Source organism: Haliotis rufescens, unplaced genomic scaffold (assembly GCF_023055435.1).
Source record: "Haliotis rufescens isolate VD_foot unplaced genomic scaffold, xgHalRufe1.0.p SCAF_4, whole genome shotgun sequence".
Classification (NCBI taxonomy): domain Eukaryota; kingdom Metazoa; phylum Mollusca; class Gastropoda; order Lepetellida; family Haliotidae; genus Haliotis; species Haliotis rufescens.
Window position 1 is genome coordinate 27,898,240 of NW_025964112.1, and position 72,089 is coordinate 27,970,328.

At 36.9% G+C, this 72,089-nt stretch overlaps 1 long non-coding RNA gene across 1 annotated transcript; it reads right to left on the minus strand.

Moving 5' to 3' along the window:
- Positions 1–11,254: 11,254 nt before the first annotated feature.
- Positions 11,255–14,938, minus strand: LOC125372430. The gene is made up of 3 exons (XR_007218133.1): positions 14,593–14,938; positions 11,516–11,585; positions 11,255–11,364 (listed from the first exon to the last, which is right to left on the minus strand). It is a non-coding gene; the product is annotated as an uncharacterized LOC125372430 (long non-coding RNA).
- Positions 14,939–72,089: the final 57,151 nt, after the last annotated feature.

Sequence of the window (72,089 nt, forward strand, 5' to 3'; positions counted from 1 at the left end):
GAAAAAGTTCGAATCGCTGATGTATTTATAGTGCGGCCTCAAGTCATCATTTTTTATGCAATTGCGCCAACTGTTTTCATGAGGGTCGACCATGTAAGAATGCAACTATACACCAAATATTTTTATTCTGAAACTAATACTTTTGAGAATAGCTCTCATGGCGTAAAAGTGATGCATGTGAAAAAGTTCGAATCGCTGATGTATTTATAGTGCAACCTCAAGTCATCATTTTTTATGCAATTGCGCCAACTTTTTCCATGACGGTCGACCATGTAAGAATGCATCCACACACCAAATATTTTTATTCTGAAACTTATACTTTTGAGAATAGCTCTCATGGCGTAAAAGTGATGCATGTGAAAAAGTTCGAATCGCTGATGTATTTATAGTGCGGCCTCAAGTCATCATTTTTTATGCAATTGCGCCAACTGTTTTCATGAGGGTCGACCATGTAAGAATGCAACTATACACCAAATATTTTTATTCTGAAACTAATACTTTTGAGAATAGCTCTCATGGCGTAAAAGTGATGCATGTGAAAAAGTTCGAATCGCTGATGTATTTATAGTGCGGCCTCAAGTCATCATTTTTTATGCAATTGCGCCAACTGTTTTCATGAGGGTCGACCATGTAAGAATGCAACTATACACCAAATATTTTTATTCTGAAACTAATACTTTTGAGAATAGCTCTCATGGCGTAAAAGTGATGCATGTGAAAAAGTTCGAATCGCTGATGTATTTATAGTGCGGCCTCAAGTCATCATTTTTTATGCAATTGCGCCAACTTTTTCCATGAGGGTCGACCATGTAAGAATGCATCCACACACCAAATATTTTTATTCTGAAACTTATACTTTTGAGAATAGCTCTCATGGCGTAAAAGTGATGCATGTGAAAAAGTTCGAATCGCTGATGTATTTATAGTGCGGCCTCAAGTCATCATTTTTGAAGCAATTGCGCCAACTTTTTTCATTAGGGTCGACCATGTAAGAATGCATCCACACACCAAATATTTTTATTCTGAAACTAATACTTTTGAGAATAGCTCTCATGGCGTAAAAGTCATGCATGTGAAAAAGTTCGAATCGCTGATGTATTTATAGTGCGGCCTCAAGTCATCATTTTTTATGCAATTGCGCCAACTTTTTCCATGACGGTCGACCATGTAAGAATGCATCCACACACCAAATATTTTTATTCTGAAACTAATACTTTTGAGAATAGCTCTCATGGCGTAAAAGTGATGCATGTGAAAAAGTTCGAATCGCTGATGTATTTATAGTGCGGCCTCAAGTCATCATTTTTTATGCAATTGCGCCAACTGTTTTCATGAGGGTCGACCATGTAAGAATGCAACTATACACCAAATATTTTTATTCTGAAACTAATACTTTTGAGAATAGCTCTCATGGCGTAAAAGTGATGCATGTGAAAAAGTTCGAATCGCTGATGTATTTATAGTGCGGCCTCAAGTCATCATTTTTTATGCAATTGCGCCAACTTTTTCCATGAGGGTCGACCATGTAAGAATGCATCCACACACCAAATATTTTTATTCTGAAACTTATACTTTTGAGAATAGCTCTCATGGCGTAAAAGTGATGCATGTGAAAAAGTTCGAATCGCTGATGTATTTATAGTGCGGCCTCAAGTCATCATTTTTTATGCAATTGCGCCAACTTTTTTCATTAGGGTCGACCATGTAAGAATGCATCCACACACCAAATATTTTTATTCTGAAACTAATACTTTTGAGAATAGCTCTCATGGCGTAAAAGTCATGCATGTGAAAAAGTTCGAATCGCTGATGTATTTATAGTGCGGCCTCAAGTCATCATTTTTTATGCAATTGCGCCAACTTTTTCCATGACGGTCGACCATGTAAGAATGCATCCACACACCAAATATTTTTATTCTGAAACTTACACTTTTGAGAATAGCTCTCATCGCGTAAAAGTCATGCATGTGAAAAAGTTCGAATCGCTGATGTATTTATAGTGCGGCCTCAAGTCATGATCATTTTTTATGCAATTGCGCCAACTTTTCCATGAGGGTCGACCATGTAAGAATGCATCCACACACCAAATATTTTTATTCTGAGACTTATACTTTTGAGAATAGCTCTCATGGCGTAAAAGTGATGCATGTGAAAAAGTTCGAATCGCTGATGTATTTATAGTGCGGCCTCAAGTCATCATTTTTTATGCAATTGCGCCAACTGTTTTCATGAGGGTCGACCATGTAAGAATGCAACTATACACCAAATATTTTTATTCTGAAACTTACACTTTTGAGAATAGCTCTCATGGCGTAAAAGTCATGCATGTGAAAAAGTTCGAATCGCTGATGTATTTATAGTGCGGCCTCAAGTCATGATCATTTTTTATGCAATTGCGCCAACTTTTCCATGAGGGTCGACCATGTAAGAATGCATCCACACACCAAATATTTTTATTCTGAGACTTATACTTTTGAGAATAGCTCTCATGGCGTAAAAGTCATGCATGTGAAAAAGTTCGAATCGCTGATGTATTTATAGTGCGGCCTCAAGTCATCATTTTTTATGCAATTGCGCCAACTGTTTTCATGAGGGTCGACCATGTAAGAATGCAACTATACACCAAATATTTTTATTCTGAAACTAATACTTTTGAGAATAGCTCTCATGGCGTAAAAGTGATGCATGTGAAAAAGTTCGAATCGCTGATGTATTTATAGTGCGGCCTCAAGTCATCATTTTTTATGCAATTGCGCCAACTTTTTCCATGAGGGTCGACCATGTAAGAATGCATCCACACACCAAATATTTTTATTCTGAAACTTATACTTTTGAGAATAGCTCTCATGGCGTAAAAGTGTTGCATGTGAAAAGGTTCGAATCGCTGATGTATTTATAGTGCGGCCTCAAGTCATCATTTTTGAAGCAATTGCGCCAACTTTTTTCATTAGGGTCGACCATGTAAGAATGCATCCACACACCAAATATTTTTATTCTGAAACTAATACTTTTGAGAATAGCTCTCATGGCGTAAAGGTCATGCATGTGAAAAAGTTCGAATCGCTGATGTATTTATAGTGCGGCCTCAAGTCATCATTTTTTATGCAATTGCGCCAACTTTTTCCATGACGGTCGACCATGTAAGAATGCATCCACACACCAAATATTTTTATTCTGAAACTTACACTTTTGAGAATAGCTCTCATCGCGTAAAAGTCATGCATGTGAAAAAGTTCGAATCGCTGATGTATTTATAGTGCGGCCTCAAGTCATGATCATTTTTTATGCAATTGCGCCAACTTTTCCATGAGGGTCGACCATGTAAGAATGCATCCACACACCAAATATTTTTATTCTGAGACTTATACTTTTCAGAATAGCTCTCATGGCGTAAAAGTCATGCATGTGAAAAAGTTCGAATCGCTGATGTATTTATAGTGCGGCCTCAAGTCATCATTTTTTATGCAATTGCGCCAACTGTTTTCATGAGGGTCGACCATGTAAGAATGCAACTATACACCAAATATTTTTATTCTGAAACTTACACTTTTGAGAATAGCTCTCATCGCGTAAAAGTCATGCATGTGAAAAAGTTCGAATCGCTGATGTATTTATAGTGCGGCCTCAAGTCATGATCATTTTTTATGCAATTGCGCCAACTTTTCCATGAGGGTCGACCATGTAAGAATGCATCCACACACCAAATATTTTTATTCTGAGACTTATACTTTTGAGAATAGCTCTCATGGCGTAAAAGTGATGCATGTGAAAAAGTTCGAATCGCTGATGTATTTATAGTGCGGCCTCAAGTCATCATTTTTTATGCAATTGCGCCAACTGTTTTCATGAGGGTCGACCATGTAAGAATGCATCCACACACCAAATATTTTTATTCTGAAACTTATACTTTTGAGAATAGCTCTCATGGCGTAAAAGTGATGCATGTGAAAAAGTTCGAATCGCTGATGTATTTATAGTGCGGCCTCAAGTCATCATTTTTGAAGCAATTGCGCCAACTTTTTTCATGAGGGTCGACCATGTAAGAATGCATCCACACACCAAATATTTTTATTCTGAAACTAATACTTTTGAGAATAGCTCTCATGGCGTAAAAGTCATGCATGTGAAAAAGTTCGAATCGCTGATGTATTTATAGTGCGGCCTCAAGTCATCATTTTTTATGCAATTGCGCCAACTTTTTCCATGACGGTCGACCATGTAAGAATGCATCCACACACCAAATATTTTTATTCTGAAACTTACACTTTTGAGAATAGCTCTCATGGCGTAAAAGTGATGCATGTGAAAAAGTTCGAATCGCTGATGTATTTATAGTGCGGCCTCAAGTCATCATTTTTTATGCAATTGCGCCAACTTTTTCCATGACGGTCGACCATGTAAGAATGCATCCACACACCAAATATTTTTATTCTGAGACTTATACTTTTCAGAATAGCTCTCATGGCGTAAAAGTCATGCATGTGAAAAAGTTCGAATCGCTGATGTATTTATAGTGCGGCCTCAAGTCATCATTTTTTATGCAATTGCGCCAACTGTTTTCATGAGGGTCGACCATGTAAGAATGCAACTATACACCAAATATTTTTATTCTGAAACTAATACTTTTGAGAATAGCTCTCATGGCGTAAAAGTGATGCATGTGAAAAAGTTCGAATCGCTGATGTATTTATAGTGCGGCCTCAAGTCATCATTTTTTATGCAATTGCGCCAACTTTTTCCATGACGGTCGACCATGTAAGAATGCATCCACACACCAAATATTTTTATTCTGAAACTTACACTTTTGAGAATAGCTCTCATGGCGTAAAAGTCATGCATGTGAAAAAGTTCGAATCGCTGATGTATTTATAGTGCGGGCTCAAGTCATCATTTTTTATGCAATTGCGCCAACTTTTTTCATTAGGGTCGACCATGTAAGAATGCATCCACACACCAAATATTTTTATTCTGAAACTTATACTTTTGAGAATAGCTCTCATGGCGTAAAAGACATGCATGTGAAAAAGTTCGAATCGCTGATGCATTTATAGTGCGGCCTCAAGTCATCATTTTTGAAGCAATTGCACCAACTTTTTTCATGAGGGTCGACCATGTAAGTATGCATCCACACACCAAATATTTTTATTCTGAAACTTACACTTTTGAGAATAGCTCTCATGGCGTAAAAGTCATGCATGTGAAAAAGTTCGAATCGCTGATGTATTTATAGTGCGGCCTCAAGTCATGATCATTTTTTATGCAATTGCGCCAACTTTTCCATGAGGGTCGACCATGTAAGAATGCATCCACACACCAAATATTTTTATTCTGAGACTTATACTTTTCAGAATAGCTCTCATGGCGTAAAAGTCATGCATGTGAAAAAGTTCGAATCGCTGATGTATTTATAGTGCGGCCTCAAGTCATCATTTTTTATGCAATTGCGCCAACTGTTTTCATGAGGGTCGACCATGTAAGAATGCAACTATACACCAAATATTTTTATTCTGAAACTAATACTTTTGAGAATAGCTCTCATGGCGTAAAAGTGATGCATGTGAAAAAGTTCGAATCGCTGATGTATTTATAGTGCGGCCTCAAGTCATCATTTTTTATGCAATTGCGCCAACTTTTTCCATGACGGTCGACCATGTAAGAATGCATCCACACACCAAATATTTTTATTCTGAAACTTACACTTTTGAGAATAGCTCTCATGGCGTAAAAGTCATGCATGTGAAAAAGTTCGAATCGCTGATGTATTTATAGTGCGGCCTCAAGTCATCATTTTTGATGCAATTGCGCCAACTTTTTTCATTAGGGTCGACCATGTAAGAATGCATCCACACACCAAATATTTTTATTCTGAAACTTATACTTTTGAGAATAGCTCTCATGGCGTAAAAGACATGCATGTGAAAAAGTTCGAATCGCTGATGCATTTATAGTGCGGCCTCAAGTCATCATTTTTGAAGCAATTGCGCCAACGTTTTTCATGAGGGTCGACCATGTAAGAATGCATCCACACACCAAATATTTTTATTCTGAAACTAATACTTTTGAGAATAGCTCTCATGGCGTAAAAGTCATGCATGTGAAAAAGTTCGAATCGCTGATGTATTTATAGTGCGGCCTCAAGTCATCATTTTTGATGCAATTGCGCCAACTTTTTTCATGAGGGTCGACCATGTAAGAATGCATCCACACACCAAATATTTTTATTCTGAAACTTATACTTTTGAGAATAGCTCTCATGGCGTAAAAGACATGCATGTGAAAAAGTTCGAATCGCTGATGTATTTATAGTGCGGCCTCAAGTCATCATTTTTGAAGCAATTGCGCCAACTTTTTTTATGAGGGTCGACCATGTAAGAATGCAACTATACACCAAATATTTTTATTCTAAAACTAATACTTTTGAGAATAGCTCTCATGGCGTAAAATTCATGTATGTGAAAAAGTTCGAATCGCTGATGTATTTATAGTGCGGCCTCAAGTCATCATTTTTTATGCAATTGCGCCAATATTTTTCATGAGGGTCCACCATGTAAGAATGCATCCACACACCAAATATTTTTATTCTGAAACTAATACTTTTGAGAATAGCTCTCATTGCGTAAAAGTCATGCATGTGAAAAAGTTCGAATCGCTGATGTATTTATAGTGCGGCCTCAAGTCATCATTTTTTATGCAATTGCGCCAATATTTTTCATTAGGGTCGACCATGTAAGAATGCATCCACACACCAAATATTTTTATTCTGAAACTTATACTTTTGAGAATAGCTCTCATGGCGTAAAAGACATGCATGTGAAAAAGTTCGAATCGCTGATGTATTTATAGTGCGGCCTCAAGTCATCATTTTTGAAGCAATTGCGCCAACTTTTTTCATGAGGGTCGACCATGTAAGAATGCATCCACACACCAAATATTTTTATTCTGAAACTTATACTTTTGAGAATAGCTCTCATGGCGTAAAAGTCATGCATGTGAAAAAGTTCGAATCGCTGATGTATTTATAGTGCGGCCTCAAGTCATCATTTTTTATGCAATTGCGCCAACTTTTTCCATGACGGTCGACCATGTAAGAATGCATCCACACACCAAATATTTTTATTCTGAAACATACACTTTTGAGAATAGCTCTCATCGCGTAAAAGTGATGCATGTGAAAAAGTTCGAATCGCTGATGTATTTATAGTGCGGCCTCAAGTCATGAAATTTTTATGCAATTGCGCCAACTTTATTCATGAGGGTCGACCATGTAAGAATGCAACTATACACCAAATATTTTAATTCTAAAACTAATACTTTTGAGAATAGCTCTCATTGCGTAAAAGTCATGCATGTGAAAAAGTTCGAATCGCTGATGTATTTATAGTGCGGCCTCAAGTCATCATTTTTGATGCAATTGCGCCAAAAATTTTCATGAGGGTCGACCATGTAAGAATGCATCCACACACCAAATATTTTTATTCTGAAACTTATACTTTTGAGAATAGCTCTCATGGCGTAAAAGTCATGCATGTGAAAAAGTTCGAATCGCTGATGTATTTATAGTGCGGCCTCAAGTCATCATTTTTTATGCAATTGCGCCAACTTTTTCCATGACGGTCGACCATGTAAGAATGCATCCACACACCAAATATTTTTATTCTGAAACTTACACTTTTGAGAATAGCTCTCATGGCGTAAAAGTCATGCATGTGAAAAAGTTCGAATCGCTGATGTATTTATAGTGCAACCTCATGTGATCATTTTTTATGCAAATGCGCCAATATTTTTCACGAGGGTCGACCATGTAGGAATGCATCCACACACCAAATATTTTTATTCTGAAACTTATACTTTTGAGAATAGCTCTCATGGCGTAAAAGTCATGCATGTGAAAAAGTTCGAATCGCTGATGTATTTATAGTGCGGCCTCAAGTCATCATTTTTGAAGCAATTGCGCCATTTTTTTCATGAGGGTCGACCATGTAAGAATGCATCCACACACCAAATATTTTTATTCTGAAACTAACACTTTTGAGAATAGCACTCATCGAGTAAAAGTCATGCATGTGAAAAAGTTCGAATCGCTGATGTATTTATAGTGCGGCCTCAAGTCATCATTTTTTATGCAATTGCGCCAACTTTTTCCATGACGGTCGACCATGTAAGAATGCATCCACACACCAAATATTTTTATTCTGAAACCTTATACTTTTGAGAATAGCTCTCACGGCGTAAAAGTCATGCATGTGAAAAAGTTCGAATCGCTGATGTATTTATAGTGCGGCCTCAAGTCATCATTTTTTATGCAATTGCGCCAACTTTTTTCATGAGGGTCGACAATGTAAGAATGCATCCACACACCAAATATTTTTATTCTGAAACTAATACTTTTGAGAATAGCTCTCATGGCGTAAAAGTCATGCATGTGAAAAAGTTCGAATCGCTGATGTATTTATAGTGCGGCCTCAAGTCATCATTTTTTATGCAATTGCGCCAACTTTTTATATGAGGGTCGACCATGTAAGAATGCAACCATACACCAAATATTTTTATTCTAAAACTAATACTTTTGAGAATAGCTCTCATGGCGTAAAAGTCATGCATGTGAAAAAGTTCGAATCGCTGATGTATTTATAGTGCGGCCTCAAGTCATCATTTTTTATGCAATTGCGCCAACTTTTTCCATGACGGTCGACCATGTAAGAATGCATCCACACACCAAATATTTTTATTCTGAAACTTACACTTTTGAGAATAGCTCTCATGGCGTAAAAGTCATGCATGTGAAAAAGGTCGAATCGCTGATGTATTTATAGTGCAACCTCATGTGATCATTTTTTATGCAAATGCGCCAATATTTTTCACGAGGGTCGACCATGTAGGAATGCATCCACACACCAAATATTTTTATTCTGAAACTTATACTTTTGAGAATAGCTCTCATGGCGTAAAAGTCATGCATGTGAAAAAGTTCGAATCGCTGATGTATTTATAGTGCGGCTTCAAGTCATCATTTTTGAAGCAATTGCGCCATTTTTTTCATGAGGGTCGACCATGTAAGAATGCATCCACACACCAAATATTTTTATTCTGAAACTAACACTTTTGAGAATAGCACTCATCGAGTAAAAGTCATGCATGTGAAAAAGTTCGAATCGCTGATGTATTTATAGTGCGGCCTCAAGTCATCATTTTTTATGCAATTGCGCCAACTTTTTTCATGAGGGTAGACCATGTAAGAATGCATCCACACACCAATTATTTTTATTCTGAAACTTATACTTTTGAGAATAGCTCTCATGGCGTAAAAGTCATGCATGTGAAAAAGTTCGAATCGCTGATGTATTTATAGTGCGGCCTCAAGTCATCATTTTTGATGCAATTGCGCCAACTTTTTCCATGACGGTCGACCATGTAAGAATGCATCCACACACCAAATATTTTTATTCTGAAACCTTATACTTTTGAGAATAGCTCTCACGGCGTAAAAGTCATGCATGTGAAAAAGTTCGAATCGCTGATGTATTTATAGTGCGGCCTCAAGTCATCATTTTTTATGCAATTGCGCCAACTTTTTTCATGAGGGTCGACCATGTAAGAATGCATCCACACACCAAATATTTTTATTCTGAAACTAATACTTTTGTGAATAGCTCTCATGGCGTAAAAGTCATGCATGTGAAAAAGTTCGAATCGCTGATGTATTTATAGTGCGGCCTGAAGTCATCATTTTTGATGCAATTGCGCCAACTTTTTTCATGAGGGTAGACCATGTAAGAATGCATCCACACACCAAATATTTTTATTCTGAAACTAATACTTTTGTGAATAGCTCTCATGGCGTAAAAGTGATGCATGTGAAAAAGTTCGAATCGCTGATGTATTTATAGTGCGGCCTCAAGTCATCATTTTTGAAGCAATTGCGCCATTTTTTTCATGAGGGTCCACCATGTAAGAATGCATCCACACACCAAATATTTTTATTCTGAAACTAACACTTTTGAGAATAGCACTCATCGAGTAAAAGTCATGCATGTGAAAAAGTTCGAATCGCTGATGTATTTATAGTGCGGCCTCAAGTCATCATTTTTGATGCAATTGCGCCAACTTCTTCTATGAGGGTCGACCATGTAAGAATGCAACCATACACCAAATATTTTTATTCTAAAACTAATACTTTTCAGAATAGCTCTCATGGCGTAAAAGTCATGCATGTGAAAAAGTTCGAATCGCTGATGTATTTATAGTGCGGCCTCAAGTCATCATTTTTGATGCAAATGCGCCAATATTTTTCATGAGGGTCGACCATGTAAGAATGCATCCACACACCAAATATTTTTATTCTGAAACTTATACTTTTGAGAATAGCTCTCATGGCGTAAAAGTGATGCATGTGAAAAAGTTCGAATCGCTGATGTATTTATAGTGCGGCCTCAAGTCATCATTTTTTATGCAATTGCGCCAACTTTTTTCATGAGGGTCGACCATGTAAGAATGCATCCACACACCAAATATTTTTATTCTGAAACTAATACTTTTGTGAATAGCTCTCATGGCGTAAAAGTCATGCATGTGAAAAAGTTCGAATCGCTGATGCATTTATAGTGCGGCCTCAAGTCATCATTTTTGATGCAATTGCGCCAACTTTTTCCATGACGGTCGACCATGTAAGAATGCATCCACACACCAAATATTTTTATTCTGAAACTTATACTTTTAAGAATAGCACTCATCGAGTAAAAGTCATGCATGTGAAAAAGTTCGAATCGCTGATGTATTTATAGTGCGGCCTCAAGTCATCATTTTTTATGCAATTGCGCCAACTTTTTTTATGAGGGTCGACCATGTAAGAATGCAACTAAGGCAGGGCGGGACAACTTAGGAATGGCCAGGAGTCCGAACTTGACCACACAGAAGGAAGCGAGCAACAAAAACATGTTTTATATCACTGGAAAGCTCTCGAGGAGACGAATCCAAATAATGTGTCCCAGTGTGTTCACATGTTCATAAGCTCAAAAATTGGCTCAGAAAATGCATTACTGCAGAAATTTCTGGCAGAATTATTTTTTTTCTACAGAAATTTCTGGCAGAATTTTTTTCTGCAGTAATATTTAGCAGAATTATTTTAATTCAGGAGAAATAAGATTCAATCATTGGATAGTTTAACCTGGACTTGCTTCAAATGACCTTTTTCCTCAAAACAAACATTTTTAGTTCACATGATTTCAAGCAAAAAAATAAAACTAATTTCGTGAGATATTTCAAAAAATTATTTATTCACATGCTTTATTACAAGACAATTCCTTGGGAGACTTTGCACTTTTCATTCTCATTTCTTGGGTGAGGTGATTTTTTCAGAGATGGGTCCTGTCACAAAAGAAAATAGATGTATAGATGAGTGGATCCATAGTGTCTAATATAATGGATAATGGCAGCCTATACGCAGCTAGAGTTTAACTTTACAATAGAGCCTGCGGAATAAAATGTATTATGAATGTAAATAGTGTGCTTTACTTACGTTTTCTTCTCAACATACTTGAAATGAATTCTTTTTTCCGTCTGGTCATTGAAAGCTACGTGCACATATTCTGAAAAGATAGGAAAAAACCATTAAAATGCTTTTCATTTCAGTAATTAACACATTCCACAAGCTTTAGACACAAAGTAAGATAAGTGAGGTGAGTTGAAATTGGGTTGAATGTCGCGTCCAAGATAATTGTGTGTGTGTGTGTGTGTGTGTGTGTGTGTGTGTGTGTGTGTGTGTGTGTGCGTGCGTGCTTGTACTAGTCGTCTGCATCTTCCGTTTTGTACAGGTCACTCCATAAGTTGTCAGTGACTGCATACTTGTGTAGGGGGCACTCAATGTTCACACTGTCATGAAGCTGAAAATTATATAAGGATGAGTATACTGCGAAAATTACATTGGATTAATTCGTTAAAAGAGACTTATGTATCATGTTTGGGAGAGGCATTCAGATAAGCAAAATTTGCTTGTCTGCCAATCCCTCCACTTTATGGAAATAAATATGTTTATATCAAGAGACTTCTAAACCATAACCGAACTCAAAACTAACCCCATGTGTCGTAAATGGGTGCTCTAAGGTAAACAGGATGGTAAACACGTGTTTCATTGGCAAGGGATACTCAACCCTTATGATCGGAAAGGGGGTCCAAGGACAAAGGAGAGACCAGACCTACTACCCAGAGGGGCCAGCCTGGTACAAGACTTAGTGTAAAGCTAGCCTAGTCTATGTCTCCACTAAAAAAAAATAGATAAATTTTCGGACAGCATAATCTGGTGTCAGATCTTAAAAAAGTTCCAAACGACTGTGAAACCATGGTAAGAAGTATTATTATTAATGAAGCAACCTTCCCAAATGTGTGTGCTGCATAAGCTGGAGTGGTTCCCCTTGAATTTCCAAAATATGAATCGACAGACGAAACGAAAATTAGTTCGCTTGACATATCCAGTTGGGGGTTATTCTTTTTTAGTTTGGTGGGAAAATGATATGAAACACTGGGGTCTGACTGACTGATATAGAAGATTTAACGTGCGCTTTCCGACTGTAGCGTATTTCGCACACGGGTCTGGCCGGACCATTTATTGTATTCCGAAAAGGGTGAAAGTGATGTGTGCAACCCAAGAGGGGGCTTTTAGGGGTTGCTTATATTGAAGTTTTGGAATTTTTAAATTTGGAATAAATGCCGAGGTGGGTGGAGGAGGGAACTAAGGGAGCCGGGTGAGGTGGGTGTTTGTATGTTTATTGGATTTTGGATTGGTAGATTAATTAGTTTTTAGATGCGCTTAATTAGGTCTGTTTTGATTAGGAATACGCCTAGGGCCTTGAAGTTTTCTAGTTTATTTTGAGGGTTTAGTATTTCATCTAGAGTAGGAACCTTATTTAGATTGAGGGTGGTTTGTAGTGTGGTTCTGTGTGTTTGGTAGTGGGTGCAGTGGATGAGTGCGTGTTCTGTGGTTTCGGGTTGTTTGCAGTGGGGGCAGTTGCCTGTGGTGTTTTTTTAGGTGTTTATTTAGGTTCGTGTGTCCTGTTTGGAGTTCTGTAATAAATCTGTCAATTTTTTTAGAGGGGTGTAGGATTTTAGGTTTGGCTAGTGGTTTTCTGAGCACTTTTTTGATTTGGCTATTTTAGTTTTGATATTGATTATGCCATTTTTTGGTTATTTTTTGTTTGTATACACTTTTAATTTCTGCTTTTGAGATGGGTAGGTTTAGGCTTATTACTGGTATTTTGAGAGATAATTAAGCTGCTTTATCGGCGCTTTCGTTGCCGTAAATTCCTACGTGGGCGGGGATCCACAAGAAGGTTATTTGTTTGCCTGCTTTTGTTAGGTCGTCTGAGCTTTTAAGTATTTGGTTTATTAATTTAGGTCGTTTTTGGTAATTTTGTTTTGGAGGGCTTTTAGTCCACTAAGGGAGTCGGTGAGAATTAGGATTTTATTGTTGTTTTGAGATTGGGGCTGCCCAAGGACTAAATATATCATACAATTATTGAAATACCCGTATACATTCTGTTTGTCGAGTGACCTTGTGAACAACCAACATCCTCCTTAACCCCCCCCCCCCCCCCCCCCCCCCCTCGCCAAAGTAGCACGCTCACGGTTTTCAATATATTCGATAACATACTACTGAGATGCGAACTGTTTAATTGACAGCTGTTAATTGGTAACGGTCAAGCCTCAGTGACTTTGCATTGGGAGTGTGTGTGTGTGTGTGAGGGGGCGTCTGAAATAAAGGATGATTCAGTCGGAATAAAGATAAGATAATGACCTCATAAATTTTATTGAAGGCTTTGAAAGTTTAGGATCGGCGAGACCGTAACACAGTGTAATTAACAAAACGATCACGTGATCGTGGCGCTGATAGACAATACCCACCGACCACGTGCGCGAGACTATGTATCACCGTATGAAGTGACAATACCCGAGGATATTTAATTGCCAAGTTGGCAGCAAGTCTGGCGGCACGGCCCGTACAATATGCGTCGTTTGGGTATTCTAAATTATCTCAGCACCAGCTTTGATGGGGCAATAAGAGAAGATGATATATATGTTTATTTTAGGAAAACATTAATACAACAATTTGTTATATTAATAAACATTGGGTCTATAAAGTTATTTTTATCTAAATATTTCTAACGTTATAAATGATAGAAAACTCGCATGTAAATTATCAAAATACTGCATGGATTGGTATTTTGTAATTTTCCGTGTTTTCACTTTCACTGATCACCACAGGCAAATTCATGGTCACATAGCTACACTACAAGTGTCGCCATACAGCTACAATAAGTTGCCTAATGTACATGTAGACAGTATACAAGTCGCAATAACACCACAGGGGATGGAGATATCTCCTTTTCAGATTAGTTTGTTTGCGTATTTTTTTAGCAAAAGTGGTAGAAATAAATACACTAAAATTAGACTCTTACAAAACGCGTTTCGCATGGCAGCAAAGCCTAACATTCACTGTTTGGAGTACAGGTTGTTATTTGGTTGTTGTTATATGAAATAACCGTTCCACGTTCTAGGGTCGGCGTTTCCAGAAATAAAACAATAAATATTTTGACGTCTTACCTGTATCGTAACTGCAAGACGGTAACCAGACGCTGTAACTCTGCTGACTGCACGTGGTTCGGGATCTTTGCTGTGGCTGATATAAAGAGTGCTATTTTTTACAGAAAGAGACCACGTTGCTTGTGCCATTGTGCAAAGACATTGTGCGAAGGTACGATTCTGAATATACACGAATATATACAAGTCACATGACAAAGTAGGTATTTACATGAAAGATATTTCAAATCTCGATGTTAGAGACCTTGAGAAATGTAGATTTAACTGAATCCAATCCGATTAAGTGTTACTATCATTCATTACAAATGGATAATACGATATTGCATTATAGAGAGGGTAATTATAGCTACCTGAACGAGCAACCATATGTCCACTCTTTGAAGGTGCCGCCAAACCGGACGCGTAATTGTAACTCGCAAGAACACTGTGTACACAGCTTCTTTCTAAATTTGGAGAAGCGTAACTGTGGTGAAAGAACAATAATAATAATAAGAAGAATATAGTTTATTAATGTGTCATGTGTACATAATACACCTGGCCATTACTGGCCTAAAAGACACCTAAAATTATACAATCAATAAAATACATAAATAAAATATTATAACTAACAATATCTTCATATGTATACAGCAAACCCCTCCCCCCGCCCCACTCCACAGACACACGGACATATACTCTCATGCAAGATCAACCTAGTCACCAGTTCACACACCTTAGCACACACACACACACACACACACCTTAGCACACACACACACCTTAGCACACACACACACCTTAGCACACACACACACCTTAGCACACACACACACACACACACACACACACACACACACACACACACACACACACACACACACACACACACACACACACACACACACACACACACACACACACACACACACACACACACACACACACACACACACACACACACACACACACACACACACATTATACATGTCCCAGATCAGCGAGTCACAGAAATCCAACTCGGTCCCTCAATTACACGCATTATTGAATATGACCCCCACACATTCAATCATGCACAAGTTCAACCGTGTCAATCAACCATTCTGTATTCAATCTGCCCACCCTTCCTAGCACACACCCGTATACGCCCCAAGTCACACCATGTCACACAGTCATGCATATACTTTAATCCAGTCATTCTGATTATCCCAAATCCCCTTGGTCAGTCTGTCGTATTTCAAAATTTCTACTTAGTCACCTTCTCTCACAAATAATATACAACATATGAACACAGAATTATACATAAGGATATTGTTAACTAAAAACAGATATTATTATATTATGGTAGTTTGGATAAGCACAAACTACTAATCTGCTTAATCACATTCTCGCACCGGTAATGTACAACATATGAACATAGAATTATACCTAAGGATATTGTTCACTAAAAAAAGATATTATTATATTATGGTAGTTTGGATAAGCACAAACTACTAATCTGCTTAATCACATTCTTTCACCGATAATGTACAACATATGAACATAGAATTATACCTAAGGATATTGTTCACTAAAAACAGATATTTTTAAATTATGGTAGTTTGGATAAGCACAAACGCCTTTTGCTGTACTCAGTGTGCAAACATTTAGATAACTGGTACTGAATGTTGTCATTTTTAAGAAGCCACAGAAACTTTTCAAAATTTGAAAATTCAGTGAAATTTGTTTCTTGTATTTTAGCTGTGTTAAATATAGATAGTCTGATATCTTTATAGAAGTTGCATTCTACAACAAAATGAAATTCCTCCTCTATGGCTTGCTTGTCACAGAGAGTACATAGTCTTTCTGAAAGAGGAGTGATGGGCTTGGTATATCTTCCACATTCTATATTAATTGGCAGGTTACCACAACGCAAAGATGCTAATACACTTCTATATTGCCTTGGTAGAGACATTTTAACATAATGGCATGTTTCAATGTCTTGTTGAAATAATCTATAAGTTCTTAACTTGTTTCCATTTGAATTATTTTTATCATTAAATAGATCTGAAAACCACTTCTCTCTGTCTTTCTTATCCAGCTCCTGCAATGCTTGATCAAGGAACACTGGCCGGCTTGTGTTATTACAGAAATCATATACAGTCTGGCCTCTATTGGTGATAGCAAGCTTTTTAACCATGACCATAACCCTGTAGTCCCATGATGATTTCCGCCTTACTGACCACCTGTGAATAATACCTATTATTGAATCTGGTTCGGCTGTGACAGCTCTATGAAAACATCTAAAAACACGTTGAATGCTTTAGATTATATTTTAGAATTCAGAATATGCAGGCCCATCATCTCCCTCTTATCATTCATAATTGGTCCAAAATCCGATCACATTCCTGGGATAAAAAAATCGTAAACATTTTAGCTCACTATAATTTGTCAAATTTACCTTATTGTGGATACAGCATTAAACAGTGTGTTGACCGTGTAAAGTGTTTCTTAACTGCTGAAGATTGTGATATGTGGTATACTGCGCTTTGGAATGACAAGAATAATCCAAATGGCAATAAATTACGCACATACAGAATGTACAAATCATCACCTACTGCTGAGCCTTATTTATGTCATGTACGTTTTAGAGATCATCGAAGACTTTTAGCATCCTTTCGATGTGGTATTTTACCTTTACATGTTGAGACCGGCCGCTACGCCAAGCCACCTACCCCACTGTTGGATAGGACTTGTAAATATTGTCACGCCAATCCTACTAATGATCATGTAAATTATGTTGAAGATGAATGTCACTTTTTAATAGAATGTCCATTTTATGATGATTTAAGATACAACTTAGCTAAAGAAGCAACTTCTGTAGATAAAACATTTCATTATATGAGTAGTTTAGAAAAGTTTATTTTTATTATGAACGAAGAATCGCTCCAATGTATTTTAGCCAAATCAATTTACAACATGGTTAAAAGAAGGCAATTTCATTTTAAGCCAAGTATGTATGTATGTATGTATGTATGTATGTATGTATGTATGTATGTATGTATGTATGTATGTATGTATGTATGTATGTATGTATGTATGTATGTATGTATGTATGTATGTATGTATGTATGTATGTATGTATGTATGTATGACGTGGTGTGTGTGTGTGTGCACGCACGCACGCACGCACTCGGGGAGCGGGGGCGGCGCAACGCGGTGGGGGGAGTTAAGGGGGAGCGCACTGTTTAACTTAGGACTTTCGAAGTCAGTTGCCCTGTATCCTGGCATACTGGTGCGCTCCTCACTGAAACCGCCCACGGCCGTGCTCCGCGCCTGCATCACGAGGTATGTATTTTTTATTCTGTTTCAACTGAATAGTTTTATGATTGATATGTTTTATAGTGTCTCGTAGGTCATATTTGGCCGGATGTTATATTTTACTGTTTTGTATATATCTTATTACGAAGTGTATATAACATGTGACACTTTAATAAACAATATTCTCTCTCTCTAAAAACTTCAACTTGAATCTAAGTCTGTTAAATGTAAGTCAGGCATGAAGTTGCACGGAGGAACCAACGTGAGACTTTATAATCACATGGTTGTTCATATATGTTATTTAATGCGTGATAGGTATTACCGCTTAAAAGGGTGGTTTTGTATTTATAATAAAAACAGATCGTTTACATTTAATATAGAATATAAAAATAGTTTTGTCTGGGTAGCAACATAACTGTTGCATAGGGTATGTTGTTTAATGATAATACTATATGAACATTCCTCGAGCCAGCTGACTTACACTATGGATAGTGTACAAGACAACAGTTATAGAACATCACGTGATAAGGTTGATGGAAACGGCAAAATATTTATTTACAACATATGTGTTTCCAGGGGAAGAGCCTGTTACAAAGTCTGTGTCTAAAAAAAGTAAACTCGCTCCTTGTCGGACAAAACTGAATGTAATTAAGTTAACTACCTATGTACATTATCAGTGGAGTACTTGAATTAATATCAAATTGTAACCCGAGATGCTGGTGCCACACCTTATTACGCGACCACCCAGTGAGGCGTGAACACTCAAGGGGGCGTGATATACACCCTTGTGTTTGATTTGATATACCAGTCAGCCGTGGACGCCCGACCATAAATATATAGATTTAACCCTAATCAGGTATCGTTAAATATCGTTAAATCGTCGAGAACGTTCTGTCAGACGATCAAACGATAACTATTCAACAAGTCGGTAAATCACATCGAAAACCCAAGTTCTGGTCGCAGTGAGAAGCTCTGGATGCCTTGAGGAGGGTTCACCAGCTCTGCTTCAACAACGTTGACATGGGTAAGAAGCATTTTATTCTATTTTTGTACACCAAACACTGTATATATCTTGAAGAATCTTTGCCTTCTGTTTGGATCATGGTTTCTTTATGAACAAAGTCATATTCACTGAACATGTTACTACTCTATTACAGATCTTACCAACGTCATCAACAGTCAAGGCAGACATCTTTCTTCAAGAAATCTGCCCAAAAGGAAAAACACTGAAATTGGTAAGTAATGTTTATGTGCAATGTCGTTAACTATAGTTCATTTATTGCATCGGCACTCCTTCAAGATTGGGGACATCCGGACACCCACCACCAAGCTATCAGACTTCAAGCCCTTCATGCCTGCCCCAAGGGAAGCGACAACCCTCCCAACTAAAGTTCAAGAGGCAATAGAGAAGAACAATGAAAAACTGCAAAAACAATCAAAGGTAATTTCAATAAATATTGCATTTCTTTTGAAATATGTTTTGTGATGTTTAATATTAGGGTTAGTCAGCGTTACTTAGAATATGTGTAATGTGGGCAGAGAAACAACCCAACTTCATGAGGTTACTAATTTTGCTTTTATTGTATAGATGCACTGTGATTTTAATTATGTTCTCATATTCTTTACATTTATTTTCATTACTTTCAGATCAATCTGACAAAGCACCGAAGACAAGCGTCAGTATCAGAACAATAAAGAAGGAGCAGCAAGTTTTGCTGAAATGAACATATTTTTTGTCTAAGCTATGTGGCTGAGATATTGCCGAGGATTGCATTGCAGGAGTTTTGTACTTTGTATGTTTTTGTTTCTTAGTAAAGCTGTGTATTTAGAATTGTATATATATATATACATATATAAGATGAAATGTGCACAATGAAATTTATGAAACAATATATGCAGTTATATTGTAAAATCTTGGTTGTGTTCTATTTTCTTTCCATGTCTGAAGTTAACCTACTTTCAGAGCACCGTATATCACATGTAGGTTGTTTCTTTGAATTCCAACTGGGGATTATATATTTGGTTGGCCCCATGGAATAATTATGAAATTTATTTTTTGAGAATCACATTCACCTTTAATGTTGTACACTTCAAAGTCGTAAAAAGGCCATTGAAGATGGTCACTGAAATTCTCATAATAATTAAGATAATTATAGGGTAAGCTCAAGGTTCAATGATTTGCATCTGTCTAGTATACAAAGGTATGAGGCCAACATGTTGTTCAATTGTTTAATTCGAGTGACGTCAACTTTTCTTGATAAATTTGGTAAATATAATACCAAGATAAATATCTTCAATTGCTTAATTCAATTTAAACTCTCCAAAGATTGATGGTTGATATTACTGCAGAAAAAAATTCTGCCAGAAATTTCTGTAGAAAAAAAAAATACTGCCAGAAATTTCTGCAGAAAAAAAAAATTCGGCCAGAAATTTCTGCAGAAAAAAAAAATTCGGCCAGAAATTTCGGCAGTAATGCATTTTCTGAGCCAATTTTTGAGCTTATGAACATGTGAACACACTGGGACACACATTATTTGGATTCGACTCCTCGAGAGCTTTCCAATGATATAAAACATGTTTTTGTAGCTCGATTTCTTCTGTGTGGTCAAGTTCGGACTCCTGGCCATTCCTAAGTTGTCCCGCCCTGCCTTTAATACTTTTGAGAATAGCTCTCATGGCGTAAAAGTCATGCATGTGAAAAAGTTCGAATCGCTGATGTATTTATAGTGCGGCTTCAAGTCATCATTTTTGATGCAATTGCGCCAATTCTTTTCATGAGGGTCGACCATGTAAGAATGCAACTATACACCAAATATTTTTATTCTGAAACTAATACTTTTGAGAATAGCTCTCATGGCGTAAAAGTCATGCATGTGAAAAAGTTCGAATCGCTGATGTATTTATAGTACGGCCTCAAGTCATCATTTTTGAAGCAATTGCGCCAACTTTTTCCATGAGGGTCGACCATGTAGGAATGCATCCATACACCAAATATTTTTATTCTAAAACTAATACTTTTGAGAATAGCTCTCATGGCGTAAAAGTCATGCATGTGAAAAAGTTCGAATCGCTGATGTATTTATAGTGCGGCCTCAAGTCATCATTTTTTATGCAATTGCGCCAACTTTTTTTCATGAGGGTCGGCCATGTAAGAATGCATCCACACACCAAATATTTTTATTCTGAAACCAATACGTTTGAGAATAGCTCTCATGACGTAAAAGTGATGCATGTGAAAAAGTTCGAATCGCTGATGCATTTATAGAGCGGCCTCAAGTCATGATTTTTTATACAATTGCGCCATCTTTTTTCATGAGGGTCGACCATGTAAGAATGCATCCATACACCAAATATTTTTATTCTAAAACTAATACTTTTGAGAATAGCTCTCATGGCGTAAAAGTGATGCATGTGAAAAAGTTCGAATCGCTGATGTATTTATAGTGCGGCCTCAAGTCATCATTTTTGATGCAATTGCGCCAACTTTTTTTCATGAGGGTCGACCATGTAAGAATGCATCCACACACCAAATATTTTTATTCTGAAACTTATACTTTTGAGAATAGCTCTCATTGCGTGAAAGTGATGCATGTGAAAAAGTTCGAATCGCTGATGTATTTATAGTGCGGCCTCAAGTCATCATTTTTTATGCAAATGCGCCAATATTTTTCATGAGGGTCCACCATGTAAGAATGCATCCACACACCAAATATTTTTATTCTGAAACTTACACTTTTGAGAATAGCTCTCATCGCGTAAAAGTGATGCATGTGAAAAAGTTCGAATCGCTGATGTATTTATAGTGCGGCCTCAAGTCATCATTTTTTATGCAATTGCGCCAACTTTTTTCATGAGGGCCGACCATGTAAGAATGCAACTATACACCAAATATTTTTATTCTGAAACTAATACTTTTGAGAATAGCTCTCATGGCGTAAAAGTCATGCATGTGAAAAAGTTCGAATCGCTGATGTATTTATAGTGCGACCTCAAGTCATCATTTTTTATGCAAATGCGCCAATATTTTTCATGAGGGTCGACCATGTAAGAATGCATCCACACACCAAATATTTTTATTCTGAGACTTATACTTTTGAGAATAGCTCACATGGCGTAAAAGTCATGCATGTGAAAAAGTTCGAATCGCTGATGTATTTATAGTGCGGCCTCAAGTCATCATTTTTGAAGCAATTGCGCCAACTGTTTCCATGAGGGTCGACCATGTAAGAATGCATCCACACACCAAATATTTTTATTCTGAAACTTATACTTTTGAGAATAGCTCTCATTGCGTAAAAGTCATGCATGTGAAAAAGTTCGAATCGCTGATGTATTTATAGTGCGGCCTCAAGTCATCATTTTTTATGCAATTGCGCCATTTTTTTCATGAGGGTCGACCATCTAAGAATGCATCCACACACCAAATATTTTTATTCTGAAACTAAAACTTTTGAGAATAGCTCTCATCGAGTAAAAGTCATGCATGTGAAAAAGTTCGAATCGCTGATGTATTTATAGTGCGGCCTCAAGTCATCATTTTTGATGCAATTGCGCCAACTTTTTATATGAGGGTCGACCATGTAAGAATGCAACTATACACGAAATATTTTTATTCTAAAACTAATACTTTTGAGAATAGCTCTCATGGCGTAAAAGTCATGCATGTGAAAAAGTTCGAATCGCTGATGTATTTATAGCGCGGCCTCAAGTCATCATTTTTGATGCAAATGCGCCAATATTTTTCATGAGGGTCGACCATGTAAGAATGCATCCACACACCAAATATTTTTATTCTGAAACTAATACTTTTGAGAATAGCTCTCATTGCGTAAAAGTCATGCATGTGAAAAAGATCGAATCGCTGATGTATTTATAGTGCGGCCTCAAGTCATCATTTTTTATGCAAATGCGCCAATATTTTTCACGAGGGTCGACCATGTGAGTATGCATCCACACACCAAATATTTTTATTCTAAAACCAATACGTTTGAGAATAGCTCTCATGGCGTAAAAGTGATGCATGTGAAAAAGTTCGAATCGCTAATGCATTTATAGTGCGGCCTCAAGTCATGATTTTTTATACAATTGCGCCATCTTTTTTCATGAGGGTCGACCATGTAAGAATGCATCCATACACCAAATATTTTTATTCTGAAACGAATACTTTTGAGAATAGCTCTCATGGGGTAAAAGTCATGCATGTGAAAAAGTTCGAATCGCTGATGTATTTATAGTGCAGGCTCAAGTCATCATTTTTGAAGAAATTGCGCCAACTTTTTCATGAGGGTCGACCATGTAAGAATGCATCCACACACCAAATATTTTTATTCTAAAACTTATACTTTTGAGAATAGCTCTCATGGCGTAAAAGTGATGCATGTGAAAAAGTTCGAATCGCTGATGTATTTATAGTACGGCCTCAAGTCATCATTTTTTATGCAAATGCGCCAATATTTTCCATGAGGGTCGACCATGTAAGAATGCATCCACACACCAAATATTTTTATTCTGACACATACACTTTTGAGAATAGCTCTCATGGCGTAAAAGTCATGCATGTGAAAAAGTTCGAATCGCTGATCTATTTATAGTGCGGCCTCAAGTCATCATTTTTTATACAATTGCGCCAACTTTTTTCATGAGGGTCGACCATGTAAGAATGCAACTATACACCAAATATTTTTATTCTGAAACTAATACTTTTGAGAATAGCTCTCATGGCGTAAAAGTCATGCATGTGAAAAAGTTCGAATCGCTGATGTATTTATAGTGCGGCCTCAAGTCATCATTTTTGAAGCAATTGCGTCAACCTTTTCATGAGGGTCGACCATGTAAGAATGCATCCACACACCAAATATTTTTATTCTGAAACTTATGCTTTTGAGAATAGCTCTCATGGCGTAAAAGTCATGCATGTGAAAAAGTTCGAATCGCTGATGTATTTATAGTGCGGCCTCAAGTCATCATTTTTGATGCAATTGCGCCAACTTTCTTCATGAGGGTCGACCATGTAAGAATGCATCCACACACCAAATATTTTTATTCTGAAACTTATACTTTTGAGAATAGCTCTCATCGAGTAAAAGTCATGCATGTGAAAAAGTTCGAATCGCTGATGTATTTATAGTGCGGCCTCAAGTCATCATTTTTGATGCAATTGCGCCAACTTTTTTCATGAGGGTCGACCATGTAAGAATGCATCCACACACCAAATATTTTTATTCTGAAACTTATACTTTTGAGAATAGCTCTCATGGCGTAAAAGTCATGCCTCATGTGAAAAAGTTCGAATCGCTGATGTATTTATAGTGCGGCCTCAAGTCATCATTTTTGATGCAATTGCGCCAACTTTTTATATGAGGGTCCACCATGTAAGAATGCAACTATACACGAAATATTTTTATTCTAAAACTAATACTTTTGAGAATAGCTCTCATGGCGTAAAAGTGATGCATGTGAAAAAGTTCGAATCGCTGATGTATTTATAGCGCGGCCTCAAGTCATCATTTTTGATGCAAATGCGCCAATATTTTTCATGAGGGTCGACCATGTAAGAATGCATCCACACACCAAATATTTTTATTCTGAAACTAATACTTTTGAGAATAGCTCTCATTGCGTAAAAGTCATGCATGTGAAAAAGATCGAATCGCTGATGTATTTATAGTGCGGCCTCAAGTCATCATTTTTTATGCAAATGCGCCAATATTTTTCACGAGGGTCGACCATGTGAGTATGCATCCACACACCAAATATTTTTATTCTAAAACCAATACGTTTGAGAATAGCTCTCATGGCGTAAAAGTGATGCATGTGAAAAAGTTCGAATCGCTAATGCATTTATAGAGCGGCCTCAAGTCATGATTTTTTATACAATTGCGCCATCTTTTTTCATGAGGGTCGACCATGTAAGAATGCATCCATACACCAAATATTTTTATTCTGAAACTAATACTTTTGAGAATAGCTCTCATGGGGTAAAAGTCATGCATGTGAAAAAGTTCGAATCGCTGATGTATTTATAGTGCAGGCTCAAGTCATCATTTTTGAAGAAATTGCGTCAACCTTTTCATTAGGGTCGACCATGTAAGAATGCAACTATACACCAAATATTTTTATTCTAAAACTTATACTTTTGAGAATAGCTCTCATGGCGTAAAAGTGATGCATGTGAAAAAGTTCGAATCGCTGATGTATTTATAGTACGGCCTCAAGTCATCATTTTTTATGCAAATGCGCCAATATTTTCCATGAGGGTCGACCATGTAAGAATGCATCCACACACCAAATATTTTTATTCTGACACATACACTTTTGAGAATAGCTCTCATGGCGTAAAAGTGATGCATGTGAAAAAGTTCGAATCGCTGATCTATTTATAGTGCGGCCTCAAGTCATCATTTTTTATACAATTGCGCCAACTTTTTTCATGAGGGTCGACCATGTAAGAATGCAACTATACACCAAATATTTTTATTCTGAAACTAATACTTTTGAGAATAGCTCTCATGGCGTAAAAGTCATGCATGTGAAAAAGTTCGAATCGCTGATGTATTTATAGTGCGGCCTCAAGTCATGATTTTTGAAGCAATTGCGTCAACCTTTTCATGAGGGTCGACCATGTAAGAATGCATCCACACACCAAATATTTTTATTCTGAAACTTATGCTTTTGAGAATAGCTCTCATGGCGTAAAAGTGATGCATGTGAAAAAGTTCGAATCGCTGATGTATTTATAGTGCGGCCTCAAGTCATCATTTTTTATGCAATTGCGCCAACTTTCTTCATGAGGGTCGACCATGTAAGAATGCATCCACACACCAAATATTTTTATTCTGAAACTTATACTTTTGAGAATAGCTCTCATGGAGTAAAAGTCATGCATGTGAAAAAGTTCGAATCGCTGATGTATTTATAGTGCGGCCTCAAGTCATCATTTTTGAAGCAATTGCGCCAACTTTTTTCATGAGGGTCGACCATGTAAGAATGCATCCACACACCAAATATTTTTATTCTGAAACTTATACTTTTGAGAATAGCTCTCATGGCGTAAAAGTCATGCCTCATGTGGAAAAGTTCGAATCGCTGATGTATTTATAGTGCGGCCTCAAGTCATCATTTTTGAAGCAATTGCGCCAACTTTTTCATGAGGGTCGACCATGTAAGAATGCATCCACACACCAAATATTTTTATTCTGAAACTTATACTTTTGAGAATAGCTCTCATGGCGTAAAAGTCATGCATGTGAAAAAATTCGAATCGCTGATGTATTTATAGTGCGGCCTCAAGTCATCATTTTTGAAGCAATTGTGCCAACTTTTTTCATGAGGGTCCACCATGTAAGAATGCAACTATACACCAAATATTTTTATTCTGAAACTAATACTTTTGAGAATAGCTCTCATGGCGTAAAAGTGATGCATGTGAAAAAGTTCGAATCGCTGATGTATTTATAGTGCGGCCTCAAGTCATCATTTTTGATACAATTGCGCCAACTTTTTTCATGAGGGTCCACCATGTAAGAATGCATCCACACACCAAATATTTTTATTCTGAAACTTATACTTTTGAGAATAGCTCTCATGGCGTAAAAGTCATGCATGTGAAAAAGTTCGAGTTGCTGATGTATTTATAGCGCGGCCTCAAGTCATCATTTTTTATGCAATTGCGCCAACTTTTTTTCATGAGGGTCCACCATGTAAGAATGCATCCACACACCAAATATTTTTATTCTGATACTTATACTTTTGAGAATAGCTCTCATGGCGTAAAAGTCATGCCTTATGTGAAAAAGTTCGAATCGCTGATGTATTTATAGTGCGGCCTCAAGTCATCATTGTTGATGCAATTGCGCCAATTTTTTTCATGACGGTCGACCACGTAAGAATGCATCCACACACCAAATATTTTTATTCTGAAACTAATACTTTTGAGAATAGCTCTCATGGCGTAAAAGTCATGCATGTGAAAAAGTTCGAATCGCTGATGTATTTATAGTGCGGCCTCAAGTCATCATTTTTGAAGCAATTGCGCCAACTTTTTTCATGAGGGTCGACCATGTAAGAATGCATCCACACACCAAATATTTTTATTCTGAAACTTATACTTTTGAGAATAGCTCTCATGGCGTAAAAGTCATGCATGTGAAAAAGTTCGAATCGCTGATGTATTTATAGTGCGGCCTCAAGTCATCATTTTTGAAGCAATTGCGCCAATGTCTTTCATGAGGGTCGACCATGTAAGAATGCATCCACACACCAAATATTTTTATTCTAAAACTAATACTTTTGAGAATAGCTCTCATGGCGTAAAAGTGGTGCATGTGAAAAAGTTCGAATCGCTGATGTATTTATAGTGCGGCCTCAAGTCATCATTTTTTATGCAATTGAGCCAACTTTTTTCATGAGGGTCCACCATGTAAGAATGCATCCACACACCAAATATTTTTATTCTGAAACTTATACTTTTGAGAATAGCTCTCGTGGCGTAAAAGTCATGCCTTATGTGAAAAAGTTCGAATCGCTGATGTATTTATAGTGCGGCCTCAAGTCATGATCATTTTTGAAGAAATTGCGCCAACTTTTTTCATGAGGGTCCACCATGTAAGAATGCATCCACACACCAAATATTTTTATTCTAAAACTTATACTTTTGAGAATAGCTCTCATGGCGTAAAAGTCATGCATGTGAAAAAGTTCGAATCGCTGATGTATTTATAGTGCGGCCTCAAGTCATCATTGTTGATGCAATTGCGCCAATTCTTTTCATGACGGTCGACCATGTAAGAATGCATCCACACACCAAATATTTTTATTCTGAAACTAATACTTTTGAGAATAGCTCTCATGGCGTAAAAGTCATGCATGTGAAAAAGTTCGAATCGCTGATGTATTTATAGTGCGGCCTCAAGTCATCATTTTTGAAGCAATTGCGCCAACTTTTTTCATGAGGGTCGACCATGTAAGAATGCATCCACACACCAAATATTTTTATTCTGAAACTTATACTTTTGAGAATAGCTCTCATGGCGTAAAAGTCATGCATGTGAAAAAGTTCGAATCGCTGATGTATTTATAGTGCGGCCTCAAGTCATCATTTTTGAAGCAATTGCGCCAACTTTTTTCATGAGGGTCGACCATGTAAGAATGCATCCACACACCAAATATTTTTATTCTGAAACTTATACTTTTGAGAATAGCTCTCATGGCGTAAAAGTGATGCATGTGAAAAAGTTCGAATCGCTGATGTATTTATAGTGCGACGTCAAGTCATCATTTTTGATGCAAATGCGCCAATATTTTTCATGAGGGTCGACCATGTAAGTATGCATCCACACATCAAATATTTTTATTCTGAAACTAATACTTTTGAGAATAGCTCTCATGGCGTAAAAGTCATGCATGTGAAAAAGTTCGAATCGCTGATGCATTTATAGTGCGGCCTCAAGTCATCATTTTTTATGCAATTGCGCCAACTTTTTCATGAGGGTCCACCATGTAAGAATGCATCCATACACCAAATATTTTTATTCTGAAACTTATACTTTTGAGAATAGCTCTCATAGCGTAAAAGTCATGCATGTGAAAAAGTTCGAATCGCTGATGTATTTATAGTGCGGCCTCAAGTCATCATTTTTGATGCAATTGCGCCAACTTTTTTCATGAGGGTCCACCATGTAAGAATGCAACTATACACCAAATATTTTTATTCTGAAACTTATACTTTTGAGAATAGCTCTCATGGCGTAAAAGTCATGCATGTGAAAAAGTTCGAATCGCTGATGTATTTATAGTGCGGCCTCAAGTCATCATTTTTTATGCAATTGCGCCATTTTTTTCATGAGGGTCGACCATGTAAGAATGCATCCACACACCAAATATTTTTATTCTGAAACTAAAACTTTTGAGAATAGCTCTCATCGAGTAAAAGTCATGCATGTGAAAAAGTTCGAATCGCTGATGTATTTATAGTGCGGCCTCAAGTCATCATTTTTGATGCAATTGCGCCAACTTTTTATATGAGGGTCGACCATGTAAGAATGCAACTATACACCAAATATTTTTATTCTAAAACTAATACTTTTGAGAATAGCTCAAATGGCGTAAAAGTGATGCATGTGAAAAAGTTCGAATCGCTGATGTATTTATAGCGCGGCCTCAAGTCATCATTTTTGATGCAAATGCGCCAATATTTTTCATGAGGGTCGACCATGTAAGAATGCATCCACACACCAAATATTTTTATTCTGAAACTAATACTTTTGAGAATAGCTCTCATTGCGTAAAAGTCATGCATGTGAAAAAGATCGAATCGCTGATGTATTTATAGTGCGGCCTCAAGTCATCATTTTTTATGCAAATGCGCCAATATTTTTCACGAGGGTCGACCATGTGAGTATGCATCCACACACCAAATATTTTTATTCTAAAGCCAATACGTTTGAGAATAGCTCTCATGGCGTAAAAGTGATGCATGTGAAAAAGTTCGAATCGCTGATGCATTTATAGAGCGGCCTCAAGTCATGATTTTTTATACAATTGCGCCATCTTTTTTCATGAGGGTCGACCATGTAAGAATGCATCCATACACCAAATATTTTTATTCTGAAACGAATACTTTTGAGAATAGCTCTCATGGGGTAAAAGTCATGCATGTGAAAAAGTTCGAATCGCTGATGTATTTATAGTGCAGGCTCAAGTCATCATTTTTGAAGAAATTGCGCCAACTTTTTCATGAGGGTCGACCATGTAAGAATGCATCCACACACCAAATATTTTTATTCTGAAACTTATACTTTTAGAATAGCTCTCATGGCGTAAAAGTCATGCATGTGAAAAAGTTCGAATCGCTGATGTATTTATAGTGCGGCCTCAAGTCATCATTTTTTATGCAATTGCGCCAACTTTCTTCATGAGGGTCGACCATGTAAGAATGCATCCACACACCAAATATTTTTATTCTGAAACTTATACTTTTGAGAATAGCTCTCATCGAGTAAAAGTCATGCATGTGAAAAAGTTCGAATCGCTGATGTATTTATAGTGCGGCCTCAAGTCATCATTTTTGATGCAATTGCGCCATCTTTTTTCATGAGGGTCGACCATGTAAGAATGCATCCACACACCAAATATTTTTATTCTGAAACTCATACTTTTGAGAATAGCTCTCATGGCGTAAAAGTCATGCCTTATGTGAAAAAGTTCGAATCGCTGATGTATTTATAGTGCGGCCTCAAGTCATCATTTTTTATGCAATTGCGCCAACTTTTTCATGAGGGTCGACCATGTAAGAATGCATCCACACACCAAATATTTTTATTCTGAAACTTATACTTTTGAGAATAGCTCTCATGGCGTAAAAGTCATGCATGTGAAAAAATTCGAATCGCTGATGTATTTATAGTGCGGCCTCAAGTCATCATTTTTGATGCAATTGTGCCAACTTTTTTCATGAGGGTCGACCATGTAAGAATGCAACTATACACCAAATATTTTTATTCTGAAACTAATACTTTTGAGAATAGCTCTCATGGCGTAAAAGTCATGCATGTGAAAAAGTTCGAATCGCTGATGTATTTATAGTGCGGCCTCAAGTCATGATTTTTGATACAATTGCGCCAACTTTTTTCATGAGGGTCCACCATGTAAGAATGCATCCACACACCAAATATTTTTATTCTGAAACTAATACTTTTGAGAATAGCTCTCATGGCGTAAAAGTCATGCATGTGAAAAAGTTTGAATTGCTGATGTATTTATAGCGCGGCCTCAAGTCATCATTTTTGATGCAATTGCGCCAATTTTTTTTCATGACGGTCGACCATGTAAGAATGCATCCACACACCAAATATTTTTATTCTGAAACTAATACTTTTGAGAATAGCTCTCATGGCGTAAAAGTCATGCATGTGAAAAAGTTCGAATCGCTGATGTATTTATAGTGCGGCCTCAAGTCATCATTTTTGATACAATTGCGCCAACTTTTTTCATGAGGGTCCACCATGTAAGAATGCATCCACACACCAAATATTTTTATTCTGAAACTAATACTTTTGAGAATAGCTCTCATGGCGTAAAAGTCATGCATGTGAAAAAGTTCGAATTGCTGATGTATTTATAGCGCGGCCTCAAGTCATCATTGTTGATGCAATTGCGCCAATTTTTTTTCATGACGGTCGACCATGTAAGAATGCATCCACACACCAAATATTTTTATTCTGAAACTAATACTTTTGAGAATAGCTCTCATGGCGTAAAAGTCATGCATGTGAAAAAGTTCGAATCGCTGATGTATTTATAGTGCGGCCTCAAGTCATCATTTTTGAAGCAATTGCGCCAACTTTTTTCATGAGGGTCGACCATGTAAGAATGCATCCACACACCAAATATTTTTATTCTGAAACTTATACTTTTGAGAATAGCTCTCATGGCGTAAAAGTCATGCCTTATGTGAAAAAGTTCGAATCGCTGATGTATTTATAGTGCGACCTCAAGTCATCATTTTTTATGCAAATGCGCCAATATTTTTCACGAGGGTCGACCATGTAAGTATGCATCCACACACCAAATATTTTTATTCTGAAACTAATACTTTTGAGAATAGCTCTCATGGCGTAAAAGTCATGCATGTGAAAAAGTTCGAATCGCTGATGTATTTATAGTGCGGCCTCAAGTCATGATTTTTGATACAATTGCGCCAACTTTTTTTCATGAGGGTCGACCATGTAAGAATGCATCCACACACCAAATATTTTTATTCTGAAACTAATACTTTTGAGAATAGCTCTCATGGCGTAAAAGTCATGCATGTGAAAAAGTTCGAATCGCTGATGTATTTATAGTGCGGCCTCAAGTCATGATTTTTGATACAATTGCGCCAACTTTTTTCATGAGGGTCCACCATGTAAGAATGCATCCACACACCAAATATTTTTATTCTGAAACTTATACTTTTGAGAATAGCTCTCATGGCGTAAAAGTCATGCATGTGAAAAAGTTCGAATTGCTGATGTATTTATAGCGCGGCCTCAAGTCATCATTTTTTATGCAATTGCGCCAACTTTTTTTCATGAGGGTCGACCATGTAAGAATGCATCCACACACCAAATATTTTTATTCTGAAACTTATACTTTTGAGAATAGCTCTCGTGGCGTAAAAGTCATGCCTTATGTGAAAAAGTTCGAATCGCTGATGTATTTATAGTGCGGCCTCAAGTCATGATCATTTTTGAAGCAATTGCGCCAACTTTTTTCATGAGGGTCCACCATGTAAGAATGCATCCACACACCAAATATTTTTATTCTGAAACTTATACTTTTGAGAATAGCTCTCATGGCGTAAAAGTGATGCATGTGAAAAAGTTCGAATCGCTGATGTATTTATAGTGCGGCCTCAAGTCATCATTGTTGATGCAATTGCGCCAATTTTTTTCATGACGGTCGACCATGTAAGAATGCATCCACACACCAAATATTTTTATTCTGAAACTAATACTTTTGAGAATAGCTCTCATGGCGTAAAAGTCATGCATGTGAAAAAGTTCGAATCGCTGATGTATTTATAGTGCGGCCTCAAGTCATCATTTTTGAAGCAATTGCGCCAACTTTTTTCATGAGGGTCGACCATGTAAGAATGCATCCACACACCAAATATTTTTATTCTGAAACTTATACTTTTGAGAATAGCTCTCATGGCGTAAAAGTGATGCATGTGAAAAAGTTCGAATCGCTGATGTATTTATAGTGCGACCTCAAGTCATCATTTTTGATACAATTGTGCCAACTTTTTTCATGAGGGTCGACCATGTAAGAATGCATCCACACACCAAATATTTTTATTCTGAAACTTATACTTTTGAGAATAGCTCTCATGGCGTAAAAGTCATGCATGTGAAAAAGTTCGAATCGCTGATGTATTTATAGTGCGGCCTCAAGTCATCATTTTTTATGCAAATGCGGCAATATTTTTCATGAGGGTCGACCATGTAAGTATGCATCCACACATCAAATATTTTTATTCTGAAACTAATACTTTTGAGAATAGCTCTCATGGCGTAAAAGTCATGCATGTGAAAAAGTTCGAATCGCTGATGTATTTATAGTGCGGCCTCAAGTCATCATTTTTTATGCAATTGCGCCAACTTTTTCATGAGGGTCGACCATGTAAGAATGCATCCATACACCAAATATTTTTATTCTGAAACTTATACTTTTGAGAATAGCTCTCATGGCGTAAAAGTGATGCATGTGAAAAAGTTCGAATCGCTGATGTATTTATAGCGCGGCCTCAAGTCATCCTTTTTTATGCAAATGCGCCAACTTTTTTCATGAGGGTCGACCATGTAAGAATGCATCCACACATCAAATATTTTTATTCTGAAACTAATACTTTTGAGAATAGCTCTCATGGCGTAAAAGTCATGCATGTGAAAAAGTTCGAATCGCTGAAGTATTTATAGTGCGGCCTCAAGTCATCATTTTTTATGCAATTGCGCCAACTTTTTCATGAGGGTCGACCATGTAAGAATGCATCCACACACCAAATATTTTTATTCTGAAACTAATACTTTTGAGAATAGCTCTCATTGCGTAAAAGTCATGCATGTGAAAAAGATCGAATCGCTGATGTATTTATAGTGCGGCCTCAAGTCATCATTTTTTATGCAAATGCGCCAATATTTTTCACGAGGGTCGACCATGTGAGTATGCATCCACACACCAAATATTTTTATTCTAAAACCAATACGTTTGAGAATAGCTCTCATGGCGTAAAAGTGATGCATGTGAAAAAGTTCGAATCGCTGATCTATTTATAGTGCGGCCTCAAGTCATCATTTTTTATACAATTGCGCCAACTTTTTTCATGAGGGTCGACCATGTAAGAATGCAACTATACACCAAATATTTTTATTCTGAAACTAATACTTTTGAGAATAGCTCTCATGGCGTAAAAGTCATGCATGTGAAAAAGTTCGAATCGCTGATGTATTTATAGTGCGGCCTCAAGTCATCATTTTTGAAGAAATTGCGTCAACTTTTTCATGAGGGTCGACCATGTAAGAATGCATCCACACACCAAATATTTTTATTCTGAAACTTATACTTTTGAGAATAGCTCTCATGGCGTAAAAGTCATGCATGTGAAAAAGTTCGAATCGCTGATGTATTTATAGTGCGGCCTCAAGTCATCATTTTTTATGCAATTGCGCCAACTTTCTTCATGAGGGTCGACCATGTAAGAATGCATCCACACACCAAATATTTTTATTCTGAAACTTATACTTTTGAGAATAGCTCTCATCGAGTAAAAGTCATGCATGTGAAAAAGTTCGAATCGCTGATGTATTTATAGTGCGGCCTCAAGTCATCATTTTTGATGCAATTGCGCCAACTTTTTTCATGAGGGTCGACCATGTAAGAATGCATCCACACACCAAATATTTTTATTCTGAAACTTATACTTTTGAGAATAGCTCTCATGGCGTAAAAGTCATGCCTCATGTGAAAAAGTTCGAATCGCTGATGTATTTATAGTGCGGCCTCAAGTCATCATTTTTTATGCAATTGCGCCAACTTTTTCATGAGGGTCGACCATGTAAGAATGCATCCACACACCAAATATTTTTATTCTGAAACTTATACTTTTGAGAATAGCTCTCATGGCGTAAAAGTCATGCATGTGAAAAAATTCGAATCGCTGATGTATTTATAGTGCGGCCTCAAGTCATCATTTTTGATGCAATTGTGCCAACTTTTTTCATGAGGGTCGACCATGTAAGAATGCAACTATACACCAAATATTTTTATTCTGAAACTAATACTTTTGAGAATAGCTCTCATGGCGTAAAAGTCATGCATGTGAAAAAGTTCGAATCGCTGATGTATTTATAGTGCGGCCTCAAGTCATGATTTTTGATACAATTGCGCCAACTTTTTTCATGAGGGTCCACCATGTAAGAATGCATCCACACACCAAATATTTTTATTCTGAAACTAATACTTTTGAGAATAGCTCTCATGGCGTAAAAGTCATGCATGTGAAAAAGTTCGAATCGCTGATGTATTTATAGTGCGGCCTCAAGTCATCATTTTTTATGCAATTGCGCCAACTTTTTCATGAGGGTCGACCATGTAAGAATGCATCCACACACCAAATATTTTTATTCTGAAACTTATACTTTTGAGAATAGCTCTCATGGCGTAAAAGTCATGCATGTGAAAAAATTCGAATCGCTGATGTATTTATAGTGCGGCCTCAAGTCATCATTTTTGATGCAATTGTGCCAACTTTTTTCATGAGGGTCGACCATGTAAGAATGCAACTATACACCAAATATTTTTATTCTGAAACTAATACTTTTGAGAATAGCTCTCATGGCGTAAAAGTCATGCATGTGAAAAAGTTCGAATCGCTGATGTATTTATAGTGCGGCCTCAAGTCATGATTTTTGATACAATTGCGCCAACTTTTTTCATGAGGGTCCACCATGTAAGAATGCATCCACACACCAAATATTTTTATTCTGAAACTAATACTTTTGAGAATAGCTCTCATGGCGTAAAAGTCATGCATGTGAAAAAGTTCGAATTGCTGATGTATTTATAGCGCGGCCTCAAGTCATCATTTTTTATGCAATTGCGCCAACTGTTTTTCATGAGGGTCGACCATGTAAGAATGCATCCACACACCAAATATTTTTATTCTGAAACTTATACTTTTGAGAATAGCTCTCATGGCGTAAAAGTCATGCCTTATGTGAAAAAGTTCGAATCGCTGATGTATTTATAGTGCGACCTCAAGTCATCATTTTTTAAGCAAATGCGCCAATATTTTTCACGAGGGTCGACCATGTAAGTATGCATCCACACACCAAATATTTTTATTCTGAAACTAATACTTTTGAGAATAGCTCTCATGGCGTAAAAGTCATGCATGTGAAAAAGTTCGAATCGCTGATGTATTTATAGTGCGGCCTCAAGTCATCATTGTTGATGCAATTGCGCCAATTTTTTTCATGACGGTCGACCATGTAAGAATGCATCCACACACCAAATATTTTTATTCTGAAACTAATACTTTTGAGAATAGCTCTCATGGCGTAAAAGTCATGCATGTGAAAAAGTTCGAATCGCTGATGTATTTATAGTGCGGCCTCAAGTCATCATTTTTGAAGCAATTGCGCCAACTTTTTTCATGAGGGTCGACCATGTAAGAATGCATCCACACACCAAATATTTTTATTCTGAAACTTATACTTTTGAGAATAGCTCTCATGGCGTAAAAGTCATGCCTTATGTGAAAAAGTTCGAATCGCTGATGTATTTATAGTGCGGCCTCAAGTCATCATTTTTGAAGCAATTGCGCCAACTTTTTTCATGAGGGTCGACCATGTAAGAATGCATCCACACACCAAATATTTTTATTCTGAAACTTATACTTTTGAGAATAGCTCTCATGGCGTAAAAGTGATGCATGTGAAAAAGTTCGAATCGCTGATGTATTTATAGTGCGACCTCAAGTCATCATTTTTTATGCAAATGCGCCAATATTTTTCATGAGGGTCCACCATGTAAGTATGCATCCACACATCAAATATTTTTATTCTGAAACTAATACTTTTGAGAATAGCTCTCATGGCGTAAAAGTCATGCATGTGAAAAAGTTCGAATCGCTGATGTATTTATAGTGCGGCCTCAATTCATCATTTTTTATGCAATTGCGCCAACTTTTTCATGAGGGTCGACCATGTAAGAATGCATCCATACACCAAATATTTTTATTCTGAAACTTATACTTTTGAGAATAGCTCTCATGGCGTAAAAGTGATGCATGTGAAAAAGTTCGAATCGCTGATGTATTTATAGTGCGGCCTCAAGTCATCATTTTTGAAGCAATTGCGTCAACTTTTTCATGAGGGTCGACCATGTAAGAATGCATCCACACACCAAATATTTTTATTCTGAAACTTATACTTTTGAGAATAGCTCTCATCGAGTAAAAGTCATGCATGTGAAAAAGTTCGAATCGCTGATGTATTTATAGTGCGGCCTCAAGTCATCATTTTTGATGCAATTGCGCCAACTTTTTTCATGAGGGTCGACCATGTAAGAATGCATCCACACACCAAATATTTTTATTCTGAAACTTATACTTTTGAGAATAGCTCTCATGGCGTAAAAGTCATGCCTCATGTGAAAAAGTTCGAATCGCTGATGTATTTATAGTGCGGCCTCAAGTCATCATTTTTTATGCAATTGCGCCAACTTTTTCATGAGGGTCGACCATGTAAGAATGCATCCACACACCAAATATTTTTATTCTGAAACTAATACTTTTGAGAATAGCTCTCATGGCGTAAAAGTCATGCATGTGAAAAAGTTCGAATCGCTGATGTATTTATAGTGCGGCCTCAAGTCATCATTGTTGATGCAATTGCGCCAATTTTTTTCATGACGGTCGACCATGTAAGAATGCATCCACACACCAAATATTTTTATTCTGAAACTAATACTTTTGAGAATAGCTCTCATGGCGTAAAAGTCATGCCTCATGTGAAAAAGTTCGAATCGCTGATGTATTTATAGTGCGGCCTCAAGTCATCATTTTTTATGCAATTGCGCCAACTTTTTCATGAGGGTCGACCATGTAAGAATGCATCCACACACCAAATATTTTTATTCTGAAACTTATACTTTTGAGAATAGCTCTCATGGCGTAAAAGTCATGCATGTGAAAAAATTCGAATCGCTGATGTATTTATAGTGCGGCCTCAAGTCATCATTTTTGATGCAATTGTGCCAACTTTTTTCATGAGGGTCGACCATGTAAGAATGCAACTATACACCAAATATTTTTATTCTGAAACTAATACTTTTGAGAATAGCTCTCATGGCGTAAAAGTCATGCATGTGAAAAAGTTCGAATCGCTGATGTATTTATAGTGCGGCCTCAAGTCATGATTTTTGATACAATTGCGCCAACTTTTTTCATGAGGGTCCACCATGTAAGAATGCATCCACACACCAAATATTTTTATTCTGAAACTAATACTTTTGAGAATAGCTCTCATGGCGTAAAAGTCATGCATGTGAAAAAGTTCGAATTGCTGATGTATTTATAGCGCGGCCTCAAGTCATCATTTTTTATGCAATTGCGCCAACTGTTTTTCATGAGGGTCGACCATGTAAGAATGCATCCACACACCAAATATTTTTATTCTGAAACTTATACTTTTGAGAATAGCTCTCATGGCGTAAAAGTCATGCCTTATGTGAAAAAGTTCGAATCGCTGATGTATTTATAGTGCGACCTCAAGTCATCATTTTTTAAGCAAATGCGCCAATATTTTTCACGAGGGTCGACCATGTAAGTATGCATCCACACACCAAATATTTTTATTCTGAAACTAATACTTTTGAGAATAGCTCTCATGGCGTAAAAGTCATGCATGTGAAAAAGTTCGAATCGCTGATGTATTTATAGTGCGGCCTCAAGTCATCATTGTTGATGCAATTGCGCCAATTTTTTTCATGACGGTCGACCATGTAAGAATGCATCCACACACCAAATATTTTTATTCTGAAACTAATACTTTTGAGAATAGCTCTCATGGCGTAAAAGTCATGCATGTGAAAAAGTTCGAATCGCTGATGTATTTATAGTGCGGCCTCAAGTCATCATTTTTGAAGCAATTGCGCCAACTTTTTTCATGAGGGTCGACCATGTAAGAATGCATCCACACACCAAATATTTTTATTCTGAAACTTATACTTTTGAGAATAGCTCTCATGGCGTAAAAGTCATGCCTTATGTGAAAAAGTTCGAATCGCTGATGTATTTATAGTGCGGCCTCAAGTCATCATTTTTGAAGCAATTGCGCCAACTTTTTTCATGAGGGTCGACCATGTAAGAATGCATCCACACACCAAATATTTTTATTCTGAAACTTATACTTTTGAGAATAGCTCTCATGGCGTAAAAGTGATGCATGTGAAAAAGTTCGAATCGCTGATGTATTTATAGTGCGACCTCAAGTCATCATTTTTTATGCAAATGCGCCAATATTTTTCATGAGGGTCCACCATGTAAGTATGCATCCACACATCAAATATTTTTATTCTGAAACTAATACTTTTGAGAATAGCTCTCATGGCGTAAAAGTCATGCATGTGAAAAAGTTCGAATCGCTGATGTATTTATAGTGCGGCCTCAATTCATCATTTTTTATGCAATTGCGCCAACTTTTTCATGAGGGTCGACCATGTAAGAATGCATCCATACACCAAATATTTTTATTCTGAAACTTATACTTTTGAGAATAGCTCTCATGGCGTAAAAGTGATGCATGTGAAAAAGTTCGAATCGCTGATGTATTTATAGTGCGGCCTCAAGTCATCATTTTTGAAGCAATTGCGTCAACTTTTTCATGAGGGTCGACCATGTAAGAATGCATCCACACACCAAATATTTTTATTCTGAAACTTATACTTTTGAGAATAGCTCTCATCGAGTAAAAGTCATGCATGTGAAAAAGTTCGAATCGCTGATGTATTTATAGTGCGGCCTCAAGTCATCATTTTTGATGCAATTGCGCCAACTTTTTTCATGAGGGTCGACCATGTAAGAATGCATCCACACACCAAATATTTTTATTCTGAAACTTATACTTTTGAGAATAGCTCTCATGGCGTAAAAGTCATGCCTCATGTGAAAAAGTTCGAATCGCTGATGTATTTATAGTGCGGCCTCAAGTCATCATTTTTTATGCAATTGCGCCAACTTTTTCATGAGGGTCGACCATGTAAGAATGCATCCACACACCAAATATTTTTATTCTGAAACTTATACTTTTGAGAATAGCTCTCATGGCGTAAAAGTCATGCATGTGAAAAAATTCGAATCGCTGATGTATTTATAGTGCGGCCTCAAGTCATCATTTTTGATGCAATTGTGCCAACTGTTTTTCATGAGGGTCGACCATGTAAGAATGCATCCACACACCAAATATTTTTATTCTGAAACTTATACTTTTGAGAATAGCTCTCATGGCGTAAAAGTCATGCCTTATGTGAAAAAGTTCGAATCGCTGATGTATTTATAGTGCGACCTCAAGTCATCATTTTTTAAGCAAATGCGCCAATATTTTTCACGAGGGTCGACCATGTAAGTATGCATCCACACACCAAATATTTTTATTCTGAAACTAATACTTTTGAGAATAGCTCTCATGGCGTAAAAGTCATGCATGTGAAAAAGTTCGAATCGCTGATGTATTTATAGTGCGGCCTCAAGTCATCATTGTTGATGCAATTGCGCCAATTTTTTTCATGACGGTCGACCATGTAAGAATGCATCCACACACCAAATATTTTTATTCTGAAACTAATACTTTTGAGAATAGCTCTCATGGCGTAAAAGTCATGCATGTGAAAAAGTTCGAATCGCTGATGTATTTATAGTGCGGCCTCAAGTCATCATTTTTGAAGCAATTGCGCCAACTTTTTTCATGAGGGTCCACCATGTAAGAATGCATCCACACACCAAATATTTTTATTCTGAAACTTATACTTTTGAGAATAGCTCTCATGGCGTAAAAGTCATGCATGTGAAAAAGTTCGAATCGCTGATGTATTTATAGTGCGGCCTCAAGTCATCATTGTTGATGCAATTGCGCCAATTTTTTTTCATGAGGGTCGACCATGTAAGAATGCATCCACACACCAAATATTTTTATTCTGAAACTTATACTTTTGAGAATAGCTCTCATGGCGTAAAAGTGATGCATGTGAAAAAGTTCGAATCGCTGATGTATTTATAGTGCGACCTCAAGTCATCATTTTTTATGCAAATGCGCCAATATTTTTCATGAGGGTCCACCATGTAAGTATGCATCCACACATCAAATATTTTTATTCTGAAACTAATACTTTTGAGAATAGCTCTCATGGCGTAAAAGTCATGCATGTGAAAAAGTTCGAATCGCTGATGTATTTATAGTGCGGCCTCAATTCATCATTTTTGATGCAATTGCGCCAACTTTTTCATGAGGGTCGACCATGTAAGAATGCATCCATACACCAAATATTTTTATTCTGAAACTTATACTTTTGAGAATAGCTCTCATGGCGTAAAAGTCATGCATGTGAAAAAGTTCGAATCGCTGATGTATTTATAGTGCGGCCTCAAGTCATCATTTTTGAAGCAATTGCGTCAACTTTTTCATGAGGGTCGACCATGTAAGAATGCATCCACACACCAAATATTTTTATTCTGAAACTTATACTTTTGAGAATAGCTCTCATCGAGTAAAAGTCATGCATGTGAAAAAGTTCGAATCGCTGATGTATTTATAGTGCGGCCTCAAGTCATCATTTTTTATGCAATTGCGCCAACTTTTTCCATGAGGGTCGACCATGTAAGAATGCATCCACACACCAAATATTTTTATTCTGAAACTTATACTATTGAGAATAGCTCTCATGGCGTAAAAGTCATGCATGTGAAAAAATTCGAATCGCTGATGTATTTATAGTGCGGCCTCAAGTCATCATTTTGGGATGCAATTGTGCCAACTTTTTTCATGAGGGTCGACCATGTAAGAATGCAACTATACACCAAATATTTTTATTCTGAAACTAATACTTTTGAGAATAGCTCTCATGGCGTAAAAGTCATGCATGTGAAAAAGTTCGAATCGCTGATGTATTTATAGTGCGGCCTCAAGTCATGATTTTTGATACAATTGCGCCAACTTTTTTCATGAGGGTCCACCATGTAAGAATGCATCCACACACCAAATATTTTTATTCTGAAACTAATACTTTTGAGAATAGCTCTCATGGCGTAAAAGTCATGCATGTGAAAAAGTTCGAATTGCTGATGTATTTATAGCGCGGCCTCAAGTCATCATTTTTTATGCAATTGCGCCAACTGTTTTTCATGAGGGTCGACCATGTAAGAATGCATCCACACACCAAATATTTTTATTCTGAAACTTATACTTTTGAGAATAGCTCTCATGGCGTAAAAGTCATGCCTTATGTGAAAAAGTTCGAATCGCTGATGTATTTATAGTGCGACCTCAAGTCATCATTTTTTAAGCAAATGCGCCAATATTTTTCACGAGGGTCGACCATGTAAGTATGCATCCACACACCAAATATTTTTATTCTGAAACTAATACTTTTGAGAATAGCTCTCATGGCGTAAAAGTCATGCATGTGAAAAAGTTCGAATCGCTGATGTATTTATAGTGCGGCCTCAAGTCATCATTGTTGATGCAATTGCGCCAATTTTTTTCATGACGGTCGACCATGTAAGAATGCATCCACACACCAAATATTTTTATTCTGAAACTAATACTTTTGAGAATAGCTCTCATGGCGTAAAAGTCATGCATGTGAAAAAGTTCGAATCGCTGATGTATTTATAGTGCGACCTCAAGTCATCATTTTTGAAGCAATTGCGCCAACTTTTTTCATGAGGGTCGACCATGTAAGAATGCATCCACACACCAAATATTTTTATTCTGAAACTTATACTTTTGAGAATAGCTCTCATGGCGTAAAAGTCATGCATGTGAAAAAGTTCGAATCGCTGATGTATTTATAGTGCGGCCTCAAGTCATCATTTTTGAAGCAATTGCGCCAACTTTTTTCACGAGGGTCGACCATGTAAGAATGCATCCACACACCAAATATTTTTATTCTGAAACTTATACTTTTGAGAATAGCTCTCATGGCGTAAAAGTGATGCATGTGAAAAAGTTCGAATCGCTGATGTATTTATAGTGCGACCTCAAGTCATCATTTTTTATGCAAATGCGCCAACTTTTTCATGAGGGTCGACCATGTAAGTATGCATCCACACATCAAATATTTTTATTCTGAAACTAATACTTTTGAGAATAGCTCTCATGGCGTAAAAGTCATGCATGTGAAAAAGTTCGAATCGCTGATGTATTTATAGTGCGGCCTCAATTCATCATTTTTTTATGCAATTGCGCCAACTTTTTCATGAGGGTCGACCATGTAAGAATGCATCCATACACCAAATATTTTTATTCTGAAACTTATACTTTTGAGAATAGCTCTCATGGCGTAAAAGTCATGCATGTGAAAAAGTTCGAATCGCTGATGTATTTATAGTGCAGCCTCAAGTCATCATTTTTGATGCAATTGCGCCAACTTTTTTCATGAGGGTCCACCATGTAAGAATGCAACTATGCACCAAATATTTTTATTCTGAAACTAATACTTTTGAGAATAGCTCTCATGGCGTAAAAGTCATGCATGTGAAAAAGTTCGAATCGCTGATGTATTTATAGTGCGGCCTCAATTCATCATTTTTTATGCAATTGCGCCAACTTTTTCATGAGGGTCGACCATGTAAGAATGCATCCATACACCAAATATTTTTATTCTGAAACTTATACTATTGAGAATAGCTCTCATGGCGTAAAAGTGATGCATGTGAAAAAGTTCGAATCGCTGATGTATTTATAGTGCGGCCTCAAGTCATCATTTTTGAAGCAATTGCGCCAACTTTTTCATGAGGGTCGACCATGTAAGAATGCATCCACACACCAAATATTTTTATTCTGAAACTTATACTTTTGAGAATAGCTCTCATCGAGTAAAAGTCATGCATGTGAAAAAGTTCGAATCGCTGATGTATTTATAGTGCGGCCTCAAGTCATCATTTTTGATGCAATTGCGCCAACTTTTTTCATGAGGGTCGACCATGTAAGAATGCATTTACACACCAAATATTTTTATTCTGAAACTTATACTTTTGAGAATAGCTCTCATGGCGTAAAAGTCATGCCTCATGTGAAAAAGTTCGAATCGCTGATGTATTTATAGTGCGGCCTCAAGTCATCATTTTTTATGCAATTGCGCCAACTTTTTCATGAGGGTCGACCATGTAAGAATGCATCCACACACCAAATATTTTTATTCTGAAACTTATACTTTTGAGAATAGCTCTCATGGCGTAAAAGTCATGCATGTGAAAAAATTCGAATCGCTGATGTATTTATAGTGCGGCCTCAAGTCATCATTTTTGATGCAATTGTGCCAACTTTTTTCATGAGGGTCGACCATGTAAGAATGCAACTATACACCAAATATTTTTATTCTGAAACTAATACTTTTGAGAATAGCTCTCATTGCGTAAAAGTCATGCATGTGAAAAAGTTCGAATTGCTGATGTATTTATAGCGCGGCCTCAAGTCATCATTTTTTATGCAATTGCGCCAACTGTTTTTCATGAGGGTCGACCATGTAAGAATGCATCCACACACCAAATATTTTTATTCTGAAACTTATACTTTTGAGAATAGCTCTCATGGCGTAAAAGTCATGCCTTATGTGAAAAAGTTCGAATCGCTGATGTATTTATAGTGCGACCTCAAGTCATCATTTTTTAAGCAAATGCGCCAATATTTTTCACGTGGGTCGACCATGTAAGTATGCATCCACACACCAAATATTTTTATTCTGAAACTAATACTTTTGAGAATAGCTATCATGGCGTAAAAGTCATGCATGTGAAAAAGTTCGAATCGCTGATGTATTTATAGTGCGGCCTCAAGTCATCATTGTTGATGCAATTGCGCCAACTTTTTCATGAGGGTCGACCATGTAAGAATGCATCCATACACCAAATATTTTTATTCTGAAACTTATACTTTTGAGAATAGCTCTCATGGCGTAAAAGTCATGCATGTGAAAAAGTTCGAATCGCTGATGTATTTATAGTGCGGCCTCAAGTCATCATTTTTGAAGCAATTGCGTCAACTTTTTCATGAGGGTCGACCATGTAAGAATGCATCCACACACCAAATATTTTTATTCTGAAACTTATACTTTTGAGAATAGCTCTCATCGAGTAAAAGTCATGCATGTGAAAAAGTTCGAATCGCTGATGTATTTATAGTGCGGCCTCAAGTCATCATTTTTGATGCAATTGCGCCAACTTTTTCCATGAGGGTCGACCATGTAAGAATGCATCCACACACCAAATATTTTTATTCTGAAACTTATACTTTTGAGAATAGCTCTCATGGCGTAAAAGTCATGCATGTGAAAAAATTCGAATCGCTGATGTATTTATAGTGCGGCCTCAAGTCATCATTTTGGGATGCAATTGTGCCAACTTTTTTCATGAGGGTCGACCATGTAAGAATGCAACTATACACCAAATATTTTTATTCTGAAACTAATACTTTTGAGAATAGCTCTCATGGCGTAAAAGTCATGCATGTGAAAAAGTTCGAATCGCTGATGTATTTATAGTGCGGCCTCAAGTCATGATTTTTGATACAATTGCGCCAACTTTTTTCATGAGGGTCCACCATGTAAGAATGCATCCACACACCAAATATTTTTATTCTGAAACTAATACTTTTGAGAATAGCTCTCATGGCGTAAAAGTCATGCATGTGAAAAAGTTCGAATTGCTGATGTATTTATAGCGCGGCCTCAAGTCATCATTTTTTATGCAATTGCGCCAACTGTTTTTCATCAGGGTCGACCATGTAAGAATGCATCCACACACCAAATATTTTTATTCTGAAACTTATACTTTTGAGAATAGCTCTCATGGCGTAAAAGTCATGCCTTATGTGAAAAAGTTCGAATCGCTGATGTATTTATAGTGCGACCTCAAGTCATCATTTTTTAAGCAAATGCGCCAATATTTTTCACGAGGGTCGACCATGTAAGTATGCATCCACACACCAAATATTTTTATTCTGAAACTAATACTTTTGAGAATAGCTCTCATGGCGTAAAAGTCATGCATGTGAAAAAGTTCGAATCGCTGATGTATTTATAGTGCGGCCTCAAGTCATCATTGTTGATGCAATTGCGCCAATTTTTTTCATGACGGTCGACCATGTAAGAATGCATCCACACACCAAATATTTTTATTCTGAAGCTAATACTTTTGAGAATAGCTCTCATGGCGTAAAAGTCATGCATGTGAAAAAGTTCGAATCGCTGATGTATTTATAGTGCGGCCTCAAGTCATCATTTTTGAAGCAATTGCGCCAACTTTTTTCATGAGGGTCGACCATGTAAGAATGCATCCACACACCAAATATTTTTATTCTGAAACTTATACTTTTGAGAATAGCTCTCATGGCGTAAAAGTCATGCATGTGAAAAAGTTCGAATCGCTGATGTATTTATAGTGCGGCCTCAAGTCATCATTTTTGAAGCAATTGCGCCAACTTTTTTCACGAGGGTCGACCATGTAAGAATGCATCCACACACCAAATATTTTTATTCTGAAACTTATACTTTTGAGAATAGCTCTCATGGCGTAAAAGTGATGCATGTGAAAAAGTTCGAATCGCTGATGTATTTATAGTGCGACCTCAAGTCATCATTTTTTATGCAAATGCGCCAACTTTTTCATGAGGGTCGACCATGTAAGTATGCATCCACACATCAAATATTTTTATTCTGAAACTAATACTTTTGAGAATAGCTCTCATGGCGTAAAAGTCATGCATGTGAAAAAGTTCGAATCGCTGATGTATTTATAGTGCGGCCTCAATTCATCATTTTTTATGCAATTGCGCCAACTTTTTCATGAGGGTCGACCATGTAAGAATGCATCCATACACCAAATATTTTTATTCTGAAACTTATACTTTTGAGAATAGCTCTCATGGCGTAAAAGTCATGCATGTGAAAAAGTTCGAATCGCTGATGTATTTATAGTGCAGCCTCAAGTCATCATTTTTGATGCAATTGCGCCAACTTTTTTCATGAGGGTCCACCATGTAAGAATGCAACTATGCACCAAATATTTTTATTCTGAAACTAATACTTTTGAGAATAGCTCTCATGGCGTAAAAGTCATGCATGTGAAAAAGTTCGAATCGCTGATGTATTTATAGTGCGGCCTCAATTCATCATTTTTTATGCAATTGCGCCAACTTTTTCATGAGGGTCGACCATGTAAGAATGCATCCATACACCAAATATTTTTATTCTGAAACTTATACTATTGAGAATAGCTCTCATGGCGTAAAAGTGATGCATGTGAAAAAGTTCGAATCGCTGATGTATTTATAGTGCGGCCTCAAGTCATCATTTTTGAAGCAATTGCGTCAACTTTTTCATGAGGGTCGACCATGTAAGAATGCATCCACACACCAAATATTTTTATTCTGAAACTTATACTTTTGAGAATAGCTCTCATCGAGTAAAAGTCATGCATGTGAAAAAGTTCGAATCGCTGATGTATTTATAGTGCGGCCTCAAGTCATCATTTTTGATGCAATTGCGCCAACTTTTTTCATGAGGGTCGACCATGTAAGAATGCATTTACACACCAAATATTTTTATTCTGAAACTTATACTTTTGAGAATAGCTCTCATGGCGTAAAAGTCATGCCTCATGTGAAAAAGTTCGAATCGCTGATGTATTTATAGTGCGGCCTCAAGTCATCATTTTTTATGCAATTGCGCCAACTTTTTCATGAGGGTCGACCATGTAAGAATGCATCCACACACCAAATATTTTTATTCTGAAACTTATACTTTTGAGAATAGCTCTCATGGCGTAAAAGTCATGCATGTGAAAAAATTCGAATCGCTGATGTATTTATAGTGCGGCCTCAAGTCATCATTTTTGATGCAATTGTGCCAACTTTTTTCATGAGGGTCGACCATGTAAGAATGCAACTATACACCAAATATTTTTATTCTGAAACTAATACTTTTGAGAATAGCTCTCATGGCGTAAAAGTGATGCATGTGAAAAAGTTCGAATCGCTGATGTATTTATAGTGCGGCCTCAAGTCATGATTTTTGATACAATTGCGCCAACTTTTTTCATGAGGGTCCACCATGTAAGAATGCATCCACACACCAAATATTTTTATTCTGAAACTAATACTTTTGAGAATAGCTCTCATTGCGTAAAAGTCATGCATGTGAAAAAGTTCGAATTGCTGATGTATTTATAGCGCGGCCTCAAGTCATCATTTTTTATGCAATTGCGCCAACTGTTTTTCATGAGGGTCGACCATGTAAGAATGCATCCACACACCAAATATTTTTATTCTGAAACTTATACTTTTGAGAATAGCTCTCATGGCGTAAAAGTCATGCCTTATGTGAAAAAGTTCGAATCGCTGATGTATTTATAGTGCGACCTCAAGTCATCATTTTTTAAGCAAATGCGCCAATATTTTTCACGTGGGTCGACCATGTAAGTATGCATCCACACACCAAATATTTTTATTCTGAAACTAATACTTTTGAGAATAGCTATCATGGCGTAAAAGTCATGCATGTGAAAAAGTTCGAATCGCTGATGTATTTATAGTGCGGCCTCAAGTCATCATTGTTGATGCAATTGCGCCAATTTTTTTCATGACGGTCGACCATGTAAGAATGCATCCACACACCAAATATTTTTATTCTGAAACTAATACTTTTGAGAATAGCTCTCATGGCGTAAAAGTCATGCATGTGAAAAAGTTCGAATCGCTGATGTATTTATAGTGCGGCCTCAAGTCATCATTTTTGAAGCAATTGCGCCAACTTTTTTCATGAGGGTCGACCATGTAAGAATGCATCCACACACCAAATATTTTTATTCTGAAACTTATACTTTTGAGAATAGCTCTCATGGCGTAAAAGTCATGCATGTGAAAAAGTTCGAATCGCTGATGTATTTATAGTGCGGCCTCAAGTCATCATTTTTGAAGCAATTGCGCCAACTTTTTTCACGAGGGTCGACCATGTAAGAATGCATCCACACACCAAATATTTTTATTCTGAAACTTATACTTTTGAGAATAGCTCTCATGGCGTAAAAGTGATGCATGTGAAAAAGTTCGAATCGCTGATGTATTTATAGTGCGACCTCAAGTCATCATTTTTTATGCAAATGCGCCAACTTTTTCATGAGGGTCGACCATGTAAGTATGCATCCACACATCAAATATTTTTATTCTGAAACTAATACTTTTGAGAATAGCTCTCATGGCGTAAAAGTCATGCATGTGAAAAAGTTCGAATCGCTGATGTATTTATAGTGCGGCCTCAAGTCATCATTTTTGATGCAATTGCGCCAACTTTTTATATGAGGGTCCACCATGTAAGAATGCAACTATACACCAAATATTTTTATTCTAAAACTAATACTTTTGAGAATAGCTCTCATGGCGTAAAAGTGATGCATGTGAAAAAGTTCGAATCGCTGATGTATTTATAGCGCGGCCTCAAGTCATCATTTTTTATGCAAATGCGCCAATATTTTTCATGAGGGTCCACCATGTAAGAATGCATCCACACACCAAATATTTTTATTCTGAAACTTATACTTTTGAGAATAGCTCTCATTGCGTAAAAGTCATGCATGTGAAAAAGATCGAATCGCTGATGTATTTATAGTGCGGCCTCAAGTCATCATTTTTTATGCAAATGCGCCAATATTTTTCACGAGGGTCGACCATGTGAGTATGCATCCACACACCAAATATTTTTATTCTAAAACCAATACGTTTGAGAATAGCTCTCATGGCGTAAAAGTCATGCATGTGAAAAAGTTCGAATCGCTGATGCATTTATAGAGCGGCCTCAAGTCATGATTTTTTATACAATTGCGCCATCTTTTTTCATGAGGGTCGACCATGTAAGAATGCATCCATACACCAAATATTTTTATTCTGAAACTTATACTTCTGAGAATAGCTCTCATCGAGTAAAAGTCATGCATGTGAAAAAGTTCGAATCGCTGATGTATTTATAGTGCGGCCTCAAGTCATCATTTTTGATGCAATTGCGCCAACTTTTTTCATGAGGGTCGACCATGTAAGAATGCATCCACACACCAAATATTTTTATTCTGAAACTTATACTTTTGAGAACAGCTCTCATGGCGTAAAAGTCATGCATGTGAAAAAGTTCGAATCGCTGATGTATTTATAGTACGGCCTCAAGTCATCATTTTTTATGCAAATGCGCCAATATTTTCCATGAGGGTCGACCATGTAAGAATGCATCCACACACCAAATATTTTTATTCTGAAACTTATACTTTTGAGAATAGCTCTCATGGCGTAAAAGTCATGCATGTGAAAAAATTCGAATCGCTGATGTATTTATAGTGCGGCCTCAAGTCATCATTTTTGATGCAATTGTGCCAACTTTTTTCATGAGGGTCGACCATGTAAGAATGCAACTATACACCAAATATTTTTATTCTGAAACTTATACTTTTGAGAATAGCTCTCATGGCGTAAAAGTCATGCATGTGAAAAAGTTCGAATCGCTGATGTATTTATAGTGCGGCCTCAAGTCATGATTTTTGATACAATTGCGCCAACTTTTTTCATGAGGGTCCACCATGTAAGAATGCATCCACACACCAAATATTTTTATTCTGAAACTAATACTTTTGAGAATAGCTCTCATGGCGTAAAAGTCATGCATGTGAAAAAGTTCGAATTGCTGATGTATTTATAGCGCGGCCTCAAGTCATCATTTTTTATGCAATTGCGCCAACTTTTTTCATGAGGGTCGACCATGTAAGAATGCATCCACACACCAAATATTTTTATTCTGAAACTTATACTTTTGAGAATAGCTCTCATGGCGTAAAAGTCATGCCTTATGTGAAAAAGTTCGAATCGCTGATGTATTTATAGTGCGACCTCAAGTCATCATTTTTTAAGCAAATGCGCCAATATTTTTCACGAGAGTCGACCATGTAAGTATGCATCCACACACCAAATATTTTTATTCTGAAACTAATACTTTTGAGAATAGCTCTCATGGCGTAAAAGTCATGCATGTGAAAAAGTTCGAATCGCTGATGTATTTATAGTGCGGCCTCAAGTCATCATTGTTGATGCAATTGCGCCAATTTTTTTCATGACGGTCGACCATGTAAGAATGCATCCACACACCAAATATTTTTATTCTGAAACTTATACTTTTGAGAATAGCTCTCATGGCGTAAAAGTCATGCATGTGAAAAAGTTCGAATCGCTGATGTATTTATAGTGCGGCCTCAAGTCATCATTTTTTATGCAAATGCGCCAATATTTTCCATGAGGGTCGACCATGTAAGAATGCATCCACACACCAAATATTTTTATTCTGAAACTTATACTTTTGAGAATAGCTCTCATGGCGTAAAAGTCATGCATGTGAAAAAATTCGAATCGCTGATGTATTTATAGTGCGGCCTCAAGTCATCATTTTTTATGCAATTGTGCCAACTTTTTTCATGAGGGTCGACCATGTAAGAATGCAACTATACACCAAATATTTTTATTCTGAAACTAATACTTTTGAGAATAGCTCTCATGGCGTAAAAGTCATGCATGTGAAAAAGTTCGAATCGCTGATGTATTTATAGTGCCGCCTCAAGTCATGATTTTTGATACAATTGCGCCAACTTTTTTCATGAGGGTCCACCATGTAAGAATGCATCCACACACCAAATATTTTTATTCTGAAACTAATACTTTTGAGAATAGCTCTCATGGCGTAAAAGTCATGCATGTGAAAAAGTTCGAATTGCTGATGTATTTATAGCGCGGCCTCAAGTCATCATTTTTTATGCAATTGCGCCAACTTTTTTCATGAGGGTCGACCATGTAAGAATGCATCCACACACCAAATATTTTTATTCTGAAACTTATACTTTTGAGAATAGCTCTCATGGCGTAAAAGTCATGCCTTATGTGAAAAAGTTCGAATCGCTGATGTATTTATAGTGCGACCTCAAGTCATCATTTTTTAAGCAAATGCGCCAATATTTTTCACGAGGGTCGACCATGTAAGTATGCATCCACACACCAAATATTTTTATTCTGAAACTAATACTTTTGAGAATAGCTCTCATGGCGTAAAAGTCATGCATGTGAAAAAGTTCGAATCGCTGATGTATTTATAGTGCGGCCTCAAGTCATCATTGTTGATGCAATTGCGCCAATTTTTTTCATGACGGTCGACCATGTAAGAATGCATCCACACACCAAATATTTTTATTCTGAAACTAATACTTTTGAGAATAGCTCTCATGGCGTAAAAGTCATGCATGTGAAAAAGTTCGAATCGCTGATGTATTTATAGTGCGGCCTCAAGTCATCATTTTTGAAGCAATTGCGCCAACTTTTTTCATGAGGGTCGACCATGTAAGAATGCATCCACACACCAAATAGTTTTATTCTGAAACTTATACTTTTGAGAATAGCTCTCATGGCGTAAAAGTCATGCATGTGAAAAAGTTCGAATCGCTGATGTATTTATAGTGCGGCCTCAAGTCATCATTTTTGAAGCAATTGCGCCAACTTTTTTCACGAGGGTCGACCATGTAAGAATGCATCCACACACCAAATATTTTTATTCTGAAACTAATACTTTTGAGAATAGCTCTCATGGCGTAAAAGTCATGCATGTGAAAAAGTTCGAATCGCTGATGTATTTATAGTGCGGCCTCAATTCATCATTTTTGAAGCAATTGCGCCAACTTTTTCATGAGGGTCGACCATGTAAGAATGCATCCATACACCAAATATTTTTATTCTGAAACTTATACTTTTGAGAATAGCTCTCATGGCGTAAAAGTCATGCATGTGAAAAAGTTCGAATCGCTGATGTATTTATAGTGCGACCTCAAGTCATCATTTTTGATGCAATTGCGCCAACTTTTTTCATGAGGGTCCAACATGTAAGAATGCAACTATACACCAAATATTTTTATTCTGAAACTAATACTTTTGAGAATAGCTCTCATGGCGTAAAAGTCATGCATGTGAAAAAGTTCGAATCGCTGATGTATTTATAGTGCGGCCTCAAGTCATCATTTTTTATGCAATTGCGCCAACTTTTTTCATGACGGTCGACCATGTAAGAATGCATCCACACACCAAATATTTTTATTCTGAAACTTATACTTTTGAGAATAGCTCTCATGGCGTAAAAGTCATGCATGTGAAAAAGTTCGAATCGCTGATGTATTTATAGTGCGGCCTCAAGTCATCATTTTTTATGCAATTGCGCCATTTTTTTCATGAGGGTCGACCATGTAAGAATGCATCCACACACCAAATATTTTTATTCTGAAACTAAAACTTTTGAGAATAGCTCTCATGGCGTAAAAGTCATGCATGTGAAAAAGTTCGAATCGCTGATGTATTTATAGTGCGGCCTCAAGTCATCATTTTTGATGCAATTGCGCCAATTTTTTATATGAGGGTCCACCATGTAAGAATGCAACTATACACCAAATATTTTTATTCTAAAACTAATACTTTTGAGAATAGCTCTCATGGCGTAAAAGTGATGCATGTGAAAAAGTTCGAATCGCTGATGTATTTATAGCGCGGCCTCAAGTCATCATTTTTGATGCAAATGCGCCAATATTTTTCATGAGGGTCGACCATGTAAGAATGCATCCACACACCAAATATTTTTATTCTGAAACTTATACTTTTGAGAATAGCTCTCATTGCGTAAAAGTCATGCATGTGAAAAAGATCGAATCGCTGATGTATTTATAGTGCGACCTCAAGTCATCATTTTTTATGCAAATGCGCCAATATATTTCACGAGGGTCCACCATGTGAGTATGCATCCACACACCAAATATTTTTATTCTGAAACCAATACGTTTGAGAATAGCTCTCATGGCGTAAAAGTGATGCATGTGAAAAAGTTCGAATCGCTGATGTATTTATAGTGCGGCCTCAAGTCATCATTTTTGAAGAAATTGCGCCAACTTTTTCATGAGGGTCGACCATGTAAGAATGCATCCACACACCAAATATTTTTATTCTGAAACTTATACTTTTGAGAATAGCTCTCATCGAGTAAAAGTCATGCATGTGAAAAAGTTCGAATCGCTGATGTATTTATAGTGCGGCCTCAAGTCATCATTTTTGATGCAATTGCGCCAACTTTTTTCATGAGGGTCGACCATGTAAGAATGCATCCACACACCAAATATTTTTATTCTGAAACTTATACTTTTGAGAATAGCTCTCATGGCGTAAAAGTCATGCCTCATGTGAAAAAGTTCGAATCGCTGATGTATTTATAGTGCGGCCTCAAGTCATCATTTTTTATGCAATTGCGCCAACTTTTTCATGAGGGTCGACCATGTAAGAATGCATCCACACACCAAATATTTTTATTCTGAAACTTATACTTTTGAGAATAGCTCTCATGGCGTAAAAGTCATGCATGTGAAAAAGTTCGAATCGCTGATGTATTTATAGTGCGGCCTCAAGTCATCATTTTTTATGCAATTGCGCCATTTTTTTCATGAGGGTCGACCATGTAAGAATGCATCCACACACCAAATATTTTTATTCTGAAACTAAAACTTTTGAGAATAGCTCTCATGGCGTAAAAGTCATGCATGTGAAAAAGTTCGAATCGCTGATGTATTTATAGTGCGGCCTCAAGTCATCATTTTTGATGCAATTGCGCCAATTTTTTATATGAGGGTCCACCATGTAAGAATGCAACTATACACCAAATATTTTTATTCTAAAACTAATACTTTTGAGAATAGCTCTCATGGCGTAAAAGTGATGCATGTGAAAAAGTTCGAATCGCTGATGTATTTATAGCGCGGCCTCAAGTCATCATTTTTGATGCAAATGCGCCAATATTTTTCATGAGGGTCGACCATGTAAGAATGCATCCACACACCAAATATTTTTATTCTGAAACTTATACTTTTGAGAATAGCTCTCATTGCGTAAAAGTCATGCATGTGAAAAAGATCGAATCGCTGATGTATTTATAGTGCGACCTCAAGTCATCATTTTTTATGCAAATGCGCCAATATATTTCACGAGGGTCCACCATGTGAGTATGCATCCACACACCAAATATTTTTATTCTGAAACCAATACGTTTGAGAATAGCTCTCATGGCGTAAAAGTGATGCATGTGAAAAAGTTCGAATCGCTGATGTATTTATAGTGCGGCCTCAAGTCATCATTTTTGAAGAAATTGCGCCAACTTTTTCATGAGGGTCGACCATGTAAGAATGCATCCACACACCAAATATTTTTATTCTGAAACTTATACTTTTGAGAATAGCTCTCATCGAGTAAAAGTCATGCATGTGAAAAAGTTCGAATCGCTGATGTATTTATAGTGCGGCCTCAAGTCATCATTTTTGATGCAATTGCGCCAACTTTTTTCATGAGGGTCGACCATGTAAGAATGCATCCACACACCAAATATTTTTATTCTGAAACTTATACTTTTGAGAATAGCTCTCATGGCGTAAAAGTCATGCCTCATGTGAAAAAGTTCGAATCGCTGATGTATTTATAGTGCGGCCTCAAGTCATCATTTTTTATGCAATTGCGCCAACTTTTTCATGAGGGTCGACCATGTAAGAATGCATCCACACACCAAATATTTTTATTCTGAAACTTATACTTTTGAGAATAGCTCTCATGGCGTAAAAGTCATGCATGTGAAAAAATTCGAATCGCTGATGTATTTATAGTGCGGCCTCAAGTCATCATTTTTGATGCAATTGCGCCAACTTTTTTCATGAGGGTCGACCATGTAAGAATGCAACTATACACCAAATATTTTTATTCTGAAACTAATACTTTTGAGAATAGCTCTCATGGCGTAAAAGTCATGCATGTGAAAAAGTTCGAATCGCTGATGTATTTATAGTGCGGCCTCAAGTCATGATTTTTGATACAATTGCGCCAACTTTTTTCATGAGGGTCCACCATGTAAGAATGCATCCACACACCAAATATTTTTATTCTGAAACTAATACTTTTGAGAATAGCTCTCATGGCGTAAAAGTCATGCATGTGAAAAAGTTCGAATTGCTGATGTATTTATAGCGCGGCCTCAAGTCATCATTTTTTATGCAATTGCGCCAACTGTTTTTCATGAGGGTCGACCATGTAAGAATGCATCCACACACCAAATATTTTTATTCTGAAACTTATACTTTTGAGAATAGCTCTCATGGCGTAAAAGTCATGCCTCATGTGAAAAAGTTCGAATCGCTGATGTATTTATAGTGCGGCCTCAAGTCATTATTTTTTATGCAATTGCGCCAACTTTTTCATGAGGGTCGACCATGTAAGAATGCATCCACACACCAAATATTTTTATTCTGAAACTTATACTTTTGAGAATAGCTCTCATGGCGTAAAAGTCATGCATGTGAAAAAATTCGAATCGCTGATGTATTTATAGTGCGGCCTCAAGTCATCATTTTTGATGCAATTGCGCCAACTTTTTTCATGAGGGTCGACCATGTAAGAATGCAACTATACACCAAATATTTTTATTCTGAAACTAATACTTTTGAGAATAGCTCTCATGGCGTAAAAGTCATGCATGTGAAAAAGTTCGAATCGCTGATGTATTTATAGTGCGGCCTCAAGTCATGATTTTTGATACAATTGCGCCAACTTTTTTCATGAGGGTCCACCATGTAAGAATGCATCCACACACCAAATATTTTTATTCTGAAACTAATACTTTTGAGAATAGCTCTCATGGCGTAAAAGTCATGCATGTGAAAAAGTTCGAATTGCTGATGTATTTATAGCGCGGCCTCAAGTCATCATTTTTTATGCAATTGCGCCAACTGTTTTTCATGAGGGTCGACCATGTAAGAATGCATCCACACACCAAATATTTTTATTCTGAAACTTATACTTTTGAGAATAGCTCTCATGGCGTAAAAGTCATGCCTTATGTGAAAAAGTTCGAATCGCTGATGTATTTATAGTGCGACCTCAAGTCATCATTTTTTAAGCAAATGCGCCAATATTTTTCACGAGGGTCGACCATGTAAGTATGCATCCACACACCAAATATTTTTATTCTGAAACTAATACTTTTGAGAATAGCTCTCATGGCGTAAAAGTCATGCATGTGAAAAAGTTCGAATCGCTGATGTATTTATAGTGCGGCCTCAAGTCATCATTGTTGATGCAATTGCGCCAATTTTTTTTCATGACGGTCGACCATGTAAGAATGCATCCACACACCAAATATTTTTATTCTGAAACTAATACTTTTGAGAATAGCTCTCATGGCGTAAAAGTCATGCATGTGAAAAAGTTCGAATCGCTGATGTATTTATAGTGCGGCCTCAAGTCATCATTTTTGAAGCAATTGCGCCAACTTTTTTCATGAGGGTCGACCATGTAAGAATGCATCCACACACCAAATATTTTTATTCTGAAACTAATACTTTTGAGAATAGCTCTCATGGCGTAAAAGTCATGCATGTGAAAAAGTTCGAATCGCTGATGTATTTATAGTGCGGCCTCAAGTCATCATTTTTGAAGCAATTGCGCCAACTTTTTTCATGAGGGTCGACCATGTAAGAATGCATCCACACACCAAATATTTTTATTCTGAAACTTATACTTTTGAGAATAGCTCTCATGGCGTAAAAGTCATGCATGTGAAAAAGTTCGAATCGCTGATGTATTTATAGTGCAGCCTCAAGTCATCATTTTTGATGCAATTGCGCCAACTTTTTTCATGAGGGTCCACCATGTAAGAATGCAACTATACACCAAATATTTTTATTCTGAAACTAATACTTTTGAGAATAGCTCTCATGGCGTAAAAGTCATGCATGTGAAAAAGTTCGAATCGCTGATGTATTTATAGTGCGGCCTCAATTCATCATTTTTTATGCAATTGCGCCAACTTTTTCATGAGGGTCGACCATGTAAGAATGCATCCATACACCAAATATTTTTATTCTGAAACTTATACTTTTGAGAATAGCTCTCATGGCGTAAAAGTCATGCATGTGAAAAAGTTCGAATCGCTGATGTATTTATAGTGCGGCCTCAATTCATCATTTTTGAAGCAATTGCGTCAACTTTTTCATGAGGGTCGACCATGTAAGAATGCATCCACACACCAAATATTTTTATTCTGAAACTTATACTTTTGAGAATAGCTCTCATCGAGTAAAAGTCATGCATGTGAAAAAGTTCGAATCGCTGATGTATTTATAGTGCGGCCTCAAGTCATCATTTTTGATGCAATTGCGCCAACTTTTTTCATGAGGGTCGACCATGTAAGAATGCATCCACACACCAAATATTTTTATTCTGAAACTTATACTTTTGAGAATAGCTCTCATGGCGTAAAAGTCATGCCTCATGTGAAAAAGTTCGAATCGCTGATGTATTTATAGTGCGGCCTCAAGTCATCATTTTTTATGCAATTGCGCCAACTTTTTCATGAGGGTCGACCATGTAAGAATGCATCCACACACCAAATATTTTTATTCTGAAACTTATACTTTTGAGAATAGCTCTCATGGCGTAAAAGTCATGCATGTGAAAAAATTCGAATCGCTGATGTATTTATAGTGCGGCCTCAAGTCATCATTTTTGATGCAATTGTGCCAACTTTTTTCATGAGGGTCGACCATGTAAGAATGCAACTATACACCAAATATTTTTATTCTGAAACTAATACTTTTGAGAATAGCTCTCATGGCGTAAAAGTCATGCATGTGAAAAAGTTCGAATCGCTGATGTATTTATAGCGCGGCCTCAAGTCATCATTTTTGATACAATTGCGCCAACTTTTTTCATGAGGGTCCACCATGTAAGAATGCATCCACACACCAAATATTTTTATTCTGAAACTAATACTTTTGAGAATAGCTCTCATGGCGTAAAAGTCATGCATGTGAAAAAGTTCGAATTGCTGATGTATTTATAGCGCGGCCTCAAGTCATCATTTTTTATGCAATTGCGCCAACTGTTTTTCATGAGGGTCGACCATGTAAGAATGCATCCACACACCAAATATTTTTATTCTGAAACTTATACTTTTGAGAATAGCTCTCATGGCGTAAAAGTCATGCCTCATGTGAAAAAGTTCGAATCGCTGATGTATTTATAGTGCGACCTCAAGTCATCATTTTTTAAGCAATTGCGCCAATATTTTTCACGAGGGTCGACCATGTAAGTATGCATCCACACACCAAATATTTTTATTCTGAAACTAATACTTTTGAGAATAGCTCTCATGGCGTAAAAGTCATGCATGTGAAAAAGTTCGAATCGCTGATGTATTTATAGTGCGGCCTCAAGTCATCATTGTTGATGCAATTGCGCCAATTTTTTTCATGACGGTCGACCATGTAAGAATGCATCCACACACCAAATATTTTTATTCTGAAACTAATACTTTTGAGAATAGCTCTCATGGCGTAAAAGTCATGCATGTGAAAAAGTTCGAATCGCTGATGTATTTATAGTGCGGCCTCAAGTCATCATTTTTGAAGCAATTGCGCCAACTTTTTTCATGAGGGTCGACCATGTAAGAATGCATCCACACACCAAATATTTTTATTCTGAAACTTATACTTTTGAGAATAGCTCTCATGGCGTAAAAGTCATGCATGTGAAAAAGTTCGAATCGCTGATGTATTTATAGTGCGGCCTCAAGTCATCATTTTTGAAGCAATTGCGCCAACTTTTTTCACGAGGGTCGACCATGTAAGAATGCATCCACACACCAAATATTTTTATTCTGAAACTTATACTTTTGAGAATAGCTCTCATGGCGTAAAAGTGATGCATGTGAAAAAGTTCGAATCGCTGATGTATTTATAGTGCGACCTCAAGTCATCATTTTTTATGCAAATGCGCCAACTTTTTCATGAGGGTCGACCATGTAAGTATGCATCCACACATCAAATATTTTTATTCTGAAACTAATACTTTTGAGAATAGCTCTCATGGCGTAAAAGTCATGCATGTGAAAAAGTTCGAATCGCTGATGTATTTATAGTGCGGCCTCAATTCATCATTTTTTATGCAATTGCGCCAACTTTTTCATGAGGGTCGACCATGTAAGAATGCATCCATACACCAAATATTTTTATTCTGAAACTTATACTTTTGAGAATAGCTCTCATGGCGTAAAAGTCATGCATGTGAAAAAGTTCGAATCGCTGATGTATTTATAGTGCAGCCTCAAGTCATCATTTTTGATGCAATTGCGCCAACTTTTTTCATGAGGGTCCACCATGTAAGAATGCAACTATACACCAAATATTTTTATTCTGAAACTAATACTTTTGAGAATAGCTCTCATGGCGTAAAAGTCATGCATTTGAAAAAGTTCGAATCGCTGATGTATTTATAGTGCGGCCTCAATTCATCATTTTTTATGCAATTGCGCCAACTTTTTCATGAGGGTCGACCATGTAAGAATGCATCCATACACCAAATATTTTTATTCTGAAACTTATACTTTTGAGAATAGCTCTCATGGCGTAAAAGTCATGCATGTGAAAAAGTTCGAATCGCTGATGTATTTATAGTGCGGCCTCAATTCATCATTTTTGAAGCAATTGCGTCAACTTTTTCATGAGGGTCGACCATGTAAGAATGCATCCACACACCAAATATTTTTATTCTGAAACTTATACTTTTGAGAATAGCTCTCATCGAGTAAAAGTCATGCATGTGAAAAAGTTCGAATCGCTGATGTATTTATAGTGCGGCCTCAAGTCATCATTTTTGATGCAATTGCGCCAACTTTTTTCATGAGGGTCGACCATGTAAGAATGCATCCACACACCAAATATTTTTATTCTGAAACTTATACTTTTGAGAATAGCTCTCATGGCGTAAAAGTCATGCATGTGAAAAAGTTCGAATCGCTGATGTATTTATAGTGCGGCCTCAAGTCATCATTTTTTATGCAATTGCGCCAACTTTTTCATGAGGGTCGACCATGTAAGAATGCATCCACACACCAAATATTTTTATTCTGAAACTTATACTTTTGAGAATAGCTCTCATGGCGTAAAAGTCATGCATGTGAAAAAATTCGAATCGCTGATGTATTTATAGTGCGGCCTCAAGTCATCATTTTTGATGCAATTGTGCCAACTTTTTTCATGAGGGTCGACCATGTAAGAATGCAACTATACACCAAATATTTTTATTCTGAAACTAATACTTTTGAGAATAGCTCTCATGGCGTAAAAGTCATGCATGTGAAAAAGTTCGAATCGCTGATGTATTTATAGTGCGGCCTCAAGTCATCATTTTTGATACAATTGCGCCAACTTTTTTCATGAGGGTCCACCATGTAAGAATGCATCCACACACCAAATATTTTTATTCTGAAACTAATACTTTTGAGAATAGCTCTCATGGCGTAAAAGTCATGCATGTGAAAAAGTTCGAATTGCTGATGTATTTATAGCGCGGCCTCAAGTCATCATTTTTTATGCAATTGCGCCAACTGTTTTTCATGAGGGTCGACCATGTAAGAATGCATCCACACACCAAATATTTTTATTCTGAAACTTATACTTTTGAGAATAGCTCTCATGGCGTAAAAGTCATGCCTTATGTGAAAAAGTTCGAATCGCTGATGTATTTATAGTGCGACCTCAAGTTATCATTTTTTAAGCAAATGCGCCAATATTTTTCACGAGGGTCGACCATGTAAGTATGCATCCACACACCAAATATTTTTATTCTGAAACTTATACTTTTGAGAATAGCTCTCATGGCGTAAAAGTCATGCATGTGAAAAAGTTCGAATCGCTGATGTATTTATAGTGCGGCCTCAAGTCATCATTTTTGAAGCAATTGCGCCAACTTTTTTCACGAGGGTCGACCATGTAAGAATGCATCCACACACCAAATATTTTTATTCTGAAACTTATACTTTTGAGAATAGCTCTCATGGCGTAAAAGTGATGCATGTGAAAAAGTTCGAATCGCTGATGTATTTATAGTGCGACCTCAAGTCATCATTTTTTATGCAAATGCGCCAACTTTTTCATGAGGGTCGACCATGTAAGTATGCATCCACACATCAAATATTTTTATTCTGAAACTAATACTTTTGAGAATAGCTCTCATGGCGTAAAAGTCATGCATGTGAAAAAGTTCGAATCGCTGATGTATTTATAGTGCGGCCTCAATTCATCATTTTTTATGCAATTGCGCCAACTTTTTCATGAGGGTCGACCATGTAAGAATGCATCCATACACCAAATATTTTTATTCTGAAACTTATACTTTTGAGAATAGCTCTCATGGCGTAAAAGTCATGCATGTGAAAAAGTTCGAATCGCTGATGTATTTATAGTGCAGCCTCAAGTCATCATTTTTGATGCAATTGCGCCAACTTTTTTCATGAGGGTCCACCATGTAAGAATGCAACTATACACCAAATATTTTTATTCTGAAACTTATACTTTTGAGAATAGCTCTCATGGCGTAAAAGTCATGCATGTGAAAAAGTTCGAATCGCTGATGTATTTATAGTGCGGCCTCAAGTCATCATTTTTTATGCAATTGCGCCAACTTTTTTCATGAGGGTCCACCATGTAAGAATGCATCCACACACCAAATATTTTTATTCTGAAACTAATACTTTTGAGAATAGCTCTCATGGCGTAAAAGTCATGCATGTGAAAAAGTTCGAATCGCTGATGTATTTATAGTGCGGCCTCAAGTCATCATTTTTTATGCAATTGCGCCATTTTTTTCATGAGGGTCGACCATGTAAGAATGCATCCACACACCAAATATTTTTATTCTGAAACTAAAACTTTTGAGAATAGCTCTCATCGAGTAAAAGTCATGCATGTGAAAAAGTTCGAATCGCTGATGTATTTATAGTGCGGCCTCAAGTCATCATTTTTGATGCAATTGCGCCAACTTTTTATATGAGGGTCGACCATGTAAGAATGCAACTATACACGAAATATTTTTATTCTAAAACTAATACTTTTGAGAATAGCTCTCATGGCGTAAAAGTGATGCATGTGAAAAAGTTCGAATCGCTGATGTATTTATAGCGCGGCCTCAAGTCATCATTTTTTATGCAAATGCGCCAATATTTTTCATGAGGGTCGACCATGTAAGAATGCATCCACACACCAAATATTTTTATTCTGAAACTAATACTTTTGAGAATAGCTCTCATGGCGTAAAAGTCATGCATGTGAAAAAGATCGAATCGCTGATGTATTTATAGTGCGGCCTCAAGTCATCATTTTTTATGCAAATGCGCCAATATTTTTCACGAGGGTCGACCATGTGAGTATGCATCCACACACCAAATATTTTTATTCTAAAACCAATACGTTTGAGAATAGCTCTCATGGCGTAAAAGTGATGCATGTGAAAAAGTTTGAATCGCTGATGTATTTATAGTACGGCCTCAAGTCATCATTTTTGATGCAATTGCGCCAACTTTTTTCATGAGGGTCGACCATGTAAGAATGCATCCATACACCAAATATTTTTATTCTGAAACTTATACTTTTGAGAATAGCTCTCATCGAGTAAAAGTCATGCATGTGAAAAAGTTCGAATCGCTGATGTATTTATAGTGCGGCCTCAAGTCATCATTTTTGATGCAATTGCGCCAACTTTTTTCATGAGGGTCCACCATGTAAGAATGCATCCACACACCAAATATTTTTATTCTGAAACTTATACTTTTGAGAATAGCTCTCATGGCGTAAAAGTGATGCATGTGAAAAAGTTTGAATCGCTGATGTATTTATAGTACGGCCTCAAGTCATCATTTTTTATGCAAATGCGCCAATATTTTCCATGAGGGTCGACCATGTTAGAATGCATCCACACACCAAATATTTTTATTCTGAAACTTATACTTTTGAGAATAGCTCTCATGGCGTAAAAGTCATGCATGTGAAAAAATTCGAATCGCTGATGTATTTATAGTGCGGCCTCAAGTCATCATTTTTGATGCAATTGTGCCAACTTTTTTCATGAGGGTCGACCATGTAAGAATGCAACTATACACCAAATATTTTTATTCTGAAACTAATACTTTTGAGAATAGCTCTCATGGCGTAAAAGTCATGCATGTGAAAAAGTTCGAATCGCTGATGTATTTATAGTGCGGCCTCAAGTCATCATTTTTGATACAATTGCGCCAACTTTTTTCATGAGGGTCCACCATGTAAGAATGCATCCACACACCAAATATTTTTATTCTGAAACTAATACTTTTGAGAATAGCTCTCATGGCGTAAAAGTCATGCATGTGAAAAAGTTCGAATTGCTGATGTATTTATAGCGCGGCCTCAAGTCATCATTTTTTATGCAATTGCGCCAACTTTTTTCATGAGGGTCCACCATGTAAGAATGCATCCACACACCAAATATTTTTATTCTGAAACTTATACTTTTGAGAATAGCTCTCATGGCGTAAAAGTCATGCCTTATGTGAAAAAGTTCGAATCGCTGATGTATTTATAGTGCGACCTCAAGTCATCATTTTTTATGCAAATGCGCCAATATTTTTCACGAGGGTCGACCATGTAAGTATGCATCCACACACCAAATATTTTTATTCTGAAACTAATACTTTTGAGAATAGCTCTCATGGCGTAAAAGTCATGCATGTGAAAAAGTTCGAATCGCTGATGTATTTATAGTGCGGCCTCAAGTCATCATTGTTGATGCAAATGCGCCAATATTTTTCACGAGGGTCGACCATGTGAGTATGCATCCACACACCAAATATTTTTATTCTAAAACCAATACGTTTGAGAATAGCTCTCATGGCGTAAAAGTGATGCATGTGAAAAAGTTTGAATCGCTGATGTATTTATAGTACGGCCTCAAGTCATCATTTTTGATGCAATTGCGCCAACTTTTTTCATGAGGGTCGACCATGTAAGAATGCATCCATACACCAAATATTTTTATTCTGAAACTTATACTTTTGAGAATAGCTCTCATCGAGTAAAAGTCATGCATGTGAAAAAGTTCGAATCGCTGATGTATTTATAGTGCGGCCTCAAGTCATCATTTTTGATGCAATTGCGCCAACTTTTTTCATGAGGGTCCACCATGTAAGAATGCATCCACACACCAAATATTTTTATTCTGAAACTTATACTTTTGAGAATAGCTCTCATGGCGTAAAAGTGATGCATGTGAAAAAGTTTGAATCGCTGATGTATTTATAGTACGGCCTCAAGTCATCATTTTTTATGCAAATGCGCCAATATTTTCCATGAGGGTCGACCATGTTAGAATGCATCCACACACCAAATATTTTTATTCTGAAACTTATACTTTTGAGAATAGCTCTCATGGCGTAAAAGTCATGCATGTGAAAAAATTCGAATCGCTGATGTATTTATAGTGCGGCCTCAAGTCATCATTTTTGATGCAATTGTGCCAACTTTTTTCATGAGGGTCGACCATGTAAGAATGCAACTATACACCAAATATTTTTATTCTGAAACTAATACTTTTGAGAATAGCTCTCATGGCGTAAAAGTCATGCATGTGAAAAAGTTCGAATCGCTGATGTATTTATAGTGCGGCCTCAAGTCATCATTTTTGATACAATTGCGCCAACTTTTTTCATGAGGGTCCACCATGTAAGAATGCATCCACACACCAAATATTTTTATTCTGAAACTAATACTTTTGAGAATAGCTCTCATGGCGTAAAAGTCATGCATGTGAAAAAGTTCGAATTGCTGATGTATTTATAGCGCGGCCTCAAGTCATCATTTTTTATGCAATTGCGCCAACTTTTTTCATGAGGGTCCACCATGTAAGAATGCATCCACACACCAAATATTTTTATTCTGAAACTTATACTTTTGAGAATAGCTCTCATGGCGTAAAAGTCATGCCTTATGTGAAAAAGTTCGAATCGCTGATGTATTTATAGTGCGACCTCAAGTCATCATTTTTTATGCAAATGCGCCAATATTTTTCACGAGGGTCGACCATGTAAGTATGCATCCACACACCAAATATTTTTATTCTGAAACTAATACTTTTGAGAATAGCTCTCATGGCGTAAAAGTCATGCATGTGAAAAAGTTCGAATCGCTGATGTATTTATAGTGCGGCCTCAAGTCATCATTGTTGATGCAATTGCGCCAATTTTTTTCATGACGGTCGACCATGTAAGAATGCATCCACACACCAAATATTTTTATTCTGAAACTAATACTTTTGAGAATAGCTCTCATGGCGTAAAAGTCATGCATGTGAAAAAGTTCGAATCGCTGATGTATTTATAGTGCGGCCTCAAGTCATCATTTTTGAAGCAATTGCGCCAACTTTTTTCATGAGGGTCGACCATGTAAGAATGCATCCACACACCAAATATTTTTATTCTGAAACTTATACTTTTGAGAATAGCTCTCATGGCGTAAAAGTCATGCATGTGAAAAAGTTCGAATCGCTGATGTATTTATAGTGCGGCCTCAAGTCATCATTTTTGATGCAATTGCGCCAACTTTTTTCATGAGGGTCGACCATGTAAGAATGCATCCACACACCAAATATTTTTATTCTGAAACTTATACTTTTGAGAATAGCTCTCATGGCGTAAAAGTCATGCATGTGAAAAAGTTCGAATCGCTGATGTATTTATAGTGCGGCCTCAAGTCATCATTTTTGATGCAATTGCGCCAACTTTTTTCATGAGGGTCCACCATGTAAGAATGCATCCACACACCAAATATTTTTATTCTGAAACTAATACTTTTGAGAATAGCTCTCATGGCGTAAAAGTCATGCATGTGAAAAAGTTCGAATTGCTGATGTATTTATAGCGCGGCCTCAAGTCATCATTTTTTATGCAATTGCGCCAACTTTTTTCATGAGGGTCCACCATGTAAGAATGCATCCACACACCAAATATTTTTATTCTGAAACTTATACTTTTGAGAATAGCTCTCATGGCGTAAAAGTCATGCCTTATGTGAAAAAGTTCGAATCGCTGATGTATTTATAGTGCGGCCTCAAGTCATCATTTTTGATGCAATTGCGCCAACTTTTTATATGAGGGTCGACCATGTAAGAATGCAACTATACACGAAATATTTTTATTCTAAAACTAATACTTTTGAGAATAGCTCTCATGGCGTAAAAGTGATGCATGTGAAAAAGTTCGAATCGCTGATGTATTTATAGCGCGGCCTCAAGTCATCATTTTTGATGCAAATGCGCCAATATTTTTCATGAGGGTCGACCATGTAAGAATGCATCCACACACCAAATATTTTTATTCTGAAACTAATACTTTTGAGAATAGCTCTCATGGCGTAAAAGTCATGCATGTGAAAAAGATCGAATCGCTGATGTATTTATAGTGCGGCCTCAAGTCATCATTTTTTATGCAAATGCGCCAATATTTTTCACGAGGGTCGACCATGTGAGTATGCATCCACACACCAAATATTTTTATTCTGAAACCAATACGTTTGAGAATAGCTCTCATGGCGTAAAAGTGATGCATGTGAAAAAGTTTGAATCGCTGATGTATTTATAGTACGGCCTCAAGTCATCATTTTTGATGCAATTGCGCCAACTTTTTTCATGAGGGTCGACCATGTAAGAATGCATCCATACACCAAATATTTTTATTCTGAAACTTATACTTTTGAGAATAGCTCTCATCGAGTAAAAGTCATGCATGTGAAAAAGTTCGAATCGCTGATGTATTTATAGTGCGGCCTCAAGTCATCATTTTTGATGCAATTGCGCCAACTTTTTTCATGAGGGTCCACCATGTAAGAATGCATCCACACACCAAATATTTTTATTCTGAAACTTATACTTTTGAGAATAGCTCTCATGGCGTAAAAGTGATGCATGTGAAAAAGTTTGAATCGCTGATGTATTTATAGTACGGCCTCAAGTCATCATTTTTTATGCAAATGCGCCAATATTTTCCATGAGGGTCGACCATGTTAGAATGCATCCACACACCAAATATTTTTATTCTGAAACTTATACTTTTGAGAATAGCTCTCATGGCGTAAAAGTCATGCATGTGAAAAAATTCGAATCGCTGATGTATTTATAGTGCGGCCTCAAGTCATCATTTTTGATGCAATTGTGCCAACTTTTTTCATGAGGGTCCACCATGTAAGAATGCAACTATACACCAAATATTTTTATTCTGAAACTAATACTTTTGAGAATAGCTCTCATGGCGTAAAAGTCATGCATGTGAAAAAGTTCGAATCGCTGATGTATTTATAGTGCGGCCTCAAGTCATCATTTTTGATACAATTGCGCCAACTTTTTTCATGAGGGTCCACCATGTAAGAATGCATCCACACACCAAATATTTTTATTCTGAAACTAATACTTTTGAGAATAGCTCTCATGGCGTAAAAGTCATGCATGTGAAAAAGTTCGAATTGCTGATGTATTTATAGCGCGGCCTCAAGTCATCATTTTTTATGCAATTGCGCCAACTTTTTTTCATGAGGGTCCACCATGTAAGAATGCATCCACACACCAAATATTTTTATTCTGAAACTTATACTTTTGAGAATAGCTCTCATGGCGTAAAAGTCATGCCTTATGTGAAAAAGTTCGAATCGCTGATGTATTTATAGTGCGGCCTCAAGTCATCATTGTTGATGCAATTGCGCCAATTTTTTTCATGACGGTCGACCATGTAAGAATGCATCCACACACCAAATATTTTTATTCTGAAACTAATACTTTTGAGAATAGCTCTCATGGCGTAAAAGTCATGCATGTGAAAAAGTTCGAATCGCTGATGTATTTATAGTGCGGCCTCAAGTCATCATTTTTGAAGCAATTGCGCCAACTTTTTTCATGAGGGTCGACCATGTAAGAATGCATCCACACACCAAATATTTTTATTCTGAAACTTATACTTTTGAGAATAGCTCTCATGGCGTAAAAGTCATGCATGTGAAAAAGTTCGAATCGCTGATGTATTTATAGTGCGGCCTCAAGTCATCATTTTTGATGCAATTGCGCCAACTTTTTTCATGAGGGTCGACCATGTAAGAATGCATCCACACACCAAATATTTTTATTCTGAAACTTATACTTTTGAGAATAGCTCTCATGGCGTAAAAGTCATGCCTCATGTGAAAAAGTTCGAATCGCTGATGTATTTATAGTGCGGCCTCAAGTCATCATTTTTTATGCAATTGCGCCAACTTTTTCATGAGGGTCGACCATGTAAGAATGCATCCACACACCAAATATTTTTATTCTGAAACTTATACTTTTGAGAATAGCTCTCATGGCGTAAAAGTCATGCATGTGAAAAAGTTCGAATCGCTGATGTATTTATAGTGCGGCCTCAAGTCATCATTTTTGATGCAATTGCGCCAACTTTTTTCATGAGGGTCCACCATGTAAGAATGCATCCACACACCAAATATTTTTATTCTGAAACTAATACTTTTGAGAATAGCTCTCATGGCGTAAAAGTCATGCATGTGAAAAAGTTCGAATTGCTGATGTATTTATAGCGCGGCCTCAAGTCATCATTTTTTATGCAATTGCGCCAACTTTTTTCATGAGGGTCCACCATGTAAGAATGCATCCACACACCAAATATTTTTATTCTGAAACTTATACTTTTGAGAATAGCTCTCATGGCGTAAAAGTCATGCCTTATGTGAAAAAGTTCGAATCGCTGATGTATTTATAGTGCGGCCTCAAGTCATCATTTTTGATGCAATTGCGCCAACTTTTTATATGAGGGTCGACCATGTAAGAATGCAACTATACACGAAATATTTTTATTCTAAAACTAATACTTTTGAGAATAGCTCTCATGGCGTAAAAGTGATGCATGTGAAAAAGTTCGAATCGCTGATGTATTTATAGCGCGGCCTCAAGTCATCATTTTTGATGCAAATGCGCCAATATTTTTCATGAGGGTCGACCATGTAAGAATGCATCCACACACCAAATATTTTTATTCTGAAACTAATACTTTTGAGAATAGCTCTCATGGCGTAAAAGTCATGCATGTGAAAAAGATCGAATCGCTGATGTATTTATAGTGCGGCCTCAAGTCATCATTTTTTATGCAAATGCGCCAATATTTTTCACGAGGGTCGACCATGTGAGTATGCATCCACACACCAAATATTTTTATTCTGAAACCAATACGTTTGAGAATAGCTCTCATGGCGTAAAAGTGATGCATGTGAAAAAGTTTGAATCGCTGATGTATTTATAGTACGGCCTCAAGTCATCATTTTTGATGCAATTGCGCCAACTTTTTTCATGAGGGTCGACCATGTAAGAATGCATCCATACACCAAATATTTTTATTCTGAAACTTATACTTTTGAGAATAGCTCTCATCGAGTAAAAGTCATGCATGTGAAAAAGTTCGAATCGCTGATGTATTTATAGTGCGGCCTCAAGTCATCATTTTTGATGCAATTGCGCCAACTTTTTTCATGAGGGTCCACCATGTAAGAATGCATCCACACACCAAATATTTTTATTCTGAAACTTATACTTTTGAGAATAGCTCTCATGGCGTAAAAGTGATGCATGTGAAAAAGTTTGAATCGCTGATGTATTTATAGTACGGCCTCAAGTCATCATTTTTTATGCAAATGCGCCAATATTTTCCATGAGGGTCGACCATGTTAGAATGCATCCACACACCAAATATTTTTATTCTGAAACTTATACTTTTGAGAATAGCTCTCATGGCGTAAAAGTCATGCATGTGAAAAAATTCGAATCGCTGATGTATTTATAGTGCGGCCTCAAGTCATCATTTTTGATGCAATTGTGCCAACTTTTTTCATGAGGGTCCACCATGTAAGAATGCAACTATACACCAAATATTTTTATTCTGAAACTAATACTTTTGAGAATAGCTCTCATGGCGTAAAAGTCATGCATGTGAAAAAGTTCGAATCGCTGATGTATTTATAGTGCGGCCTCAAGTCATCATTTTTGATACAATTGCGCCAACTTTTTTCATGAGGGTCCACCATGTAAGAATGCATCCACACACCAAATATTTTTATTCTGAAACTAATACTTTTGAGAATAGCTCTCATGGCGTAAAAGTCATGCATGTGAAAAAGTTCGAATTGCTGATGTATTTATAGCGCGGCCTCAAGTCATCATTTTTTATGCAATTGCGCCAACTTTTTTTCATGAGGGTCCACCATGTAAGAATGCATCCACACACCAAATATTTTTATTCTGAAACTTATACTTTTGAGAATAGCTCTCATGGCGTAAAAGTCATGCCTTATGTGAAAAAGTTCGAATCGCTGATGTATTTATAGTGCGACCTCAAGTCATCATTTTTTATGCAAATGCGCCAATATTTTTCACGAGGGTCGACCATGTAAGTATGCATCCACACACCAAATATTTTTATTCTGAAACTAATACTTTTGAGAATAGCTCTCATGGCGTAAAAGTCATGCATGTGAAAAAGTTCGAATCGCTGATGTATTTATAGTGCGGCCTCAAGTCATCATTGTTGATGCAATTGCGCCAATTTTTTTCATGACGGTCGACCATGTAAGAATGCATCCACACACCAAATATTTTTATTCTGAAACTAATACTTTTGAGAATAGCTCTCATGGCGTAAAAGTCATGCATGTGAAAAAGTTCGAATCGCTGATGTATTTATAGTGCGGCCTCAAGTCATCATTTTTGAAGCAATTGCGCCAACTTTTTTCATGAGGGTCGACCATGTAAGAATGCATCCACACACCAAATATTTTTATTCTGAAACTTATACTTTTGAGAATAGCTCTCATGGCGTAAAAGTCATGCATGTGAAAAAGTTCGAATCGCTGATGTATTTATAGTGCGGCCTCAAGTCATCATTTTTGATGCAATTGCGCCAACTTTTTTCATGAGGGTCGACCATGTAAGAATGCATCCACACACCAAATATTTTTATTCTGAAACTTATACTTTTGAGAATAGCTCTCATGGCGTAAAAGTCATGCCTCATGTGAAAAAGTTCGAATCGCTGATGTATTTATAGTGCGGCCTCAAGTCATCATTTTTTATGCAATTGCGCCAACTTTTTCATGAGGGTCGACCATGTAAGAATGCATCCACACACCAAATATTTTTATTCTGAAACTTATACTTTTGAGAATAGCTCTCATGGCGTAAAAGTCATGCATGTGAAAAAGTTCGAATCGCTGATGTATTTATAGTGCGGCCTCAAGTCATCATTTTTGATGCAATTGCGCCAACTTTTTTCATGAGGGTCGACCATGTAAGAATGCATCCACACACCAAATATTTTTATTCTGAAACTAATACTTTTGAGAATAGCTCTCATGGCGTAAAAGTCATGCATGTGAAAAAGTTCGAATTGCTGATGTATTTATAGCGCGGCCTCAAGTCATCATTTTTTATGCAATTGCG